This window comes from Tamandua tetradactyla, chromosome 5, assembly GCF_023851605.1.
Source record: "Tamandua tetradactyla isolate mTamTet1 chromosome 5, mTamTet1.pri, whole genome shotgun sequence".
Lineage (NCBI taxonomy): Eukaryota > Metazoa > Chordata > Mammalia > Pilosa > Myrmecophagidae > Tamandua > Tamandua tetradactyla.
In genome coordinates this window covers 176,016,335-176,088,423 of record NC_135331.1, presented here as the reverse complement: position 1 = coordinate 176,088,423, position 72,089 = coordinate 176,016,335, and the positions used below count along the sequence as shown (strand labels likewise).

General features: G+C 35.6%; 1 protein-coding gene and 1 pseudogene across 1 annotated transcript; both read left to right on the top strand.

The window, feature by feature from the left end:
* The first annotated feature begins 31,377 nt into the window (after positions 1–31,377).
* Positions 31,378–33,084, top strand: LOC143685107 (heterogeneous nuclear ribonucleoproteins C1/C2 pseudogene; annotated as a pseudogene).
* Positions 33,085–42,841: 9,757 nt separating this feature from the next.
* LOC143682894 (amine sulfotransferase-like) lies at positions 42,842–69,977 on the top strand. The gene is made up of 6 exons (XM_077159300.1): positions 42,842–42,983; positions 44,716–44,924; positions 49,678–49,804; positions 50,663–50,757; positions 66,693–66,876; positions 69,620–69,977. The coding sequence occupies exons 1-6, from the start codon at positions 42,842–42,844 to the stop codon at positions 69,739–69,741; spliced, it is 879 nt and encodes a 292-aa protein (XP_077015415.1). The 3' UTR covers positions 69,742–69,977.
* The last annotated feature ends 2,112 nt before the right edge of the window (positions 69,978–72,089 follow it).

The window sequence follows — 72,089 nt, the reverse complement described above, 5'->3', positions numbered from 1 at the left end:
TCATCCATTCTCTAATCACTTTCTGTAATCACTGCTTCTTTAACTAAATTTCTGTAACCACTATAATAACCAAAAATTCCAAGACTAGCAAAGAACCAGGAAAAGATGACCCATCCAAAGGTAGATTATAGAAAGTCAGGAAAACATCAATGAAGAAGACCAGATTGTGGACATAACAGAAAAGACTTTTTAAGAAAAAGGAAAGAAAATAAAGACCTTCAATATCCTTAAGAGATGAAAGAAAAAACAGAGAAAAAAACTTCAGGATATCAAGATACCCCACAATGAATGAACAATATGAGAATCTCAATAAAGATAGAAATTATGAAAAGAAACCAAACAGAATTGCTGGAATGAAAAATTCAGTGATTTGAAGACAAGACACGTGAGATTAGTCAAGATAAGAAGAAGAAATTAAAAATGATAAAAGTGGAAATAGACTAAGAAACCTGTGGGATAACATCAAATGTACCAATATATGCATTATAGTTCTTCCAGAAGGACAGAAAAGAGAGAAGGAGACAGAAGTAGTATACAAAGAAATAATGACAGAAAACTTCCCAAGCTTAGCAAAAGACATGAATATGTGTATATATTTCCAAGAAGCCCAGAGAACACAAAACAATATACACTTCAAGAAAAGTATACCTTACCTCATACTAATTAAATTGTCAAGTGTAAAGGACAAGGAGAGAGATCCAAAGGCTGCAAGAGAAAAGCAACACGAAATGCACAGGGGAGTAACAATTAAATTCTTATTTCTTACTAGAAGCCATGAAGCAAGAAGAGAGTTGGTTGGAATACTTAAAGCACTGAAAAAAATCACAAAACAAAACCTTTATATATGGCAAGATTTTCAATAATAATGGATTGATAAGACATTCCCAAATAAACAAAAAACTGAGGGAGGTCATCAATACTAGATCTTCCCTACAAGCAATGCTGAAGGTACTTCTTCAGAAAGAAAGTAGTGGATATGAGACAATAGCCAATAAACATTAGGCACTTTATGCTTCTTTAGTGTCCACTAAAGAAGTATAAGGAAATAAAGATTCCTGATAAAGACAACCACTTGGATCATTCTAGATTCCAGTAATATTGCATTTTATATTTGGTATGTAACTACGCTTCTTATTTCCTATAGGTGCTAAAATGCAAATGCATACAAGTAATGAGAAATCTATGATTTAGCATATATAATGCACGAATATACAATTTGTCAAAATAAGGTGGGAGGATGGAGCAGTATAGGAACAGTGTAAGTGTATGCTATTGAAGTTAACTTTGTATCAAATAAAATGACATATATTTAGGATGGTAAATTTTAACCCCATGGTAACCACACAGAAAATACGTGAAACATGTTTCCAAATATAAATTAGTGCCTGCAAGAAATTCAAATTTGTCTATGTCTACACAAATGGCATCAAATGGACAGTTCAATAAACAATCCTCACTTTATAGCTAAATGATTTTTGACAAGGGCCAAAGCCACTCAACTGGATAAAAAAAATCTCTTCAAAAAATGGTTTTGGGAAAACAGGATAATGAAATGGACCCCTACCTCACACCATACAGATAAATCAACTCAAAGTGTATCTAAAATTTAAATATAAGAGCCAGAACTATAAAATTCCTAAGAAAATGTTGGGAAACATCTTCAGGACTTTAAGTTTGGCCATAGTATCTTAGACTTTACAGCCAAAGCACAAGCAATAAAAGAAAAAAAATAGATAAAGAGGATCTCATCAATATAAGAACTTTGGTGCATCATAACAGTCAAATGACAACCTACATAATGAGAGAAATTATCTGAATATCACATATTTGGTACATGTTTAATATTCACAATATAAAAAGAAATCCTACAACTCAGCTACAAAAGATAAACAACTCAATTTAAAAATGGACAAAAGTCTTGAATATATATTTCCCCAAGAAGCTCTACAAATGGCCAAAAGACCAGGAAAAGGTGCTCAATATCATTAGCCATTAGGGACATCAAAATCAAAACCACAATAAGATACCATTTCACATCTATTAGAATGGGTACTATCAACAACAACAAAAAAAAAAAACAGAAAATTACAAGTGTTTGAGAGGACTTGAAGAAATAGGAAACTGATCCATTGCTGGTAAGAATGCAAAATGGTGCAGCCACTTTGGAAGACCATTTGGCAGTACTTAAGAAAGTTAAGTATAGAAGTACCATAAAAGCTGGAAATCCCACTCTAAGGATATACCCCAAAGCATTGAAAAGAGGGACTCCAACAGATATTTTCACAACAATGTTCAAAGCAACATTATTCAAAATTACTGAAAGCTGGAAATAACTCCAACAACTAATAAATGGATAAGGAAAATGTGGTATATACACACAATGTACTATTATTTTGCTGTAAAAAGAAACATGTGACAACATGGATGAATCTTAAAGATGTCATATCGAGTGAAATAAATCAGACAAGAAAGGGCAAATACTGTACTATCTTACTGGTATTAAATAATTAGAATAAGAAAAGTCATGAAGTCAGAATCTAGAATATAGATTACCAACTGCAGGGTGAGGGTAGGAAATACAGAATTATTGCTTAATTATACAGAGTTTCTATTTTGAATGATGGAAAAGTTTTGGTATGGATTGTGGTGGTGGTAGCACAACATTGTGAACATAATGAATAGCACAATTATATATTTGGCTGTGGCTAAAAAAGGGGGAAATTTTAGGTTGTATATGTGTTACTAGAACAAAAATGTTAATCTATAGAACTGGGTGTGCCACAAAGGCTCAGTGGCAGAGTTCTCACCTGCCATGCTTGGAGCCTGGGTTCAATTCCTGGTACTTGCCTGTATGAAAAGAAATCTATAGAACTGCAAAACACAAATGGAGAACTCTATGATAAACCACTTTGTTCAATTGTAAAAAAAAAAAAAAAAAGTAACACGCCAATGCAAGGCATTAATAATAGGATGTAACATTGGAATCTTTATTTTATGCATGTTTTTTCTGTATACCTTAAATTTCTCTGATGTGAGTAAGCACATCAATCAATCAAACCAAATAACTCGATAATATACCATTTGATTTAAGAAGAATGTGTATTTTGCTGCTGTTGGATGACATATTTAATAATCAATGCTCAAATTTATGGCTAACTGATTTTTAACAAAGGCCAAAGCCACTCAGCTGGATTTAAAAAAAAAAAGTCTCTTCAAAAACTGGTGTTTGAAAAACTGTACAATGAAGGTGGACCCCTACCTCACACTGTACACTTAAATCAATTCAAGGTGTATCTTGAATCAATCAATAAAACCAACTATCTTGATAATATATCATGTGCCTTTCAGAAGAATGTGTATTTTGGTGCTGTTGGATGACATATACCATATATGTCAATTTGATTTACTTGATTGACAGCACTGTTCAGTTCAACTATATCTTTAAAATTTTCAGCCTTTCTGTCTTTCAATAACTGATACAGAGCTGTTGAAGTTTTCAACTCTTATAGTCTATATATACTTGTAGTTCTATCATTTTTTGTATCACATATTTTGATACTCTGTTATTAAGGTGTACAAACATTCTGAATTTTCATGTCTCCTTGGAGAATTTACCCACTTTTTAATTTAGTATTGCACCTCTTTATTCATGATCATTTTCCTTGGTCTTAATATTCAGCTTTTTTTTTATTTGATTAGGGCTAGCATGGTATAACTTTCTCTATCCATTTTCTTTTAATCTATCCTATATCTTCATATTTAAAGTGGGTTTATTATAGACAAAATATAGCTCGTCTTCAATTTTTTCCACTCTGGCAGTGTGTCTTATAATTGCTTTATTTAAACCTTCTCATTAAAGTGATTATTGATAAAATTGGATTAGTATCTATCATATTTGTATCTATTTTCTGTCTGTTACTTAGATCTTTTTTTTCTCTTTTTCTTTCTTTTTGTGTTCTATGGTTTTAACTGAAAATTTTACAATTCAAAGTTTTCTCTTATCTTAGCATGTCAATTTAACTCTTTTTAAAAAAGTTATAATGCTTTTCCAAGAGTTTTCAATATGCATTTACAATTAATCTGTGTCCACTTTCAAATAAACAGTATATAAATTAAAGGTAGTTCATGTACGTTAATACAGTGTCTTCTAGTTTGCTAGCTGCCAGAATGCAATATACAAGAAACAGAATGGCTTTTAAAAGGAGAATTTATAAGTTGCTAGTTTGCAGCTCTAAGGCTGAGAAAATGTCCCAATTAAAACAAGTCTATAGAAATGTCCAATCAAAGGCATCCAGGTAATGATACCTTGGTTCAAGAATGCCAATGAATTTCAGGGTTTCTCTTGCAAGTGAGAAGGCACATGGTGAACACGGTCAGAGTTCCTCTCTTATCTGTAAAGGCACCTAGTGAACACAGACAGGGTTCCTCTCTCATCTGGAAGGGCACATGGCTAATGTGGCATCATCTGCTAGCTTCTTCTCCTAGCTTCCTGTTTCATGAAGCTCCCCAGGAGAAATTTTCTTTCTGCATCACCAAAGGTTGCTCACTGGTGGACTCTCCTCCTCGCGGTTATGTCTTTCTGCTCTGCTCTCTCTGAATTGCCCATTCTCCAAAATGTTTCCTCTTTCATAGGACTCCAGAAACTTATCAAGACCACCCAGATGGGTGGAGACATGTCATCACCTAATCCAGTTTAACAACCACTCTTGATTCAATCACATCTCCAGGGAGATGATCTCGTTACAGTTTTAAATATATAGTATTGAATAAGGATTATTCTGCGTTTGTGAAATGGGATTTAGATTAAAACATTGTTTCTCTAGGGGACATGCATCCTTTCAAATAAGCATATTCCACCCTCTGGACCCTAAAATAGCCATGTTTTCCCATATACAGAATACATTAATTCCATAACAATATCAGAGAATCTTAAACCATTTCAGTAACAATACACATGAAATACAAAGTTATAAATTTACAAACTCCTATCAGAGATAGTTACAGGTATGGTCTGTTCTAAGGAAAAGTTTTCCTCTGGCTCTGGACCTATATAAACTCAAAAACAAGTTATTTGTTGAAAACATACAAAGGAGGAACATTCATAGTATACATACACCCATTTCCATAGTGAGAAAGAAACACAGGGATCACTGGACCATACAGTTTTGAAAGCCCACAAGACAAAGTTCATTTGATTTCAGAGTCATTTATCCTCAGGACTTTTGAAAGTGGCAGTCCCACACTTTCCAAGAGCCTACATAGAGACCTGCCTATCTTTGAATGCAACCTTGGGGAATGTTGGGGAGACCACCTTTTTCTCAGCTCCACCCTCTCCAAGCATTGGGGCCACACCCAGGTTCTCTGCCATCTCTGGGGCACACATTCAACCCCTCCATGGGGTGGCAGCCAGGCTTTCCCCAAACTCCAAGGAACGTGCTTCACCCTCTCCAAGGTCTGAGGAAAAATGACTCTTCCACTGCAACAAGGTGGAACAACCTTTGTCTTTGGGGCAAATTTACCCTCTCCATGGGCTTGGGTGATTTTACTCTTCTGGCCTGAGGCTTTTTGACTTCAGACTTCAGCCTCCATGGTTTTGCTTCTGAAATAATTTTTCCTCCAATGTATCCCTTCTCTGAACCCCCCAGCCCAGGTCCCACAGCACTCTCCCTCGCTTTCTATGCAGTAGCCTTGGATCATGTCCATCAGACATAAGGAGTTTCCACAAATCCTTCCTGGATAACTCCATGTCTGATCCTGACTTTCTCTGAAATGGCTGATAGTTTCCATAGTTGGTCAAATCCTCACACAGGGCACTATTCTATGTGGTATCCCTTTCTGGAGGCCCAGAATTTTCCAGGACATCAACTTCTGGTTTTTTGTACTCAAGAGTTCAGTTTTCAGCTCATCTCTCTCCTGTCACATTTCACTATAAGCAGTGAGGAGAATCCAGGCTGCACTTTCAACATTTAATTTGGAGATCTCTTCTGCTAAATGTCCAAGTTCATGGCTTTTAAAATCTGCTTTCCAGCCAAAGTCAATAGTCAATTTTGCCAGGTTATCTGCAATTTTGAAACAAGGATTGCCTTCCTTCCAGTTTGCAATACCACGTGCCTCATTTTTATCTAAGGCCTTATCAGAAGTATGGTTAGAGTCCACATTTCTACCACAGTCTCTTCAAAGCATTTTAGGCTTTCTCTAACAAGCTCCTCACAACTCTTCCAGAATCTTCCCTTTATCCATTTAAAAAGTCGTTCCAACATTTTTGGTATCTGCAAACCACAGCAGCACCCTACTTCTGGTATCAAAATCTGTTCTAGTTTGCTTGCTGCCAGAATGCAATATACCAGAAACAGAATGGCTTTTAAAAAGGGAAATTTAATAAGTTGCACATTTGCAGTTCTAAGCCCAAGAAAATGTCCCAATTAAAGCAAATCTATAGAAATGTCCAATCAAAAGCATCCAGGGAATGATACTCTAGTTCAGGCCAGTGAAGTTCAAGGTTTCTCTCTCAAGTGAGAAGGCTCATGGTGAACATGGTCAGGGTTCCTCTCTCATCTGGAAGGGCACATGGCTAACATGGCATCATCTGCTAACTTCTTCTCCTATCATCCTATTTCATGAAGCTCCCCAGGATACATTTTCTTTCCTCATTTCCAAAGGTTGCTGGCTGGCAGACTCTGCTTCTTGTGGCTATGTCATTCTGCTCTGCCCTCTGAATTGCTCATTCTCCAAAGTGTTTCCTCTTTTATAGGACTCCAGAAACTTATCACGACCACCCAAATGAGTGGAGACATTTCATCACCTAATCCAGTTTAACAATCACTCTTGATTCAATCACATCTCCGGGGAGATGATCTGGTTACAGTTTCAAACATACAATATTGAATAAGGATTATTTTGCCTTCATGAAATGGGATTTAAATTAAAACATGGCTTTTCTTGGGGACATACATCCTTTTCAAACCAGCATACAGTGAATCTCGAAATGGCACTGGGACAGTTGGGTATCCATGTTCAAAATATGAAAGCAGACCCATACCTCACAACATATACAAAACTTAACTCAAAAAGGATCAAAGAGCCCTCATTGAGCCCACCCTGTGACCCCAGACTTGGTGAAGCGGCTCTGTTGTAGAGTTAACTACCTCCTTACCTGCCCAGAGGAAGATAATGCAGTGGTGAAACTATTGAAAACAACTGCAATGAGTATGGCTTGGCTTTACTGTGATACTCAATGTCTTCATAGAAATAGTAACTGCAAGAATCTGGTAAAGCCATCATTGTTAATTAAATGATCAGTTGAGGATCACAACATCCCCATCCTTGAAGAATTCACCTCCATCTAACCTCAGGATCTCTTCTGGCTCTTTTCCTACATCAATGCTCATTGAGTACTCTTGGTACCATCTACCCAATGCCTGTGCCCATCCCATTGTAATTCATATTCTTGGCTGTTTTGGGGTCTGGTCCTATGTCCCATGTGATCTTGAGGACCCTCAAGATTCATGGGCTTTAGGGCATGGGCCAGCTGCTCCAGGTCATTAGTTTGTCCCATCACTAGTTAAGGTGGTATTCTGCAGATCTTTACACTGTAAAGAAATAATTTGTTTGGAATTGAGACTACTCCTTCAGGAACTAAGCCAGACTTAACCTCAAACTAGATAACGGTTTACCAGAGGCCCAGATGGGGGTAGGGAAGAAGGAGTTGAAAATTCTGTTTGAGATGATGAGTAAGTTATGGTAATGGGTAGTGGAGATGGTAGCACAACAATGTGAATGTAATTAACAACATTGAATTATATTTGAATGCAGATAAAATCAGAAATTTTAATTGTATATGGTTTCCTGCATAAAGAAATTATAAAATCACAGGACTGTGCAACACAAACTGTGAACTCTCAATGTACAGTATGGATTAGAGATAACAGCATAATGATAACAATACTGTTTCATTAATCATAATAAAGATACCACACTAAGTGAAAGAAGCTTCTCTGAAGGCATTATATGTGATAATGGAAATGAACAAATGATAGAAGATGAAGGAAGCCAGTTTTCTCACTGTTGCAGTTATAGATAAACAAGGGGAGAAGGATCTCTATGATATAGGCTACAGTTGGAGAAAATAGCAACAAACGCAATTAAATCTGGCTATCTCTTGTACCATTTCCCAATTTAAGGAATCATAACTCCTTGAAAAAATGAATGGTTGATTCCAGGACTGGGGTAGTAAATACAATCCTGGAATGTTTTCCAGTGACAAAAGGTAAAATGTACTCTAAGTGTGGAGCATATCAAAGAAAAAAAGACCAAATAAGGAGCTCCCACGTCCAAAGTGAAAAAAATTTAATCAATAAAATAAATAAAATTGGACTAGGTACTAGGTTATAATCCAAAGGAGAAAGAAAATATCATGGGTAAATACTGATATAAATAAGTGATTGAATAAATAAATCAGATGGAATAGACAAATCTCCCATACAGAAGAATCCCAAGTAGTTGATGTAACCACTCCACCTGAAATAGGAAGAGCTTAACTCCCACCTCTCAAATAAGCTGCACAAAGTTATTTCATTCTAAGGAGTCCAACATGGAATAGGGGAGAATTACCAACCACACAGTGGAGATGTCCAACAAATGCTACTTCTGCAACATGATGAAGATTAGTACCAATAGAGATAATTCATGATGGCAGCTTATACTTTTGCTATAATATGAGGAGAATGATATAATTTACTCTAAAGTATTTCCCCATAAAATTCAAAAAAATTCTAATTGAAGAATATTATAATAACAGCTAAACTATACTCTTCAAAACTGTCAAGGTTGTTAAAAAAACAAGGAAAGTCTGAGAAACTGTCATAGCCAGTATGGGGTAAGGAAACATGATGATTAAGGGCTCTATATATTCCAACTGGTGTCCTGCAGGAGAAAATCAACATTAGCTAAAAACGAAGAAAATATTAAAAATAGTAAAAATATTAAAAATATTAAAAAGGATGGATTTTTGTAATTATAATGTATCAATATCAGTTAATAAATTTTATGAAATATTCCATCATAATGTAAGATATTTACAATAGGGAAACTTGGTATGGGGCATATGTGAAATCTGTACATTTCTGTGCATTTGAAATTATTCTAAAATAAAACACTTACTGTTTAAAAATGGAAGTGAAGATATCTTCTGACAAAGACAAAACTAACAGTACACGACTAGGTAAGGATACACATTAAAATAAATATCAAAATGAGGTACTTCAGGAAAAAGGAAAGATCACTAGGAGAGTTGATATGTGCTTCAAAAGAGGACCAGAACTTGAGGTACCATAAATCCAGGTAGGAAGGTACCACCAAAATGAGACCAAATTCTTCATGCAACCTTCCCCCAAGGAGAATGCCAATTCTTAAACTGTTCATTGGCAGGACAAGAGACTAAATAACCTAGAAGAAAGCAGTTGGCAAAAGGTCATAGAACTGAATAAAAATCTTCACAGTCTTTTCATTCGGAGAAAAAGGCAGGATTCTGGTAACCACACATGTAGAGATTCCTGGTAAACATCTCAAGTTTTAGATGAGGTTCCAGAAAAACTGTATCACAGGAGTAAGAGTAACAGCAAAGAGCTGACTCTAATAAAGACTTAAGGCTAAATTCAACTGGATCAAGTTGATGTGCCTGAGTCTTACCAGCCTGTTAGACAAAAATGAAATCTCCAGAGGAAGATAGCATTCAGAGGATCTACTCCTTTTTTTTTTTTGTCATGGCAGGCTCTGGAAATCGAACCCAGGTCTCTAGCTTGGCAGGCAAGAATTCTGTCACTGAGCCTCCTTGGTACCACCTCTACAATATTTTTTATACAAACTCTTTAACATTTAATCATTAAAAATTAGCTAGAATGCCAAGAAATAAGAGTAACTGACCAAGAATGGAGGGGGAATAAAAGCATCTGTTAGAAATAGGTGATCCAGATATTAGAATATTAAGTCAGGGATTTTTAAATATTGTGGTGAATGTATTCAAGAGCTTAAAGGAAAAGATAAAGTATTTCAATGCAGAACTAGAACCTATAAAAAGGAAATTAACTAGAAGTTGGAGGGCTAAAAATATACTACCAGAAATTTAAATTTATTAGATGGTTTCATTAACAAATCAAAAACAGCAGAGGGATTAAAGAAAAATCTATCCCTTATGTAATATGTAGAAAAAAATATAAAATACAGTTATTAGTAAAAAAGACATACAGGCAGATATATATGTTGAAAAATTCAAACAAATAATTGTAAGCTTAAGATATAAATACAGATATGTACTAAGAAAATCATGGGAATACCCCAAGGAGAAATAACTGGATCCCTGATGGAAGCACAGTGATACAAAAAGAACAGAAATGTCAATATGCAGATAAATCTAAAAGAATATTAATTGTATAAAATGGTGATGATTATGATGGCTTCTGGATTAGAAATATTGAAAAATTAAAATACAGTGACTATAATAACACAAAAGATAAGAAGAGTGTAGGTGTAATTAAGGTATGGTAAGGACCTTGCATTGTTTAAATAGGGACAAATGTTCTGAGATAAAGTAAATTGTCTTAAGTGAAACAGGTCTTTTGCAATCTTTAATCACTAAAAACTAATAAAATATTGTAAAACAATAAATAAGGAGGAAACAGAATAGAGTTTTTCAAATGACTAATTGAAAACAAAGTCAAAAGGAGATAAATGACAACAAAGTAGAGATGGTTTCACAAGAGGCTAAGTATAGGATTGCCACGTGATCCTGCAAACCAGTTATTAGACAGACCTGGAAGAACTGAGAGCATTTGCACACTGGTGTTTGTAGGCACTCTTCACGATTTGCAATGGATGGAAGTGGCCTAAATGTACATCATCTGATGAACGGAAGGAGGAAATGTGGTGTATGCATATGACAGAATATTGCCTAGCAGCAGGAAAGTATGAAGTCGTGTGGTGTGCAATGAGGTGAGTGAATCTTGAGAACATTGTGATGAATGAAATAAGCCAAAATGAAAGGACAAATAGTGTATGGTCTCATTAATATAAACTAACTATAATGAGCAAACTGTGAGACTTGAATTCTAGAGCACAGTTTACAAGGGGATAGAAAGTGGGCAGAGATTGGGCAATCAATGATTAAGGGGTGCAGAATGTTCAAATAAGGCTCATAGCAAAATTCTTAGAGTGTAAGTTCTTACAGCAGTCACATCGATTCCTGAGTCTTAACTGTTATTTCTAACTTCTGAGATGCTATGCTTTTCATGTATGACCTGCTTATTCCCTGGAACTTCAGCCATCTGTGAGACACCTGAGACTATTTCAGTTGCTAATGATGCTAGAAAGCATGCTACCAGAAATGGATAGGCTTTTACAAAGGGAATTTACTAGATTACATATTTAAGTACTTAGGCAAAAAAAAAAAAAAAAAAAGAATATGTACTTAGGCCATGAAAATATCCAAAAGAGTCCATCCAGGAAAAAATACCTTGACTTTGAAGAAAGGCTGCCAGTATCTGGAACAACTCTGTCAGCTGGAAAGGCAGATGGCTGGCATCTGTTGATCCTCACTTCTGGTTCACTGCTTTCACCTTCTGATTCCAGTGGCTTTCCTCACTTAGCCTCCCTGGGAAATCTCTAGATTTCATCTCCTTGTGTAGCATCTCCAAATATCTGTGTCTGAGTTTTCTCCAAAAATATTTCCCTCTTAAAGGATTCCAGTAGGCTGAATAAGACCCCCTTGAATAGGTTGGGTCACATCACCATGGAAATAACCTAATCAAAAGTTTCCACCCAACAAAGGTCACTGCCAAGATATGCTTGAAGAAGGGCAGAATGATTAATTGAGACGGAAGAGATGCAATTAAGAAATTAGCATTTAACAAATGGCTGTGACCACATTATGTTATATTGATATTTCTTTTAAGTGTCTAGTACTTTAGAATACCTGAGGAAATATCTGAAGTGCTGAACAGCGTTCCAGTAGCCCTGATCTTTCATAATGATAGTTTAAATATACAGCAAAAAAAAAGTCAATTCCCCTTGTCTGTAAGAATCTACTTCTGGAGATTTTGCTTTATTCCACTGCCATATGTATGACAATACTACACTTTGTAGTTAACCTACCCTTATCGCAAGAGCTAAAATACAGCAGAGTACAATTCTAGTGATCAATAAGAGGAGGGGAGTAAGGGATATGGGATGTTAGGGATTTTAATTTTTCTTTCAATTTCTGTTTCTGGAATAATGCAAATGTTCTAAAAAGGATTATGATGATGAATGCACAGCTTTGTGATGATACTGTGAACCATTTCTTGTATACTTTGGTCGGATCATATGGAGTGTGAATATATCTCAAAAATTACATTTTTGAAAAGACAAAAAAAGTAAGCTGGTAGTAAAATTTAAGCACAAAATACTACTGGAGATAAAAGGAATTTTCATACTGAAAAAAAGAGGTAAAAAACAGGAAATTTTAAAAGCCTTAATTTTGTATGCATCTAAATGACAGTGATCAAATAAATATAGGAAAGCTTCTCTGACAAAACTAAAAAACAGTCAAACAGAATCACACTCTCATGATGTAAAAATCTTACTTTAAAAATTCAGCATTGTTGATGTTTAGCTAAGGATATAAGAGAGAAGCAATGGAGAAACCAAAATACATAAATATGTGGAAGGCTCCAAACCCTCACATTCCATTTCCTGTATCTTCTTTTCTGCAGCAGAAAGTCATTTGGTATCAGATAAGTAGAAATTGCATGTAGGAGAAGCTATGTTGGAGAGTCCTCAACTTTCAAATCTGACAAATCATGCGGCCAAAAGGGCTACAAAATGAACTTCCATCCTTTAGTGTAGATGCATCACACAAATCCATAAATGCTCATTTATTCACAAGAAAAATCTAGATAACCAGGGATATCCTGCTGAGAAAATCCCTTGGATTATTAATGAATAAAGACTTAATCTCAGCAATGCTCTCATTTATCCTGTATTAGTTCCATCAGACAAGGTTTACCAAAAAGTGTTGATTTGAGTTACTACTGTCCTTTGAAAATCCTCTTGGAGAGAGGAATAATTTACGTTACTATGAAAAAACCTTTCCTTATCACTAATAATCAAGTTATAGACTATCTTAACAACATAATAGGCAAATTTGTTTTAGTTCTGATAGATGAATGGAAAGAGAGATAGTTCTATAGATAGATATGGAATACAATGAATTGCCCAACTCTATAATACAAATTATACTTGCATGCACATGAATATTTACAAAAAGAATCTATTCTGAACCAAAAAAAAATGAATCTTAATAAATTTCAAAGGAATTAAATCAATTAGAGAATTTCTCTAACTGAAGTAATCTTAAAGCAGAATCAATAACAAGGAAATTCCCAACTGTTTGTCATTTAAGTAGTACACTTCTAAGTAACCTATGGTTCAAAGAAGAGAGAATGGAAATTAGCAAGTATTTTGAACTAAATGGTAACATAAATATGTGGTACAACCATGAGGAATGCAACTTAATTCATCCTTAGATGGAAATTTATAGGTATACAGCAGAAAACAAGAAAATATGAAATATTGATGTAAGCATCAATTTAGGAGCTGGGGGTGGGGGGATCAAATAAACCAAAAAATAGGAGAAGAAAAGAAAAGTAAGGGCATTGAATTAAAAAGGAATTTAGATTACATGAACAATAACATCTTAGGGCATAGAGGATGCTTTATCCACCATCATGATACACAGCACTACTTCTGTTCAAGGAAATCACTTTATACAAATGACGTAGCAATGGTCCCATGCTTATGAAATTCATTGATCTTACCAGGTTCTTCATCATCTTGAAACTGCTCAGCTGATAGAATACCGGAATGGTCTTTTCAAGACTTAATTACAGTTCCAACCCGGTGTCAGTAACTTGTAGGAATAATGTAATGTCGTATTACTCTAAATCAGCATCTAATATATGACAGTGTTTCACCCATAGCCAGGATTCAAAGGTTCAGAAATAAAAGCCATGGAAATGGGAAAAGGTTCAGGCAGTAATACTAATGGCTGCGACCTTTCAAGAACAAACATTTGTGTCAGGCCACCAGGCAAAGAATAATGACCTGATGGGCTTCATGAGAGCAAAGTAAATATAGGAGAGATAATGGAAGAAGGCAGTTGCAAAATGCAGCTAAGACTACATAACCAAATGCAGAAACAAGGAGAGTAATTACTAAGAGTATTTCTGTTATATATTGTTATACATATATTTGCGTGATAATGGAAATTTGAGGGAAGGTGACCATTCTATATTGTGGCACAAAAATTGTCGAAATTGTGCTCTTATGTTAGGTGAAAAACAGAACTGGAATACAATAAGCTTGGATTTTCAGATGAAGAGATTTCTCTGCAAAATGTTGAAAGTGGAGCCTGGTTTCTCTTTGCTGCTTGTTGTAAAACATGAGAGCAGAGAGCCAAATAGAGACTGAACTGCTGAGCAAAAAGGAGCCAGCACTTGATGATTTGGACACTTCTCGACCTATTTAGATTGCATGCAGTGGAAACAAGTCCAAGAGTGTGGTTGGACAACCGTCTGCTAAAGAGACTAGACATATGACTCTTGGATACAATCAGCCATCTCAGAGGAAGTCAGAAATAAGGAAAAACTTATCCAGGAAAGATCTATGGGAGACCCTCTTGGCGAATGGGTTGGATGAACATGAATTGCACTCAAGTAAAGTTTTAAAAAGTCTTATGCCAACAGTAATGGAGGAATTAAGGGACAAAAAGGTATAGGATATAAAAAAGTAAGTGGCAAAATGGCCTAAGAAAACCCTAAATTATCAGTGATTACACCAAATGTGAATGGCATAAACTCCCCCAATAGTCAGAGATTGGCATAATGGCTAAAAATATGATTCAATTTTCTGGTCTTTACAAGAGACTCATCTGAATTTCAAAGACACAAACAGGTTGAAGTGAAGGATGAGAAAATATTCCATGCATAGTTACCTAAAGAGAGCCAAGGTGGGAGCATTAAAGCCAGATAAAATAATCTTTAAGATAAAGGCTGTTACAAGGATATGAATTTTGATAAAATATTAAAGAAGTCAAAAACACATAGCACTGGTGAACACATATGCACCTAACAACAAAACCCTAAAATATTTGAAGCAAATATTGTCAGAATTGAACAGAGTAACAGACAGCTCATCAATAAGAGTTGGAGACTTCAGTAAACCATTTCAAAAATTGGTAGAGAAGATTATAAACTTTATAGATTATAAAGATTATAAACTATATAAAATTATAAAGATTATAAACCCAGAAGATTAGTAAGGATTAGATTAGATTTTTTTTTGGGGGGGTGCATGGTCCAGGAATCAAACCTGGGTATCTTGCGTGAAAGGCAAGCTTTCTACCACTGAACCACCTGTGCACCCAATAAGGGATAGAATACAACAGTATAATCTGATTATATCTAGCAAATATATATAGAAATCTCACCCAACATTGGCAGACTGCACATTCTTCTCAAGTGCACATGGATCATTTTCCGAGATAGACCATGTTAAGTCACAAAAGAATTCTCAATAAATTTACAATGATTTAAATCATACAAGCTATCTTCTAAAACCACTGGAGTAAACTAAACATCAATTACAGAAGGATCACTGGAAAATTTCAAACATTTGGAAACTGAATAATACATACATAAAAAGTCAATGAGTCAGAGAAAAAATCACAAGTGAAATTTAAAAATAAACATATATTAATGAAAACAAAAATAAAACATAACAAAATTTATGAGATGTGGGAAACCAGTGCTCACAGGGAAATTATAGCTATAAAAAATTACCTTTATAAAGTAAGATCTTAGGTTAATAAATTAAAGATAGATATGCTGGCCAATGGAATTTAATTGCGTGTTTGGAAGTAGATTTTCTAATTTATGGACATTTGGTCTTTGATAAGGCCAACCCAACCCAGTTACAACAGAGCGACCTCTTCAATAAATGGTGTTTTGAGAACTGAATATACATATGCAAAAGAATGAAAGGGAATCCAAATTCACACCCTATATAAAATTAATTCAACATGGACCAAAACCTAAACATTAGAGCTAGGGCCATAAAACTATTAGAAGAAAATGTAGGGAAATATCTCCTAAATCTTGTAAGAGAAGAGGGTTTCTGAGACCTTAAACCCAAAGCATGAGATTGAAAAAAGAAATAGACAAATGGGATCTCCTCAAAATTAAACACTTTTGTGCATCAACGGACTTTGTCTGGAAAGTAAAAAAGGCAGCTTATTCAATGGGGGGCAATATTTGGAAACCACGTATCAGATAAGGATGTACTATACAGAACATAAAGAGAGATTCAACTCAATAACAAAGAGATAAACAACATAATTTTAAAATTGGGCAAAAGACACAAACAGAATTTTTCAGAAAAGGAAATACAAATGGCTAAAAGGCACATGGCAAGATGCCCAACTTCACTGGCTATTACAGAAATGCAAATCAAAACCACAAAGAAATATCACACCCACAAGAATGGCCATTATCAAAAAAAAAAACAGAAAATTACAAGTTCTGGAAAGGTTCTGAAGAAAGAGGCACACTTATACACTGTTGGTGGGAATGAAAAAATGATACAACTGCTTTGGAAAGCAGTTTGGCAGTTCCTCAGGAAGCTAAGTATAAAATTGTCATAGGATCCAGATATCCTATTACTAGGTATCTATTCAGAGGGACTGAAGGCAAGGACATAAACAGACATTTTCCCACCAATGTTTATGGCAGCATTATTTTTGATTGCCAAGAGATAGAAAACACCCAATTTCCATCTATTGATGAGTGGCAAAACAAGTTGTGGTATATAAATCCAGTGGAATATTATGCAGATATAAGACAGAATAAGGGTCATAAAGCATGTAACATGGTAGATGAGCCTTGAGGACAAATAAGCCAGAAACAAAAGGACAAATACAGTATGGTGTCACAAATATGAACTAACATTAATGAGTGAACTTTGAGAGAGTGAAGAACACAGGAGCTCTAGTTTGCTAGCTGCCAGAATACAATATACCAGAATCAGAATGGTTTTTAACATGGTGAATTTAGTAAGTTACTAGTTTACAGTTCAAAGGCCAAGGAAATGTGCAATTAAAACAAGTCTATAGAAATGTCCAATCAAAGGCATCCAGGGAAAGATATCTTGGTTCAAGAAGGCTGATGATATTCAGGGTTTTTCTCTCAGCTGGAAGGGCACATGGCAAGCAAGGCATCATCTGCTACTTTCTTTCCTGGCTTCCTGTTCCAACAAACTCCCTGGGAGCCATTTCCTTCTTCTTCTCCAAAGGTCACTGGCAGAAATGGCAGAAACAAAAAGATACACATTATCATGCCTCACTCATATGATCTAACTAAAATGTACCAACACAGAAAACTGAAGTCAAGAGCATGGGTTATCTGTTGGGGCCTATTGTAAAGTGTCCTGGATTTTAAGCTCTTAAAGCAGTCACACATATTTTGGAGTTGTAACTGTTATTTCTGAATTCTGGGATACTGAGTTGTTTGTATATAACATGGTTATTCCCAGAAACTTCTGGTATTTATCTGACACCTGACCTCAGATTTAGAGCTCCAAAGCTAGGAATGTCAGCATTACTCTATAGGGCAACTGTTTAAAAAGTTGAAATAGTGATCAGATTTCAACTAGAGATATGAATGAAGCTGATCTGGATAGGATAAAGGTCAATCAGAATACAGGGTAAAATATGATATGGCTCATACTTTAAAACCAATTTCATTGTGTGACCAAAGGAAGAGATGTGAAGGTTACCTGAGGCCATCTTGCGCAAACGCAGAGACCTCAGCTGGCCTTGGCCTTGAGGAGGTCTGCTGCAAACAGCGAGTTCCTGGCCATGAGCCTTTTCTGGGGGTGAAGGGGAAAAACGTTCTGCAAACAGACTTTTTTCATTCCTACTTTCGCACACGAAGTATGGAATGTTCCCTTTTTGCTACCCAGATATCCGGGAGGGAAGATTGAAAGTAACAAGAGAGCAAGGGAGTACTATACTGAAAAGCAGGCTTGGTCAGCAAAAAACCTATGAGAAATGATATAAAATAAAGTAGCTGAAGCTCTTCGGGGCTGCAGTCATCTTGTCTGTCACGTGTGTCTGTGTGTCTCATTTCGCAGGGGTTGCTGAAAGATTGCAACAAGATGTTTATTTGGGGCAAAATTTATATTTTGTGTTGTACATTATCTAATTTAACTTGTTGGGTCAGTTTAATTGGACACCAGAGTATACATGATCTTGAAGAAGGTGTGAAATCTTATTGTTTGTACAGGTTAGTGTGATGCCCCAATATTTCCCAGAGTAATATGAGCAGAGAGTAAAAATTCATTGGCAAAGTCCCATTTGGGGACTGGGGAGAAAGAAGGAAATATTCAACTTCCCTATCTGAGGAATTCCTGATATTCTCGCAAGTAGTGGGAACAAGCAATTCAATGGGCTGAGCCCTCAATCTTGGGGTTCACCCCTATGAAACTTATTCCTGCAAAGGAGAAGCTAAGCCTACTTGTAATTATGGCAAAGCATTACCTGCAGAGAACCTATTTTGTTGCATACAGTTGTGACCTCTCTCTCTAAGCCAATTTAACAGATGAACTCACTGCCCTCTTGATGATGTGGCACATGACGCTCAGGGCAATGTGGGACTGAACTCTGGCATGAGTTGTGGCCCAGCATCATGGGACTGAGAAAGCCTTTTTGACCAAAAGGGAGAAGAGAGAAATGAGACATGCTAAATTTTCAGGTCCTGAGAGATTTCAAACAGAGTTGACAGGTTATCCTGGAGGTTATTCTTATGCATTATATAGATATCCCTTTTTATTTTATGGTATATTGGAGTGACTGGAGGGAAGTACCTGAAACTGTTTAGCTGTGTTCCAGTCCCTTGACTGAAGAGCTTGTATAATGATATACTCTTCATAATGTGACCTTATGATTGTGAAAACATTATACCTCATGTTCTTTTCTCCAGGGTGAGGACAGATGAGTAAAAAAATAAGGATAAAAATGAATAAATAATAGGGTGGCTAAAGGGTAAAAACTTAGGTATATTGAAATACTAATGATCAAGGAGAGGGATACGTCAGGGGTATGGGATGTATGAGTTGTTTTTCTTTTTCATTTCATTTATTTTTCTGGAGAGATGGAAATGTTCTAAAAATGATGAGGATGATGAATACACAACTACGCGATGATCTTTTGAGCTATTGATTGTATACCACGTATGGACTGTGTGCGTGTGTAAAGATTTCATAATAAAATATGTTTTAAATTTAAAGAAGACCTATAAAATGGGATTTCAATCAGTGTTCATGGTTTGCAATGAATTTTAAGATTCAATACAAGTTAAAATGATTTGCAGGTCCAATTCAACCCCATTCAAAATTCCAACAGCCTTCCTTTTTTTTGAAAACAGAAAAGCCAATCATCAAATTCAAATGGAAATGTGAGGGTACCAGAATAGCCAAAACCATCTTGAAAAAGGGCAAAGTTGGTGGGCTCACATTTACTATTTTCAAAAGTTACTACAGAGCTACAGTAGTCAACATATGTGGTACTGCTGCAAGGACAGACAAAGTATGCAATGGAATAGAACTAAGAGTTGAGAAAAAAACTACACATTTATGGCCAATTGATTTTCAACAAGTATGCCATGAACATTCACTGAAGATTAGCTCAAATGGAGAAATGACCTATCCATGAAAGGAAGACCTATAAAATACTTCAAAAAAACATAGAGGAAAATATCCAGGATCTTATATTAGGTCATGAATTCTTAGATATGCCACCAAAACTAAGAGCAACAAAAGAAAACAAAGACAAATTAGACTCCTTCAATTTAAGTTTTGTGCATAAAAGCCATATTTAATAATGGAGGTAGGCAACGGAAAGAATGGGAAAAAATATTTGGAGGCCATATGTTTGTAAGGAATTAATATGAAGAATACATAAACAAACCCTACAAGTCAATGGCAAAAAAGACCAGTGTCCCAATTAAAAAAATGAGTAAGACTTAAATAGTCATCGCTCCCAGGAAGTCGTGCAAGAGGCGATAAGCATGAAAAGATGCTCAACATCATTTGCTATTAGGGAAATGCAAATCGAACCCATAATAAGATAACATCTCATACCCATTAAAATGGCCATTATTTTTAAAAGTAGTAATAAAAAGCAAGTGCCTTCAAGGATACAGAGAAATAGGAATATTGGTGAATATTGGCCATAAGAGAGGGCAGTTTCTTTGAGCTGCATTATTAGCATAGTTCTTAGACAGTGTTTCTTCCTTAGGAAAATAAGTGTATTTAGATTTTGAAAGCAAATTTCACTGACACATTTTGACTAATAGAGTTAAAATTGCTTTTTCCATTATAGTCGCCATTTTCTATGTATAGTTAATGAATTTTGATGCAGATGTCAGACAATACATATAACTCACAGAATTCATGTTTGCATTTTTCCTATTAAGCTTATAATGAGCCCAGAAAATTGTATTTCATCTTAATTTCTACCAATCTTCACTTTTTAAGTTATTAATAGATTCGATCAATACACTTGACAGCAAGACTAGGTTTGAATAAATATAAATTGACTCAACATTCTTAGCTTTGGATCTCACAAATGAATCATTTAAAAATATATGAAATTTGCATTGTGGTCTCAATATTTTGCTGTACACATTATGCATGTTTCACTTTTTCAAGCTGGTTTTGAAAATCTATGTTCCCTTGCATTTCCATATGTATTTGAAGATGAGGTTTTCCACTTCTGTGAAAAGCTGCAGAAATTTTTATTGGAATTGAACTGAATCTGTAGCATTGACATCTTAACAAAATTAAATTAATTCCAAGCCATGAACATAGGCTATGTTTCCACTTATTTAGATCTTCTATAATTTCTAAACAAGGAGTCTTTGACCTCCCTGTTTAGACTTATTCCTAGATATTGTATTCTTCTAGAGGATATTCCAAATAGAATTGTTTTCTTGATTTCTTTTCAGATTTTTCATTGTTGGTGCACACAAACACAAGTGATTTTTGCATATTGATCTTCTTTCTACCTTACAACTTTGCTAATTTGTTTTAATAGAATCTCCTAGATTCTTGAGGATTTTATAAATATCGGATTATGTTATCTACAAATAGATATAGTTTTACTTGCTCAATTCAAATTTTGGTTCCTTCTGTTTCTTCTTCTTGCTTAATTACTCTGTGTAGCACTCACAGTATGATGTGGAATAGCAGTGGTGAAAGCAAGCATTCATGTCTTATTCCTGATCTTTGCTGGAAGGTTTAAGTGTTTCACTATGGAGTATAATATTAGCTGTGGATTTTCATATATGCCCTTTATCATCAGAAATTCCAATCTATTGTCAGTTTTATTAGCTGTGGGTTTTTCGTATATATCCTTTATCATGTTGGGAATATTTCCAACTCTTACTAGTTTTATAAATCTCTTTTATCCAGAAGGAGTGCTGAACTTCGTTCAATGTTTCTTCTGCACAATTGAGATGATCATGTGACTTTTTCCCTTCATTCTATTACAGTGATGCTGAATTGATTGACTTTTATATGTTGAATCACCTTTGCATCCCTGAGATATATCACAATTGGTCATGCCTATAATCCTTTAAAAGTCCTTTTGGATTTAGTTTTCTAATATTTTGTTGAGGTTTTTTATATTTGTATTTATAAGGAGGATTGGTTTATAATTTTCTTCTCTTATAATGTCTATAACTGGTTTTAGTATGAGAGTGACCCTGGATTCATGGAATGAGTTAGGATGTGTTCAGTCCTTTTTAATTTTTTAGAAGACTTCAGAAGAATTGGTGCCAGTTCTGTGACTTTAGTAGAATTCACCAGTAAAGCCATCTGGTCCTGGACTTTTCTTTATTAGGAGGTTTTTGATTACCAATTCAATCTCTTCACCTTTTATTGATCTTTTGAGATTTTCTACTTATACATGAGTCACTTAAGATTTTTTGTGTAATTCTAGGAATCTGTGCAAGTCAACTAGGTTATCTAATTTGTTGGCATATATTTGTTAATAATACCTTGCCCAAACTCATTTGATATATATGATTTCTGATTTTAATTATTTATGTCCCCTCACTATTTATCATTTCAGTCTTAAAGGTGAGAAATTTTCAGCACTAAAATGAGTAAAAATAATACTGGATTATAAATGAAAGAATAAAATAAATATTCATCAATCTAGACAAATATACATCAATAAGTAGATATGAGAGGGGAGAGAAATCTTTACAGAGAAATTCCAATTAATAAATGTAAAAGGAATAATGGACAGAGGAAATCAATATTAGAACAAACACCACAGGCAAAACTTTCTTGATTAGTACTGAAATGAGTGGAAGAAACATTAATGAGACACAAGAAATTTGCATTGCTTCAAAATATTTAGTAATTACTGTTGTAGTTTTAACATATGACCCCAAATGATTGATTACTCCTTTCTTCAGGAGATGAAGCTTAATTCCCATCCTTATAAAAATGGGCACAACATAGCAAATCATTTCTAGTGAAAGGAATATGGAAATGAAAAAAACAGCATTTCTACACTGGCAGATAACACCCTAATCAAATGATCAATGTTAACGTCACCAATAATAAATTATGTTGATATTCCTCATCTTCTGACATGACACAATATGAAGGAAATCCATACTTACCATATTTTTCTGAAAAATTCCATATTATAATCTATTTGTAATCAAAACATCATGTCAACACAAACTGAAGGACGTTCCACCAAATATGTGACTAGTTCCCTTCAAAAGTCTCAAAATCATTAAAGACAATAGAAGACCTAAAAACTCTCAAAGATTGAAGGAACCTAAGGAGACCCAATGCCTACAATTGTGTTATCTGGATTGGATTATCGAACAGAAAAAAATAAAAATATTGGAAAAACTGATGAATACAAGTAAAGTCATAAGTTACAGTGTTACTTCCTTAATTTTGATATATGACCAGGATGAGTTAAGATATTAATTATGGAGGTAGCTGGTGAGGGGGTATTGGAGCTTTTTTTACTATCTTTGCAGGTCTGTAAATCTCTTATTTCAAAATTAAAGGGAAAAAAATAGGTCTTGTAACACTCTAGGTTGAATCCGTCAGGTTTGTTTCCCTTTGTGATTATCTTGAATAATAATTTTATTATATTTTACTGGAAATGGTTTAAACACCCAAGAATATGCAAAAATAATACAGGAAATCCTGGTGTACTCTTCACCACTTGACCCACTGATAAGATCTTACAGAACCATAGTACATAATCAAAAGCAGGAAGTTGACATTGTCACAGTCCTATTAACTCATCGATACATGCCATTTGGATTTCACCAGTTTTTACATGCATTGTTTTGTTGGGGTGGGGTGAGGAAGTAATAGTTCTATGTAAACTCTGTTGCATATAGAAACATGTAGCCATCAGCATTGTCAGGATATGAAGCCTTCCCATTACCATTAAAAAAACACCTCATGTTGCCCCTTAATAGTCACATCCTCCTCCGAACTTCACATCCAGAAATCACCAATCCTTCTCCATTGCTATGATGTTGCCACTTTGAGAATGTCATATAAATGGAATCATAAAGTATGTAACCTTCAAGTTTGGCTTTTTTTCATCAAGTATCATGCTCTTAAAATCTATCCAAGTTGCAGATCTTTTCTGCTATTTATTGCTGAGTAGATCCACTGTATAGTGTGTACTACATGTTTTTTACCCTTTTATACTTTGGAGGACATTTGAGGTGCTCCAGTTTCAGGTCATTTTTTCATTAAAAAAATGCTACTAACATTCATGTGCTGCTTTCAGTATGAACATTAATTTTATCTCCACCATGAATACCTAGCAGCATTATTGCTGGGTCATATGTTGAGTACATTCAAGTTTATGAGAAACTGTTAAGCTGTTTTCCAAAGTGGCTGTACTAATCTGTATTCCACCAGCAATGTATGAGAGGTCCAGTTGCTTTACATCCTTGCCAACACATATTATCACCAGTATTTTTTCTTAAGCTGGGCTATTCTAATAAATGTGTTGTTATATCTCATAGTAGCTTTAATTTGTATTTCCCTAATGGTTAATCATCATATTCATATTTTTATTTTCTTATTTTCCATCCCTTCTTCCTCTTTGATGAAGTGTTTGTTTTTGCAAATAAACATTTCAAAAATGAAGCCTTTTGTCCGTTTTCCAGTTGTATGGTTTGTTTTCTTACTGTTGAGTTTAAAGAGTTCATTCTATTCAGGACACAGTCCTTTTCGGCATAAATGACTTGCAAATTTTTCACCAATATTGTGGATTTTATTTTCATCCTCTTAAAAAGATATTTCATAGTCTAAACGCTTCTTTTTGTTTGGTGAAGTCCATTTTGTCATATTTCTCTTCTATAGATGATGCTTTTGGGTCCATGTCTAAGAACTTGTTGCCTACCCCTAGGACATGAAGATTTTCTCCTATGTTTCTTCTATAGGTTTTATAGATTTGTGTTTAATATTTTGATCCACAATGTACTGAGTTAATTTTATAAGGTGTGAGATTTTGTTTGAATTTCAATATTTTTGTCTGGCAAAATATTGCCAGTAATTATTATAACGCCATTTGTTCAAAAGTCCATGCCTCTTCCATGGAATTGCTTTTATATCTTGTTAAAATTTGGATTTTTGCACTTTTATGGCTCTCCCTATTGGCTCTCCCTTCTTTTCCACTGGCTTACTTGTCATTGGTTTGTTTCAATTTGTTGACTGTCATGAATGGTATTGACCTGAAATGTTAATGACTAAATTTTCTAAATGTTTCCTTTTAGTTTCTTCCAAATTTTATGCTTCACAATTTTTTCTCCCTTCTGGTATTATAAACATATTTACACATATTTTTCTAATTTATAATCATTTTAGCTTAAATATATATGAAACTTTCATTTGCACTTGTAAATACTTTGGTGAGTGTTGTGTTATGGATAAAACTATTTTCCATCAAAATAGTAATGTGATTGAACCACTAAATAATTGATTCATCCTTTATCCACTTGTCTTTAGTTGAAACTTTGTGATCCAGTGATTTATTGTAAAGATGCATGCATTCATATTTGAGTTCTCTATTTGTCCCACTTGTCAAATTTTGACATTCACATTGTTTGAAATCAAAGAACTTAAATTTAACTACATCAATGAGAGGATTTTTAATGTTTAACTGATCCTAATTCAATCATAGATAAAGGAAATATGCACACTACCAAAAATCTCAAGAGATTTACAATTCATCCTGTATTCTTTCTGTTTCATTTATTATGTGCATTTTATTTAATAACCCCCAAATCATTTTGATTTTTGAAATTCCAAAGAGTTCATCAAACTCACAGCAATTTATCTGAAGTTTAATTAATTTATTACTAAACTTAAATTTTTTACATTGCATAAGAGGCACAAATTAATATGCATTTTAAAACATACCTTCTGGGTAATCAATTTTTTTCTTTATTAGAGATGTTATGTGCTTATAAAACAATCCCGCATAAAATATAGGATTCCCATATACCACCATTTTATTAACAACTTGCATTGGTGTGGAATGTTTGTTACAATTGATGATAGCACATTTTATAGTGGTACCATAACTATGTTTCACGTTTTAACTTGGGTTCACTGTGTGTGGGTAAGGGATTTTTATGTGTTTCTTTTGGACGGTGATTCCAATTCCACATCTCATTCTTGCCCCGGTGAACTCCAAGGGGAAATCTTTCATGTTCCTTTGGAATATCCAGTCAAATCTTTCATTCTGCTCCACAGTCAAGTGACGTTTCCAGTCTCCAACAGTACCTAGTGGGACAAGCAATGAACAGCATCTGGGTGAGGAAGTGGCACAATCAGGGCAACGGTTCCCCCCAAACCACTTTCACATCTTCTCCGAGCCAAGGTAGATATTAGTCTACCATGGGGTTGGACTTCTCACCTCTCCTTACACAGGGTGAGGAAGAACAAACTCAGGAATGCTATAATATGGTAAATAGAGTTGTAATTACATCTCTAGCTATTAGACTTCCACCAGCCACTACCATTTAATCATAATCTTTCCTTAGAAGAAAACAAATTCGAAATCATGAAAGAGATTAGATCTTTTAAATATATTTTACTCTTTGCCAGGCACCATACTAGGCAAACTATATACATCACCTAATTCTTAACACAAGCCTGAAAGTATATATTTCTTCACGTTTAAACTTGAAAAAAAATGAGGCCAAAATATTTTCAAAAAATGAATTAAGATTACAGAGGGTGCCCAGAGCTGCCATTGTTGTAGTTCAACCCTATAGAACCTTGATATCATCCTTAAGATATTTTCTTAGAAAGACTAGTAATTTGACATCTTCAGCCATCATATTTTCTTTTGTAAACATTATTATTGGCATGTAGAACAAATAGCATGAGGATTGCTTTAAACTTGATCTAGTTGAGCAATGAGGAGTGAGAGGTTATGACAAATGAAACAAAAGGAAAAAACAACATTTTTTAAAGATCAATATCTGGGGCAATTTCAATAAGATACTTAAATAATTAAGTATAAATCACTGACCATCATTATGATTGCAACTTAGAAAGTTAGAAAATAAAATATAAATAAAATAGATAAGAACAAATTATGCTTTGGAATGGTGTACATTATGACAAAAATTTAAAAAATGTTTTTGAACTTACAGTGTATCAGTACATTCATCCTTGAAAACAACTATGGGAATGTAATTATCGAACAATAGAAATTTATTGCATATTGTTGAACAATTTAATTCATAGCAGATTTGGTTAAATGAGGTAATTTTTACTTTTTATGATGAAGAAATCTGAGGAAACAATAATAATGCAATCCTTTCTTCTTAGTTTTCCTCCTAGAATATTCTAGGAGAAATAAACGAAAATAAGAATTTGGCTCTTCTTGTCACATAAACCCATTGTCTTAAGACATGACTTTGCAAAAAAATGAGAACGAATGACATAGCCTAAAAGGAAAGAATCTGATATTTATTAGATGGACTCAAGTGTCAGTCTCTAAACTGAAGCAAATGCTCTTCAGTGTCATTTTTAGTGAGAAACTTAGATTCTCTCTAGGACCCAAATGGCAGTATTAGTTGGAAAGACCTGTTGGGAATTCCCCTTAATCCCTCTGTTTTCCAAGACCTCAAGCAGACTCCCAGCACCTTTGCTATTTAAGCCACTAAGCCTCACCATTGCACAGAAAATATCCATCATTTATCCTTGTCCCACTTCATTTTTTTAAATACTATTATAATTTGCAAGTGGACTGATCTTCATGTTTTTAAAGGTAGCCTGTCTGACAACTGCATCCGAGTTCTCTTCTCTCAGTCCTTTCTCAAGAAAACTGCAGAGCTTTAACATGGAACTTCTGAGGTTCTGAAAGGAATTGTGGATTAGAGGTCTACTCCTTTACAAAGAATGCATGAGTTATAGTCTAGCATCTTTGTCATGTTTTAAAGAACCAATAATGCTTGGACTCATTCTAAGTTTACGGTATGGCAAGGACATATTACTTCCTTATTTCCTCTTTGAAAATGAGTGCTTTGTTTGTCAGATGAATTAGAGTTTCCTGTTTTGTCTGTTTTTAATTTTATAAGATCAGCTCATTACATTCATTCATTCAATCAACATTTTTGGAATAGCATTCATGTTTCAGAGACTGTGCTAGGTCTTAAAAAGCAATGGGAAAAGAATTGTGTGGAGATTTATCAATAAAAATATTTTTAAATAAATTAGGAAAAATCGGACGCAGAAACATAATGCACAATGATAGTCCATAGAAAAAAACTTTAATTTTGCCTTGCAGTGCATTGAACAACTTTTATAAGAAAGACATATCCCTGGAAAAACATGAGAATGCATTTCTAAGAGTCCCAAATTACAGAATCTTCTATGAATGCAAAGAAAATTTAATAGGGTGTGAGACCTTGTTAGTTTGTACAGGTTAGTGTGATGCCCCAATATATCCCAGAGTAATTTGGGCAGCAAATAAAAAAGGATTGGCAAAGTGCCCTTGGGGACTGCGGTGAAAGAAGGATATATTCAGCTTCCCCATTTAGAGAATTCCTGATATTCTCGCAACGGGTGGTGATAACCAATTCAATAGGCTGAGCCCTTAATCTTGGGTTTGCCCTTATGAAATGTATTCCTGCAAAGGAGAAGCTAAGCCTGCTTATAATTATGCCTAACTGGCTCCCCCCAGGGAACCTCTTATGTTACTCAGATGTGGCTTACTGTTTAAGCCAAGTCAGCGGGTGAACTCAATGACCCCACTGCACCATGTGGGACATGACTCCCAAGGATGTAAATTGTAGGACAGAACTTCTGGAATGACCTGGGACCCAGCATCATGGGACTGAGAAAAACTTCTTGACCAAAAGGGGGAAAAGAGAAATGAGACAAAATAAAGTTTCAATGACTAAGAGATATGAAACAGAGTTGAGAGGTTATCCTGGAGGTTATTCGTATGCAATATATAGATTTCCCTTTTTAGTTTATGGTGTATTGGAGTGGCTGGAGAGAAATACCTGAAACTGTTGAGCAGTGTTCCAGTCATCTTGATTCTTGAAGAGAATTGTATAACAATATGGCTTTGAAAATGTGAACATGTGATTGTGAAAATCTTGTGTCTGATGCTCCTTTTATCCAAGGTATGGATGGATGAGCAATATATATATTACTATTCTGTATATATAATATATATATTACTTTTCCATATATATATATATATATATATATATATATATATATATATATATATATGAAAAATAAAGAATTGGGAGTTATAAAGGGTAAAATAATTGAGTAGATTAAAATTCTGGTGTTAAGTGCGTGGAGGGGAAAGGGGAATGAGGGTGTGCGTGGTTTTTTTCTTTTTCTGGAATGATGCAAACATTCTTAAAATGATTGTGGTGATGAATACACAACTATGTGATGATATTATGAGCCATTGATTGTACTCCATGTATGGACTGTATGTGTATGGAGATTTCTCAATAAAAATATTTGAAAAAACAATGGGGGAAAATCAGATACAGAAAAATAATGCACAATAATAGTTCACTGGAAAGAAAGATTAATTTTACCTTGCAGTGATTCAAACAACTTTTATAAGGAAGAAACATCCCTGGAAAAGCATGAGAATGCACTTCTAAGAGTCCCAAATTACAGAAGCTTGAAATGCCGTCCATATTCATTGAAAACCAGGCTCATAAGAAATGAAGCTGGTGATGCAGATTGGGTACAGAGGATAAAGGGCTTTGCTGATTTTGTTGATTATCTTAGATTTCATCCTTATAGGTGGTAATCATTGGTAGACTACTTAGAGTGAGGGAGTAAAATAATAGTACCGTACTTGCCAAATTATTTTACAAGTAACTCTTATGTACAATGACTAGCACATAATCAAGATGGCCAAGATGAAGAGGTAAGAAAATGTGGCCAAAAACCAGCAGAAAAAAAGACAATAGAAACAGACCTAATAATTCACAGAAATAATTTAAGAATAACTTTGCTATTATGTTCAACTGCAATCAAAGTCAACAACAAATTTTTGGAAAAAGATAGAAACCATACAGACTTAAAGTGGATGCAAATTCATGAGTAGAAATTAAGACCCTGGTTAAACATTTGTGAGGCAGATTCAATTCAGATGAACAGGAACAGAAGGAAAAATCCATAATGATACATCGTAGAAAGACAAAATACAGGTCACCTTACTCTAAAAAGCATTCCTGTTTGCACAATGGCTTATGAGACTCTTTCCTATGTTTCCCTAAAGTTCTCCAGTTAGGGGGTTTCTTTAGCATATAAGCCATTTCCCAAAACTATCACCTATTTGTGTGCATAATATGAGCATATTCCACAAAATAATAAACTCTTCCTGCAGGGATAGTCCCTTTCTTCATTCCTACCCTATTACTTCAATTTCCAAAGTCTGTTCCTCCAAGAAAAACAGGTATGTACAAATTACTTCACGGAAAGCTTCAGCCAATTAGAACACATGAAGGAAAAGAACGTAGGAAGAGAAAGATTAAATGTCTTGCCATATTAGGCTTTCCCAAATGATATGGGACTAAATACCTTCCCATTTTTGAGAAAAAATAAATAGCTCAAAGATTTTTGAATTGTAAAATAGAACGTGTAGAAAATTCATTAAAATATGTGATTAAAGAATTATTATAAAACGAACACCCGTGACTAACATGCATGTGAAGAAATTGAACAATGCGGTATTCCAGAACCCCCCAAACACGTGCCCTTTCCTAATCATAAACCTTTCCCTTCCCCTAAAGATAAATACTATCTTTGTATTTTATGATAAATAGTTCTTGCTTTTATGTATAGCTTTTGCATCTTGGTATAAATCCCACAACATTGTAATTTAGCTCTGATAATATTCCTTATAAATGGAAAACCCAGTGTGCATTTTTGTATCTGGATTCTTTTGATCAATCATATGATTGTGAAATTCATGAGTGTTTTCACATATATTGGTAATTTCCTTTGTTTTATTGCTGTGTGGTATTTCATGTCTGAATACATGACTGTTTATTTGCCAATTATATCACGGTTGAGAAATAAGACTGTTTAAAGTAATAGGCCATTATGTACAATGCTAATATAAACACTGTTGTACACATCCCTTGATGCATATGTGCCTGCATGTTAAAATCACTGAGAAGTTTATTGCAGTTCCTCTTTAATTCTCACTCTGTACCTTATTCCAACCCCCCTATATTTTATCCATATTCATGGTTTCACTTTATACTATACAGTGATGAAGCCCAAATTCATACCTTCAATCCAGACCTCTTCTTTACTTCAAACCTGTATTTTTCACTTATTCCTCAATATATCCATTTAGATGCTTCTCAGTCACCTTATATTCCACAAGTCATAACCAGATTTAGAATTTACTGTACCTAACCTGAACCATCTTTAATGTTCCCTAAACAACTTCATGTATGACACCATCTACAATCAAAACTATGACTGTATCCTGGAAGCTCCCTCTTTTTTGTTTTTCCTTCATATAATCCCAACTCTTTTTATCTCCTAAATAGGTTTTAAAACTCTGTATTCCCTCAATTCCCAATGCTGATACTCTAATCCAAAACCAGATTTTCTTTCAATAGATTTACATACTATCTCTAACAGGTGAGTCTATACTCACTATCATCACTTTTCAACCTGTTAAAGGGAATGATATTCAAAAATACTAATTCTATTTTGTGGACGGACGGAGACTGTGCGGTTGCTACCGCGTTGCCGACCTCGAGCAGCAGTCGGCTTCTTCGCGTGGAATCTGGGAGTGGGAGATTCAGATTTGAATCCCTTCTCCCTCCCCCCTCCTGCTTTGTGACAAACCGTATCATCAAACACCATGGCCAGCAATGTTACCAACAAGACAGATCCCCGCTCCATGAACTCCCGTGTATTCATTGGAAATCTCAATACCTTGGTGGTGAAGAAGTCTGATGTGGAGGCAATCTTCTCGAAGTATGGCAAAATTGTGGGTTGCTCTGTTCATAAGGGCTTTGCCTTCGTTCAGTATGTTAACGAGAGAAATGCCCGGGCTGCTGTAGCAGGAGAGGATGGCAGAATGATTGCTGGCCAGGTTTTAGATATTAATCTGGCTGCAGAGCCAAAAGTGAACCGAGGAAAAGCAGGTGTGAAACGATCTGCAGCGGAGATGTACGGCTCTTCTTTTGACTTGGACTATGACTTTCAACGGGATTATTATGACAGGATGTACAGCTACCCAGCACGTGTTCCTCCTCCTCCTCCCATTGCTCGGGCTGTAGTGCCCTCAAAACGCCAGCGTGTGTCGGGAAACACATCACGAAGAGGCAAAAGTGGCTTTAATTCCAAGAGTGGACAGAGGGGGTCTTCTTCTAAATCTGGAAAGTTGAAGGGAGATGATCTTCAGGCCATTAAGAAGGAGTTGACCCAGATAAAGCAAAAAGTGGATTCTCTACTGGAAAGCCTGGAAAAAATTGAAAAGGAACAGAGCAAGCAAGGAGTAGAGATGAAGAATGATAAGTCAGAAGAGGAGCAGAGCAGCAGCTCCCTGAAGAAAGATGAGACTAATGTGAAGATGGAGTCTGAGGGGGGTGCAGATGACTCTGCTGAGGAGGGGGACCTACTGGATGATGATGATAATGAAGATGGGGGGATGACCAGCTGGAGTTGATCAAGGATGATGAAAAAGAGGCAGAGGAAGGAGAGGATGACAGAGACAGCGCCAATGGCGAGGATGACTCTTAAGCACATAGTGGGGTTTAGAAATCTTATCCCATTATTACTTTACCTAGGCGCTTGTCTAAGATCAAATTTTTCACCAGATCCTCTCCCCTAGTATCTTCAGCACATGCTCACTGTTCTCCCCATCCTGCCCATTAATGTTCATTAATTCAATTGCCCTGCGCCTAGTCCCATTTTCACTTCCTTTGACGCTCCTAGTAGTTAAGTCTTACCCTGTAATTTTCGCTTTTAATTTTGATACCTCTTTATGACTTAACAATAAAAAGGATGTATGGTTTTTATCAACTGTCTCCAAAATAATCTCTTGTTATTTAGGGAGTACAGTTCTCACCATTCATATACATGAGTTCAGTAATTGCTTCCCTAACTGCAAAGGCAATCTCAATTAGTTGAGTAGCACCTGTGAGCAGCTTTGAGTTAGAGGTATGTGTGTTATATCCCACCTAAGAGTGCTGTGTGGGGCTGTCAAACAAATGTAACAATGTATTTTTGTGGAATGAGAGTTGGCATGTCATATGCATCCTCTAGAAAAATAATTAGTGTAATAGTCTTAAGATTTGTTTTCTAAAGTTGATACTGTGGGTTATTTTTGTGAACAGCCTAATGTTTGGGACCTTTTTTTCTCAAAATAAACAAAACCTTATTAAACCAGGAATTTGGAGGAAAAAAAAAAAATACTAATTCTATTACATTGCTCTCCTTATAACTCCCATAGGGCTCCTTAGTGCTTTTAGGATTTAAAAAATATCATTATCATTAACTCATCCTATACACTTCACACAATCAGGCTCCTACATACCTCTCCATATTTATTTTTCACCAGTGTAAGTTACTGCCTTCAGTTCTTCAAAGAGGAAACTTCCTGAGCTAGGGAATTTGCACATTGTCTCTCTGGTTTGGAATACTCCTCTCTCTCTCTCCCTCTCTTGCATTTATTAACTTATGTTTATCTAGTTTTGCAGTTCCCATGCTACTTCTTCTGAAAAACGACTCCCCTCACCCTTGATTATACCCAATCGTCTTGTTACATATAGTGACATCATACCTGCACTTTTCTTCATAACACTTACCAGCTGTTCTGAATTATATACATGCTTGATGAATACCTGTGTTCCCTGTTAGATTATTAACTGAATGAATGAAAAGATTAATTTAGTTGTCTAATGAGTCAGTGCCTACCACATAGTAGTCTTTCAATATTTTTTAAAATAAATGAATGAATAATGTATGAATGAATCAACCTAACAAGGAGAGGTCTCAGAATACTGAGCTTCAAGTGTGTTTTCTGGTTTTACACAATGTTTTAAGATAGCATTGATTTGATTACCAATATTTAAAAATTTAGTGATTTCACATGAAATCTACATTTCAAGGTTCTCTTAAAGATAGGAAGAGCTTGGTACACAGAGCACAAATTCTCCTCTGGTGATAAGGAGCCATGTCTTAGCAGTGGCTTCTCACCTCAGCACTCCACAGTGCCTCCTCTTTATTTATACCTGGCTGCTCTGGACATCTGGTTTTGCCTTAATTACCGCAGAAGGATCTAAGAGAAAAAAATCATGAATGAAGATTGTGCATCATGAGGGGAGGCCTGGAGGAGAGCCCTGAGGAAGATGGTAATTAAGAGGTGGGCAAGAAATTAGGAGACCAGAAAGAAGCCTGAGTAGGAGTATTTACGTGTGAAGGGGACCAAGACCGGAGAATGTGGTTCCCACTAACCAAGAGAAGAAAGAATTTTAAGGAAAAGTTATTTTTAAAAATAAACTTATCTTCATATCTTCATACTTCATGAACAAAATGTTGAAGTCATGTTTGTGCTCATTCAACCTGTGTGTGACCAAGCCAAAGGTTTCTGAACACTGTGGGAAAAATTAATAAGTGATGAGATAAAGATGTTGCACTCATTACACAATAAACAACTGTCCTTTTCTGTTTTGGAAGCATCAGAAAGGAAAAATCAGCCTCCATTTCTGGACATCCATATCTCTTCCTATGGTGTATCAGTTAGGTTCAGCTGTCAACTAGCCCAGGTGATGGTGGCCAGTTGTTCTGTTGCTATGGACTGAAATCATCAGTATGTGAAATTCATCTATGGCTGATTACATCTGCTGTTGGCTAAGGAAGTGCCTTCCACAAAGAGTGATGATTAATTTAATTAGTGGGTGGCTTAAAAGAGGGAGGTCAGAAGAGAACTCAGCAGATCAGATTCAGATATTTGGAGATGCAGAAAGGAACCACCCCAGGAAAAGCTGAACCCAGATGCTGGGAGGGAAGCCCATCACAGGTCACCGTGCGCCTTCCTATGTGACAGAGGAACTCAGATAAAAGCCTTCTGCCTTTCCTCAGAAGAACTGTATATATATATGTATATATGTATATATATATATATACAGTTATATATATTATATATTAAAATATTTATATTTAATATATAAATATTATTATATATTATATATTATATATTTAATATATAAACATTATTATATATTATATATTATATATTTAATATATAAACATTATTATATATTATATATTATATATTTAATATATAAAATTATATATTATATATATATCTGTATATATAACTGTATATATATATGTGTGTGTGTATATATATATATAACTGATTAAATGCCCCTTATAAAAGCCAATCCACTTCAGGAGTATTGCATTCCAACAGTCTTAGCAAACTAAAACAAATTGTTAGTGCCTTGGAAAACAATTCCCTAATTTCTACAAGAATCTGCTTAGGAAAGTCACTCTACGTAGGTAAAAAAATAGCAATACAGAGATGAGGAAAGCAGAGATCAAATTTTGAAGACTAAGGCAAGATCTTTCCTTCTCCTACATCTTCCACCTGAAAACAGGTCTCTAGTTTCTTCCTAGTCTCTATTCTAAAACATTTTTCTTTATTCTAGCAACATTAGCTGTCAACAAAAGTACAGAAAGTAGGTATAGTCTTTTAAATGTGTGAGAACCCCAGGTGCATGCTCCACAAGCCTCTTGCACCAACCCACCCTCCTTGGTGGTGTAATGAGAAGTTCCACAGCTGCCCATTGGAGGGCACACTAACTACACCCACCATATACTACACCCACCATGAACAGGAGCTGTTCTGGAACATATAGGGATACAGATCTTGATTGTTTGAATGGCTAGAATGTTTATGATTCTTTTATAGTCAGGTAAAAATATTTCCTAAGAAATATGCCTTTGCAACCTTGACAACCTCTAAAGCAATCCTGGCAGGGATAGAGGATGATGGCAGAGTAAATTGATGGACAATAGTAACCACTCATCTGCATTCTTCCCTCTATCACCCCCTTCTCCATTACCTCAAAATATGTTCCCTAAGCTGGATTTGGGTAAATGACAACACTATTTCATACACATGTATTTGACAAATAAATTTATAGTTACCTTTTCCATCTAGAAACTGTTTTGTGTCTTGCTCTAAGTTCTCTGGAGCTTGCAATGGAATCACCAAATTTGAAAATTGATGAGTCCAAAATAGCCTTAGGATTTTTGAAGATGTAAACTATCTGCAGGGAGAATAAAGAAGTAGTTTTAACCATTTTTGGTTATCCGCTTAGATTTTTTTTTTTTTAACATGGGCAGGCACCGGGAATCGAACCCGGGTCCTCTGGCATGACAGGCAAGCATTCTTGCCTACTGAGGCACCGTGGCCAGCCCATTCTCTTAGATATTTTAACACCTGAATAATATTACATTATATGAATGAAACTTATTTATCCTGTCTACTATCCATGAAAATATAGATTGTTATCAATATTTTTCTATGACAAAGAGCATTACAATCACGACCTTATTCACAAGGTATTTCACACGTGTGACAGCATATTGGATAAATTCCTAGAAATTAATTCATTTGTAAATTTGATAAATATTGCAAATCACCTTCCATAGAAGCAGTGTCAATTCTCACCCTTCATGAGAAATTTGTGATATTCCATTTATAGTTAAGCTGCCACTGGATAACAGTGAAGAAAGGAGAAATTATTCAACAGACAATTCTTAGGCAAATGGTTACATATATATGGAAAAAAGGAAAGTGGTTGTCTATCACACAACATATTTAAAGATTAAGGACTGAAATTTGGTAGCAAGACTTTGTCATATAAGAATATATTGCACAATGCATTTCTGATCTTGGGTCAGGAAAGGATTTCTTAAACATGAAACAATTGTTTAAAATAAAAGAAATTGGTCAAAATATACCATAAAGTTACAAAGAGCAAGAAAATGTGAGAAAAGACCCATTGTTTTATGGGACTTTATGATTAGGTTCTTTCCATGGTGATGTGACCCACCCAGTTGTGGGTGGAACCTTTTCAGTAGGTTGTTTCCATGGAGATGTGACTTTACCCATTCAAGGTGGGTCTTACTCAATCACTGCCTGTCCTTTAAGAAGGGGACATTTTAGAGAGAACACAGACGTTTGGAAATGCAGAAGGAAAAAGAGTCCAGAGGGGCCTATAAGAGTTGAGAGACCCACTTGAAACCGGAAGCCATGAGAGAAAGGCAGCAGACATTGCCCTGTGCCCTCCATGTGACTGAGGAACCAGAATGCAGCTGTTTTTCCTCCAAGAAGATGTCTTCTTGTTGGTACCTTAACCTGCACAATTTCATTGCCTTAAAATTGTAACTTATCATCTATTAGATCACTTTTATAAAAACCAATTCATTTTTGATATTTTGCATTCTGGCTGCTTTAGCAAACAGAAACAGTTATTTACAAATATTTTGTGAGGATGTATTGTATTTACTACTGACACTTCCACTCACTATTGTTAACATCTGTTAGTGGCTTTCATTCCGTCATATTTTCTCTTTTTATTACTTCATATTTAAGTTTAAGGAAGAAATTTCTCTTCTCATTTATTTAAATCAGCATAGAGTAGGCATTGGCAAATGATACACTGAGTCAAATCTTATTCATTGCCTATTTTTGAATGAGTCATGTTCAAAGGTTTTCATAATTACAATTACTTGAAGGATAATTAACAGAATAGCATCTTGTGAGATGTTCCAGTTTGAAACTATTATGTACCCCAGAAAAGCCATTTCTTTCAATCCCGCTCTAATCTTGTGGGGTCAGACCTATTGTTTAGGGTGGAACCATTGATTAGATCATTTCCATGGAGAAGTGGTACACCCAACTGTGGGTGTGACTCTTATATTAGATGGAGGTGTGCCTATGTCCATTCAAGTTTGGGTCTTGGTTAGTTTACTGGAGTCCTTGTAGAGGGGAGATATGTTGAAATTGCTTCACAGTCAACAGAGATGCAAACATTTACAGCTGCTTTGAGTGCTGACAGAGAGAGTAGATGCTTAGACACAGATGTTTGGAAATGTGGAGTCCAGCAGATGTTGCCATATATTTTTCCACATGATAGAGAATGGCCTTTCCTGAGTCAAGGTATCTTTCTCTGTATGCCTTAATTAGGACATTTTTATGGGTTTAAAACTGTATCTTAATACATGTCCTTTTAAAGGCTGTTTCATGTCTGGTATAATGCAATCTGACAGCATTTAGCAAACTAAACCATGAGACAGGAATATTATATGAAATACAATTTATAGTGTTAACAAATGAAATGTTTTGGAATGCAGGTATCTTCATTCATTTACATGTTTCTTGTGGCTGCTTTCCACTACTATGGCTGAGTTGAGTAGTTGCAACAAGAGAGGACAGAAACTATATGGAGCATTCTACCCTTTCATTCGTGTCCACTGCTGTTTGTCCCATTACAAATCACGACGATGTCCTTACAACTAACTCAACAGTGTTTCAGTGCCATGCATATTGCCTCACCACAATTTTATTTTCTAATACTAGTGTATAACCTCCATGTAAAAACAAGGAAAGCAGAGAAAACGGTTTTTGAATGTCACACTTTTATGGGACAGTGTTGTGTGGATTATTTTGTTATTGAACAAATAGGCAAAACCTTATTTTATGCAATGACATTTAGATGTGTTTAAAAAATACAGTATACATTAACCTTACCACACTAAGCCTTGCCCAACATATTCCTAACTCATTGGAAAGAAATGGATAGAAAATTTACAGTAGAATGTCTCATGATAGCAGAACTTCTCCATTAAAACATAAAATGCAAATGAGGTTGCAGCAAATAACTTTGAGAGTGGCTTCTTTGTTAGCTAAGCAAGTTAAGTCATTTACCAATTGTGAGTTAATTAAATTGGGTTTGAGTAAAGCTACTGAAGTAATGCATGCAGTGAAAATAAACTTATCTAATGGTTTTAGACTCCCACAGCAAATCAATTCCTCTCTTTCATAAACATGTATCATAAGAATTATTTATAATTATCAATGTATTTTGAATTTTAAAATAAAAATTCGTGGAAATTAGTCTCCTTTTTTGTTATATACGTACCTACTTGAATCTTTGATTAGCCTTTGACCTGTTGACTCAAAAACCAAAAACATGAACTTTCTAGCTCTTTTCGAAAAGTATTTGCCTACTCTTGTTATAGACTCATTTTTTCTTATATTATTCAAAGGTCATAATTCAGGCTGTCATTCTGTATTTTAATATTAAATTGTTTCAATAGTCATCAGTTGCAGTCCTTCCAAAATGGTTTCATGTCCTTTGGAAATGTCTCCAGGATTCTCTGAGCAGTTTTTAACATTCTAGTACAACTAGATGGCCCAGGCTCAATCATACTCTCCCTGCCCCAGCTCTGCAATCAACCATTTGTCTTGGCTCCTCTAAATGGAGAATGGTATCTAGAAGCCAAAATGTGGGTTTCAGTTGTAATCAATGTTTCTGTTTTGTCATTGCTTTTATGCTCCATCATTAGACAGATTAAGAAATATGAAATGATGTGATGTGGTTTCCTCTCAATGCCCTCATTTTTTGAGCATTTGAAAGGTATAAAAAGACAAGACAAACTGATTCTGTGGAGTGCAGAAAAGGAATATTTCATTGTATCACAATTATACTGCGCTTTCCAAATTCTTTCTTCTCATTTGCCCTTCGTTAATATTTTGGGTAGACCATTACTTAAATAGAGGGCCTCTCCCAAATCTTAGAACACCATGCTTTCACTATGCACTGGAAAGGCCATGGAAGCCAGAAGACTAGTCATATTCTCATCTGCAATGCACACTGTGTTACTGTGTGGTATGGATAAACAGCAAATAAAACCATTGCTTTGGTTCCTTTTTCATTTCTTTTAAAGGCCACAAGTGTGATGCTGACTTTCTCATGCCAATGCCAATGATGACTGGTCCAGAGCCTTCATGGCTGATAATCAGAAGTTGAAAAAAAGAGAGGAAAAGGGAGGTAGATTGGTAAACAGAGAGTGGAGGTGGGAGGAAGGAAGAAGGAAAGGAAGGGAGAGAAATCAAGGAAAAGATCTCAAGCATTTCTAAAGGCCTCTGAAAGCATTTGGCTGAATGAAACTTCATGTTATGAAATCAGAAATTATAGTTGAGCTATCCGTCTTCTAAATAATCCACCACCACTGTTCTCTGTTCTCTAGGATATATGATCCTCACAAAATGGATTATTGTCTTCATTTACAATCACTGTGAGATAGAAGATACTGGGTGAACCCTTAAAAGTTGAAATTGCTCTCAGATTAAAACCTATTTCCTTACAAGTAAATATATATTGAGAGGATCAATCATCTCCCCTAGGATAAATTTACTACTTAGTGGAAACCTGAGAATCATTAGCAAAGGGCACCTTAAGTAGGCAAGAAATAATTTAAAATGGGTGAGGAGTGTTTGGAGAGGCTATAGACAAATGACAATTATTATAGAATGTGAAAAACAACTGATGAAATTTCATCCATAATGTCTGCATCTAAAAAAACATCAGTAGAAGAAAGGCATCATTTAGGAAAGACAACCCTGAGCTTTGGAAAAGAAATGTAAATGCTTAGTGAACGTGCAGGGCCTCTGGGACCTTCTATAGCCATAGTCAATATAAACAAATGAGCCTGGTGATATTAGAGTAGAACAAGGTAAGATAATGTATACCAAGACTGTGGTAGCAGACTACGTATAAGCACCAGCTCGCAAAGGGAGGACGAAAAGTTATCATTAACCTTTCCTCATGTCCAAGCAGGACTGCCCCAATAGATATTATTGTAGCTTTAAAATACACATTGTTGTTGGTTTCATAATTGCCAAAGTTAGGTAGATGTGACTACTGTTTACTCACCATTTTCTTTTATTTTTTTCCACAGGCTTTAAGAGTCTTATTTCCCTGGAGTAACATGACATTCTTTTCCTAATGTCAACAAACCCACAGGAGCTTAAATTGCCATCAGATGCCAAACAAGCAGAGCCAGTCAGATTCCCCAGAACACGTCTCCATTGGCCAAAGCTACCTTGGCAGAAGATATTTATTTCTCAATGACAGGTCTACCCTCGAACCCTACAATTTTGTCAGGGGTGGATTTTGCTTCATCAGCTGATCTTCAACAGTGAGTACTCCCAGGGTGGATTTGGATCCTCTGTCAAGTCAGTCTGTCTGCAGTGTAACAAATATACTTAGTTTTTTCTCCTTAATTTCTGTTCCCATCCCATTCTTTAGGACTTCCATGAAAATGTACAAGGATTACAACAGATCCTTTCTCTCTATGCAATCTCTTTCTCTTTTGCAGTGTCTGTACACAGTACTCTAGAGTGCTAGGAAGTATGTCAATAAGAAAGTCACATTTTAGTCTTTGTCTTTATCATTAACTCTGTCTCCTCTTTATGAACTTCTCCTCCATTTTCTCATGTCATGCAGTGCAAATTCTCCCTCACCATCCACCAAAATTGAGTTCTCCAAGGTGCTTCCTGGAAAATTTGTGATGCCAATATCAAAATGACTCTCCTACTCCTATTGAAACCGTTTTTGTACTTTGTCAGCCAGGATATTCTACCTCCAATTCTCCATAGTTCATGTTACCTCAACTCAACCTGTAGTGAAGAAAGCCAAATTCTACACTTGTAGCATGTTTCTCTTACTTGGGGATCAAGTAAAACTCCATAAAGGACAAATTCTCTTCTAGAGATTGAAATAAAATTTCTGTTGAAATCAAGACACTTTATTACTACTTTGGTTTTCACTTTTTTGCTGTGAATAGCAGAGTATCCTCTGTTGTTAAAATGAAGATTTTCCTGGTTCCACACTCCAGAAATTCTGTTTCTGCTTATCTACTCTAGGGCCCAGAACCATGAGGAAACCAGATTATTTTAATACAAATCAGTTCCTACTCTTACTCTACAAAACAGAAATCTCTGACTTCACTCTATTGATTAGGTGAGTTAGGGTTTTGTAAAGGAATTAAATGTGTTTCTTGAGATACAATTTAGACCAAGCCATATTTGAAGCTTTTTGACAATTCATTTTCTTCTTGCACACAAAAATTAAAAAAAAATAAATAACTGAATTATAGAGCAGTTGTTCTTAAATTTAATAAAGTCACCAGAACTCCTAGGATCTCATCATATTCAGCAATGAAGAATAGATATCTCAGGCAGAACTAATAAAGTAATGTTAAGTGGGTCTAATTTTGGTCAGATGTGTCTTTAATTATTAGTTTCCAGTTTCTTCTTTTTACCTTTTTCATTTAGATTTATATTATATTTCTGATTATAAAATCTTCTCCTGGAAATTATTATAACAATTACCATATAATACCTTAAAACTTAAAGTCAACATTTACAAAATAAAACAAATTGTTATTACCCACGTAGAAAATACTCTACATTCATTTGAAACAGCATAACATAACCCAAGGCCTCAGAAGCTTCCTTCAGATACAGCAGGTTATTCATGTTCTAGGGAAAATCAGAAATGAAAAGTCTATTGATAGGCTTCCCAGATGGTTCAGTAGTAGAATGCTCACTTCCATGTGGGAGACGTGGGTTCAATCCGGAACATGCACAAACACACACACCCAAAACAAGCATATTGATGAAAGAATTATCATTTTTATTGTTTATATTGTAAAATACAGAGGCTCCTCATAGTAAAGTGATTAAAAGAAACTTGGTTCTATGCTCTGGTAGCTTGAACAATTTCCTTAACCTTTCTTTGCATTAGTTTCTACCTCTTCATGTTCAGAACCATGAGAACATGTCTCCCGTGGGGTTTCCAGGAAAGTTGTTTGAACTCTTACTATGTCAGTTTCTCCATTGTTAAAACAGTGATAAAAACAATACCTACTTTGTTAGGTTGCTGTGAAGATGAAATGATTAACATGCACACATACATACATGCATACAGACACACGTAAGTTGTTTACCATGGCAAATGAGTTGATACCTATAAGACATTAAATGATGCCAAGTCCATATGAAGTACTCTATATGTGTAAGTCATTATAAAAAACTACCAAATATTGAAAAGAATTTCATCTTTTTTTTTATAGGTGAACAATTATGGATGACACTGATCTGTTTTTATTGAACTTTAAAGGCTTTCACTTTGAACGTACTTTAATTGATGTTGACGTACTAGAAAATCTAGATGATTTTGAAATTAGAGATGATGATGTCTTCATAATCACATATCCAAAATCTGGTAAGTTTGAGGAATGGAGCCATCTGTCGTCAGTCTTCACTCTGAATTTTTAATGCATATATGTATATTTATATAATGTTTTTACATATCACCAACAGCCTAGTCTACTTAAGCAACCACTTAAGATCAGAAACAATTACATGAAACTCAAATTTCTAGATGATAAGACCATTTTCAGTGCACATATTGTCATTTCTGATGGTGTGTGGGTTAGACTCTATTACATACCCCAGAAAAGCCATGATTTAATCCAATTTGTGGGGGCAGCTATTTCTTTTGATCCTGATTCAATACTTTAAGGTGGAAACGTCTGATTAGCTTATCTCCCCAGAAATGTAGCACGCCCATTGTGTGACCTTTTGATTAGATGGAGATGTGACTCCACTCATTCCAAATGGGTCTTTATTGGTTACCGGAATCCTTTAAAAGAGGACACATTTTGGAGAGAGCAGAGCTGACAGAGTAGAGCTGATGTGACAGTGGGGATTGAGACAGAAATAGCCTAGGTGCTAAGCACGGGCTCACAGAAGTATCCAGAAACTGAAGAGAATAAATCTCCAGCCCTGGCAGACACTAAGTTAAGTGATGAAACCCAGAGTTTTTTCCCAGATCAGGGAAGTGAAGGCCCACAGACAACTAGAGAAGAAACAATGGTAGCAATGGAACCAGGAACAAGGACAGGCAGACATCAGCCACTTGCCTTCCGAAGTCATCATTTCTTGAATTAAGGCATCTTTTCCTAGATTCCTTTGTTTGGACATTTTTATAGGCTTAGAAATATAAACTTGCAACTTATTAAATCTCCTTTTTAAAAGCCACTTTGTTTCTGGTATATTGCATTCTGTCAACTGGACAAACTAATATAGATGTGAAAATAGGAGCCCGGTATAACCAGCTCTTTTTAGTAAAGTCAAATCAAATCTAATCGCGTCTAGGTTCATTTAAACGGAAATGGCACTATTCAAACATTGACATGAATTTCCCAAAACCCTTCATAGCTGATGACCAGGGTTGATTGGTTAAGAAACCAAGGATCAATATAACACTCCCATTTTTCTTCCTCCCTTCCCCCAGTGTGTAATGGGAAGTCAGAGGCTATCTCTGGACATTTTGTTTAAAAATAAATCACAGGGCAGGCCATGGTGGCTCAACAGATAAGAATGCTTGCCTGCCAAGCCCGAGGACCCGGGTTCGATTCCTGGTGCCTGCCCATGTAAAAAAAAAAAACAAAGATAGAAATAATAAAAATAAATCACAATGTAGGGATCTGAAAATGTTGAGTAGCAGAGGAGGGAGAGAAATTGAACACACTTTCATATAACTTTAAAGACACATCTGGGCTAAGGCATATTTTTAAAAGGTACATTTCTGAGAATAGAGACTAAGCAGGGAGTAACAGAGGTAATCACAGAAGATGGTAGAAAGGGATCTTCTGTGGAGTACAAGGCACAGAGAAGGAGCCGAAGAATTAACCTGAATCAGCACTATCATGGAGTCAGAACACTCATCACTCTTCAAAGTGAAAAGGAACTAATAGTCCTTGATTTAATCTGTATTCAAGTTTATGTGAAATAGAAACAAACAACAAAATCCTGGGTAAATAACGGGCATACTTAGAAAAGTTATAAAGAAAAAAATATCCCCTAACGATTTTAAGGTGGATGGCATTATTGTTGAAATTAACCTTTAGAAATTAATTCAGATTTGAAAACAAGGCTATTTATCTTGACAGGTACCATCTGGACTCAGCAGATATTAAGCTTGATTTATTATGAGGGACATCGTAACAAAACTGAGAATGTGGAAACACTTGACAGAGCCCCCTTCCTGGAATACAATATACGCAAAGTGGATTTTAGCATGATGCCATCACCTCGCATCCTCACTTCCCACATCCCATATTATTTAGCACCGAGAGGTCTCAAGAACAAAAAAGCTAAAGTACGTCATAGAAATAATTCTTTCTCTCATCTCCATGTCTTGTTCTTGGCTCCACTGTTCTGAAGTCTTTCAAATGTTGTGCTTTTTATGTCGTTATGACATGGGCATTCGTATTTATATATATATTTTGTATGCTGTTTGATAGCATCACATTTCATATTTTTCCATGCGAGTATCCTGTTATTGCAGCCCATTTGTTGAATTTTTGTTTGTTTCTTGTTTGCTTGTTTTTTGGGAAGTGCATGGACCAGGAATCAAACCTGGTCTCCTGCATGGCAGGTGAGAATTCTACCACTGAACTACCTTGACACCCCCTTATATATATATATATTTTTTTTAGCATAATAAGTATGTTTACATTAATTATATATGGAAGTATAAGTATATACATATATTGGGCCACCATATATATTATTTTGCAATCTAATTATATAACCTATAGCAAAAAAAAATCTGTCATGTCAGTTCAGGAGACTCCATTTTTCTTAAACAGAATTTTATGTATAATTGTCCAATATTTAACATCTATTGATGGAAAGGGACGTTTCAGCAAATGTATATACTATATTGTAATAAACATCTTATATGGATTTGCACTTTGTAATTCTGGTGAAACGTTTCTCTAAGAGTGGAGTTTTCAGGAGAAAGTGCCCAAATATTTTATATGTTGGTAGATGTTACATATTTGCCTTCTATAGTGTATTAACATATTTCATTAAACAGCGTGAAGGAATGTTTCATTCCTCACGGGCTCACCAATTAGTGGAATTATCAATCTCTGCTAATATGCCAGGTTGAAAAAATCTTGGATAATTCGAATCTCTTTTGATTTTAACAAAATTGAGTATTTTTCATGTATCTTTAGGCCTATAGATATCTTTTATATTCTTTACTTAGTTTTTTTAGTTTGTCTCTTATTTAATGCTTTGCAGAAGTATTTACTTGGGACAAATATTTTCCCAATTAATGGTTTAACTTTAAAAATTTTGAAAGCTTTTAATATTATGTAACCAATCTGTTACTCTTTCCTTGTTGGCCTCTGGCTCTGTTGTTTTGCTAAGAAAAGTTTTCCCCACTGCAAAGATTATGCAATTACTCTCTAGGTTTTTCTAGTTAGTTTATACTTTTATTTTCTACATTTAATTATGTCATATCTGATATTATATGTGATGTGAAGTATGAATATTGCACTATATTTGCCCAAAAGGTTAGCCAGTTTACCTGACATAATTTATTGAAGCATTCTATGCTTTCCCCATTATTTTGAGACTACATGTTGATATGCTAAACATCCCAATCTCTCCTTCTGAATCTGCACTTTCTATTCCAAAAAATCTGGCAGGACTAAACAGAACCAGTTCTTCACTATTTTAAACATTCAATCATGTAAATGTTTTCCTATCTCATAAGTCAAATCCTCATTGACTTCATTTTCTAGTATGTTAATTCCCGTAATGACTTTCAGATGTTGATTTGAATTGATTAAGCATAAAGGCTACTTCTGAGAAAATTGTTAGCTTTGCAATACTTTAACATTCCATCCAGTGTCATCCCATGAATCTATTTTTAATCAGGTCTACTTTTGTATCCTCCAAATATGTTTTACATTGTTCTTCATATACTGCTTACTCACATTTTAACTAAGTTAATTGCTAATTTTTCTTTATTTTTAAATTGCAATTATGATTTGGATTTGTTCACTATTGTTTTTTCTATTTAATTACTGCTGTTATAAAGAAAAAGGCATTGATTTTGTCACTGTATTATATCTGGTCCCCTTAAATTCTTAAATTAGTTTTTTAAATTTTCCCTTTAGTCTCTCAAATATATTTCATCATCTTAAAATAATAAAAAATTTGATTTCTTTTTACATTTTAATATTTGTACTTTATTTTTCTATTTGTTACCTAAAATCTGAGAAAAAAATTGAATAATAGAAGTGATAATAATCTTTTCTCATCCTTCATCCTTGAGAATTTCAGTATATTGTTTGTTTGTAGTTTTCTTTTGCTATTGAATTCTTATGTAAATAATGCTGAGAATCATTTTTTCCATTCTTAATTTACTGGAGGTTTCACTTGTGTTTATGCTTGTTTTATTCAGAAAAGGTATAATCACATCAAATGACTTTTTTGTCAACTCTGAAGATGTCATATATTTTATCCACTTTAATGTATAAAGAAATTCATTAATTAATTGATTGAAGTTACATTTCCAGAATAAACCCTACTTGCTTAAGTATACTATAACATTTTTACATACTGCCATAAGTGTTTTATTCATTTTTATGTAGAATTATTAAAATCCATATTATTAAAAAATAGATCTCTAATTTTTAGGATTATTCTATCTTTATTTGCCTCATTGTCAATGTAATTCTCATCTTGTATGACAATCTGGATGACTCTTTAAATTTTTCTACATTCTAGAGTAATTTAATACTATACATTAACTGGTTTTGTGTATTTGATTTTTCAAAGTCCATTTCATTATAAATATATCCAGTCATTTTATTTGGTGACTACCTCCTCTAAGCAATTGTTATAATTTTATTTTCAAAGTAAATTTTTCCTATTTTACCTAGAAAACTGAAAAATATATGACATTTTCTTTCAGGATTTAATGAATTGCCCCTAATTCCATCATTATCTATTTTTCATTCTTTTGTAATGACGTAAATTTTTTGTCTCTCCTTTTCACATCTTTTTAGAATTATCAGGATTTTTATATGTTATTATCTTTTCCTCCAAAAAACTACTTTAAAAAAATAAAATTAAGGTTTTCTACTTTTTTAATAAATGTTTTCATTTATTTATTTCGTTATATTTTCATTGCATTAATTTTCCTATCACCTCTAGTTAAATAATGTATCTATTCCCAGTACTTATTTTAAAAATATTAACGTTTTAAACTATGGATAACCTTTGGAATCTATTTTAGATATAGTTTGTTAATATCTACATAACATATAATCTCAGTGTTAATTTTTTAATTTGTCCAACTTATTTTGAACACTTTTTGCTTCCAAATGTTTACATAATTTTCTTATTTTAACTTCTTCAATGCTGATTTTAGTCTTATGGCACTATCATCAAATAACAGTGTTGTAGGAGTTCCAATTTGGGGCATTTATACAGAACTTTTATGGCCAATAACATGATCAATTTCTCAACATGTTCCATGACTAGATAACAAAGTTATGCATATTCTCTTCATAGGGTACTAATGCACAGATATATGAAATTAATTTTGTTCCTTGAGTTATTCACTTCCTTTTATCCTTTTATCTGAATAAGTCTACTATGATTGTTACTACGTCAAAATCTTTAGACTCACCAGATTGTGCCGTCAAAGTAACTCTGTTATGTCACTCAGTTTACAAGGCTTCCTGTTCTGTTGGACGTTGCAAAAAAGTATTGGTTGTCATTTTGAATCATTGGACCTTATTTTATTTAATTTTATATTTATATTGTCACTTGTTCTCCATTTTTCTGAGATTTTCTTTGTGATTTTCAATACTATCTTCACTGCTGTACACTTTTACAAGCTCCGTAATTATATCACATTTATGCTTTCCTTCACTGAACTTTTTGCTACTAGGACATATTCTGCCTGAACATTCTTAAACATGTACCTAGTACACAGCTGCACTGCATGAGCATCCCTACGATATACATCCAAGAATATAATTAAAAAGCCATAGAAAACAATAATATTAAAACTTATAATATGATTTTTGTAAGAAGACATACCAGTTTATGCCATAACCAGTAACATATTACTGCTTATTGTTCCTCATCCCACAGTACTTTTTCTTCTCAGATTTCCTAATTTTTGCCAATCTGGTCATTATAAAATGATAGTTCAACTGGTCTCAATTTGCATTTCCCTAATTAGTAATGAGATTAAGCAATTTTTCATATGCTTATTGACCATAATTATTTCTACTTCTGTGAAAAAAACTATGACTTTTGATTCATTTTCTATTGTTTTTCTTTTTATTGTTGATTTGTTTTACATATATAATTTGTTACATGTGTTTCTTCTCTACATTTTGCTGCTTTTTTGTAACTTTCTTTATGGTATATTTGGTGGATAGCATACCGAATTTTAATGTAGACGAATTTATCAATTTTTATTTTAAATAATTTTTTCTTCTTTGAGAAATCCTTCCCTGATCCAAGAACAGAAATATATTATAATATATATATGTATATATGCATTTTTTTGTATGAGTATATACTGGGAATCAAATATACAAAATATTTTTAATTGCCAAAGTCTTGCTGACATATACCAACCCTTAAACCTTAAATATGATGTGCAATAGAGGTCTGGTTTCACTTTTTTTCCTTGTATTTGACCATTTGCCCAAACACCATCTGTTGAATAGTTTCCCCATTTCTCACTGATATCCAATGGCATCTTGAGGATAAATTGAATATCACACAATTCTCATGAGGGTAAATTAACACTGCTTCTTTTCTATGGAAGGTAATTTGTAAAATTTATCAATTTTACAAGTGAATAATTTCACTTCTAGAAATTCATCTAAGTTGCTATTGAAATGTGAAATGTCATGCAAATAAAGTTATGATTACAATGCTCTTTGTAAGAGCAAAATCTTGTTAACAACCTAAATTCCATGGATAGTAGATAAGTTTCATTCATGTAATGTAATGTTATTCAGGTGTTAAAAATTCTGGAAGGATAACCAAAAATTGTTAAAACTACTTCTTTATTCTTCCTGCAGATTGTTTACACCTATAGAAACCCTAAGGACATTTTGATCTCATATTATCATTTTTCAAATTTGCTGGTTCGATTACAAGCTTCAGACAATTTAGAACAATTCATGAAACAATTTCTAGATGGAAAAGGTAACTATGAATTTATTTAACAAGCAATATATTTAAGAGATAATGCTGACATTTAGCCAAATTCTCAAGTGTACAGAATACATTTGGAGGAGATGGAGAAGGGAGTCAGAGGATAGGATGCAGATGAGTGGTTGTTATTATCCATAAATATTTTGCCACCCAAAGATCTTTCTATTCTTGCCAGGACCACTTTAGGGGTTGCAAAAGGGTTGCAAAGCCGGTTTTTGTTCATTTTTTTCAGAAATATTTTCACCAGACTATAAAAAAATCATAAAATTCTAGTCATTCAGATGATCTAGATCAGTATCTCTAAATGTTCTAGAACAGCTAATGTTCATGGTGGGTGTAGTAGTGTGCCCTGCTATGGGCCTGTGGTAGACCTTATAAGGTGGCTGTGGAACTTCTCATTTCACCACCGAGGAGGGTGGGTTGGTGCAAGAGGCGTGTGGAGTGTGCACCTGGGGCTCTCACTCATTTAGAGGACAGTAGTTACTGTCCTTTTGTTGGTAGTACTGCTATGCAGAGATTTTAGAATAGACAAGAGGAGGAGAAATAACGTCATGTTTTCAGGTGGAGGAAATGAGAGAAAGAAAGATGTTAGCTTAAAGAAATTTTCAACATTTGGCCTATGTTTTCCTTATCTCTGTATTGCTGCTTTCCTACATACAGAGTAACTTACTCCTATAAAAATCAGAAAATTGTTTTCCAGGCACTAACCATTAAAAAGGGATGGATGTCCAGTATTGGAGACTTTATTTTTCCTTTTTGAGGCTTCTGTAAAAGAAAAGAAAGAAAGGAAAAGTTATTGCACAATAACTGTAACATCTGTACCTCATCACATATTAATTTTTCCCACAGTGGTGGGAAGCCTTTGGTTTGATCACATCAGAGGATGGTATGAGCACAAACATGACTTCAATATTCTGTTCATGAAGTATGAAGATATGAAGAAGGTAAGATGAGTTTATTTTTAAACGTGATTATTTCCTTAAAATCCTTTCTACTCTCGATTAGTGTGAACCACATTCTCCGGTCTTGTTCCCCTTCACACGTAAACACTCCTACTCCGGCTTCTTTCTGGTCTTCTAATTTCTTGTGACTTCTTAATCACCATCCTGCTCAGGGCTCTCCTCCAGGCCTCCTCTCATGATACACAATCTTCTTTTATGATTTTTTTTCTCTTGGATCCTCCTGCAGCAATAGAGGCAAACCCAGATATCCAGAGCAGCCAGACATAAATAAAGAGGAGGTCCTGTGTAGCACTGGGGTGAGAAGCCTCTACCAAGACATGGCTCCTTGTCACCAGATGAGAATTTGTGCCCTGGGATGCAAGCTCTTCCTATTTTTAAGAGAAATTTGAAATGTAGATTTCTTTTGAAATCACTTAATTTTTAAATATTGGGCATCAGATCAAAGCTATTTAAAATATTGTGTAAACCATACAGAATATATTTAAAGGTCTCTATTCTGTGATCTAATTAACAAGTTGATTTCCACATAATCTATTATTCATTCCTGCATTTTTAAATATTGAATGCCTAATACATGACAGGTACAACATCATTAGAAAAAGAGAACTAGCCTCTAATTCATACAGTTCATAACCCAACAGGGAAGACAAGTGTTCATCAAGCATGTTATTTAATTCAAAGCTGTTGTTAATGTTATGAAGAAAAGTGCAGGCATGATGTCACTATATGTATCAAGGGGATTGGATATAGTCAAGTATGATGGAAGACATTTTTCCAGAAGAAGTATCATGGGAACTGCAAAGCTAGATATATATGAGGTAACAAAGACAGGAGAGATAGAAGAGCATTCCAAGCCACGGCAACAATATGGAAATTCCCTAGAGCAGGAATTTTCCCCCTTTGTGGATCAGAAGGCAGTGCCTCACAATGCTGAAAGATGAGGATGGAGAGGTGTGTAGGAGCCAGACTGTACAAAGTCAAGAGGCTCTTTTAATGGTAGTGATTTTTTAAATCCTAAAAGCGGTAAGGAGCCCTTTAGGAATTATAGAAGGGTAGCAATATTATAGAATTAATATTTTTTAATATCATTAGTGGGTGGAAATGTGATGATAATAAATATGGGCAGAGCAGATAGAGAGAAGTGTAAATTCAATGAAAACCAATCATGCCTTGGATTACAGTGGTATTATTGGGATGTGAAGAACGCAAGTTTTAGGACATAATTAGGAGGTAAAAAGGAAAGGTATTATATTTAGGGAAAAAAAGAGAAAGAAAGCAGCAAGGAGACATCCCATATTTTTGACTGATGTATTTGCATAGATGGTGCTTTACATGAAGTGTTTAGGGAAAATTGAAGAAGGTTAAGTTTGCATAGAGAAAATTCTAAAGTTGGTTTTGACAGGTGGACATTAAGCGACTTAGAAGCATTTAAATATACACAGTGAGAAATGAGTGTAAAATACAGATTTAAAGGAATGAAGAGGTCTGAACTGGAGATATTAATTTGGACATCATTGCTGAGTAGTATATAATTGAAACCATGAATATAGATAAAATAGAGGCAGTGTTGAAATGAAGAGTGAGAAGTGCTGAAGAACTGGAATAAGTTGCTCAGAGATTTTGGCATCTCAAATTTGTATTGAGGGATGAGTCTACCTTACAAGCAGAAAAGGAGCAATCAGAGAAGTGCAAACGAATGAGCAATATGGAGACATGGAAGTCAAAACAGTGTCGAGAAACAGGGAATGGATGACATTTCTAAGGTTGCTGAGAAGTCAAGTAAAAATGAGAGTTTAAAATATCTACAGAATTTAGTGACATGAAGTAGTGTGACACATAGTAAGTCCAATGAGAGTGAGTTGAGGGAATAATTTGGCGTATTCCAAATCTGTATCATCAGCCCAGATCCTTAACACATGCATATAATTGCCTTCTGCTATTTGATCTTTTATCTAATATTGGGACTTCAAACAAAAGTTCATTCCCTGCCCTGAAGAAGCCGCTTCGCTTCCCATGTTTGCTAGTATTTAAGCGGTCAAGTCAGAAAACAAATTTCATCTTTGATGACTCCTCCTCCTTAACAGCTTCATTTAGTCACCAAATCAATGAGTCATTACTACCTCCACCACTGAAACCTTTGTGGAAAACAAACTCTCTTGATCCATATTTCCCCTTCCCTAGGCCAGGTCACTGTTATCTCTTGATAAATTTCAACAGCACCTGCCTAATCTGTCTACCTGCCTCCAATCTCACCTCAGTCCATTTCGTTCTCATTCTTCAACATGAAAGATTCATCTCAAAATGCAAATCCATTCTCTCCCTATTGTATATTTTAATTCCTGCATGATAATTTCTGTATTCATACAGACGCATTCATGAAAAATAGAATTTACTGAAAATTTGGACACAGACACTACAGAGTAAACTACACAAAAATCCCAGCATTTATTCGGTTCCATATTTTCCATCATTAATGTCAATTTTCTTCTCTCTTCTGCCAAAAACCCCATAGTTTAGTTATTTTGACCTATATATTTTTTCTCCTGCTGTTCAGATCTTTTTTTTTCTTACAATACATCAACAAGAGAAATTCTTTAAATCTCTTCAAAGAAGATAGATCTTTGGTCTCAGCTCAATTTTTTTTGCTTTTAAAGCTATTTCTAATGACCCTAGGTCTGTAGCAATTAAGCATCTGTCACTTTTCCAATAAATTTGAGGATCTTCTTGTAAAACTGTAGGCTCCATGCTCACTGTGCCAAACAGATACCGGAAAGAGACACCATTACCACCTCCAGGGGAGGGGATCTCACTGAATGAAGATTTGCAAAGAGCTTAACAAAACCTGTCAGGAAGAAGAGCAGTCCCAGTGCCCCAGCACACTCCATGGTTTGCAGGTGTTGGGGTCAGCAGCCAAAGCCTAACTCCACAGGCATGGGTAGTAAAACATTTACTCACACAAGAAGAGACAGACAAGTTTGGCTTCATTAGTGGGTACTGGTCCTCCATGGACAGCACTTCTCAATCCAGGGAGATAGATGATTTATGCACCCCTTGGGCTTGTGCCATAGTGGAGGGATGCTGCTCCCTCCCCACCAGGAACAGATATACCAGCAGTGTGAGCTGGTTGCCTTGAAATGTCTTCAGTAAATGGTAACATATGTTTGGGTCAAAACTGGAGGGAATATGCTGGCCATCCACCATCAGCTGTGGAGTACCTCCAGGCACTCCTGAGAGGGGAGTCAGCAGGTACTTATCATCCCATCCTAGAAGCCAGGCTAACAGGATCCTGAGCACAGGGTTTATTCTGAGTGAAATGGGAAGATGGCAACTTGCCCTCAGAGCATCCCCTCCACACTGCCCTTGTCTGCTACTTAACTTCAAGATTTCATGGCAATTGTGCCTGATACTGTTGTATATCTGATTCTCCAATGGTTACTCCACCAGAAAAACCCAAGCACACAAACAGTATCACAGAAGATAATGCATATTTCTCACTGACTTGTAGGTAAAAATATCACCAGGACCATAAAACCAAGCAGAGCCTATTTATACTGTCTTGTCCCATGTGTCCAGCAATATTACTTGGGGGAAGGTAACCTGCTGATTTTTTCCTATGTTTTTTATTTATCTTAAATGTAGTAGAATGCTGCCATTTAATTTCAATGATGCCACTCTGAAAGTGCTACTTTTATCAATTCAAAGATACACCCATCCTACAAAACAGCAATTCATATGTAGGTATACCTATAAAATGCAGGCACACATGCATCAGGGGGTTTGTACAAGAATGCTTACACTAGGATTGTACATAATGGCCTAAAATTTGAAACAGTCTTCTTTCCCAATTGTGATAGAAGTGGTAAGTTAACTTGGTACATTCATACATTGGAATTCCACATGGCATTAAAACAAAACAAACTACCAATATATGTGAAAATGATGATGAAACTTTCAATCATATTTTTGATTAAAAAATCTAGAAGCAAAAATAAACACTGGGTTTTCCATTTATATAATGTATTAACTCAAAACTAAATTATACTGTTGAGGGCTTAGTAGTAAGCTGTTAAAATTAAAAATAAAAACACAAGATTAATTATCATAAATGCAAAGACAGTGTTTATCTTTGAGGGGAGGAAAAGTTTTATGAACAAAAAAGGGTATTGTTTGGGGGTTTCTGGAATACTGACGTTGTTTAATTTCTTGATATGCATGTCAGTCTTGGGTTTTCGCTTTATAGTAATACTTTAATCACATATTTTAATGAGTTTTCTGATGTGTTTTATTTTACAATATAAAATCTTTAATCCTATATTTTTATTTATCTGAAGAGAAATGAGATGCTGCTTACTGCCACATCATTGGGAAAAGCAAAATACAGTGAGAAATTAAAAATATCGATTATTTTTAACAAATCTTCACACACATTATTCCATACATAGTAAATAATCAGTGGCTCACAATAGCAACACATGGTTGTATATTCATCACCATGATGATTTTTTACATTTGCATTATACTGAGAAATGTAATCTTTTTCCAGCTATGATCTTTTCCTCCATTTGTCATAATAGGCTGAAGTTTTCAGGGAGAAATTTTACATACCTGTATTCCTTCATAGAATAGATTTTGGAGACTGACCTACTAAGGTGGGATATAAGAAAGGAATTCTTTATCTTGCAGGAAGAGTTCATTATTTTGTGGGATATGATCAGATTATGAATAGTGATAGGTGATAGTATTGGGAAATGGTTTATACACTGAAGAACCATCCTAAGTGGAGAACTTTAGAGACATTGAAAAGTCTTACAGCTATTTTATAAGCAGTAATGGTTGTTAGAGGACACGCACCTCTGTGTAGTGTTTCCATGTTGCATCATTATGAATTTTTCCTTCTGTTTCTATTCATCTCAATTGAATTTTTATTCATGTATTGGGATCCATTATGAATCTGCTATGTTATTTTGTATGGTTTCTAGCTGTTATCAAAATGTTTTTGGTACTTCGCATTGAACATAATAGCATAGTTTTTTTTCTATTAATTAAAAAAAATTAACTAACAACATTTAGAAATCATTCCGTTCTACCTATGCAATCAATAATTCTTAATATCATCACATAGATGTATGATCATCATTTCTTAGTACATTTGCATAATTTAGAAAAAGAAATAGCAAGACAACAGAAAAAGAAATAAAATGATAGTATAGAGAAAAAAATAAAAATAAAAAATAAAAAATATATATATTAAAAAACAAATAAACAAACAAAGAAACTATAACTCAGATGGAGCTTCATTCAGTGTTTTAATAATTACATTACAATTAGGTAGTATTGTGCTGTCCATTTTTGAATTTTTGTATCTAGTCCTGTTGCACAGTCTGTATCCCTTCAGCTCCAATTACCCATTATCTTACCCAGTTTCTAACTCCTGATGGTCTCTGTTACCAATGACATATTCCAAGTTTATTCTCGAATGTCGGTTCACATCAGTGGGACCATACAGTATTGGTCCTTGAGTTTTTGGCTAGTCTCACTCAGCATAATGTTCTTTAGGTCCATCCATGTTATTACATGCTTCATAAGTTTATTCTGTCTTAAAGCTGCATAATATTCCATTGCATGTATACACCACAGTTTGTTTAGCCACTCATCTGTTGATGGACATTTTGGCTGTTTCCATCTCTTTGCAATTGTAAATAATGCTGCTATAAACACTGGTGTGCAAATCTCCGTTTGTGTCTTTGCCCTTAAGTCCTCTGAATAGATACCTAGCAATGGTATTGCTGGGTCGTATGGCAATTCTATATTCAGCTTTTTGAGGAACTGCCGAACTGCCTTCCACAGTGGTTGCACCATTTGACATTCCCACCAACAGTGGATAAGTGTGCCTCTTTCTCCACATCCTCTCCAGCACTTGTCATTTTTTGTTTTGCTGATAATGGCCATTCTGGTGGGTGTGAGATGATATCTCATTGTGGTCTTGATTTGCATTTCTCTAATGGCCAGGGACATTGAGCATCTCTTCATGTGCCTTTTGGCCATTTGTATTTCCTCTTCTGAGAGGTGTCTGTTCAAGTCTTTTTCCCATTTTGTAATTGGGTTGGCTGTCTTTATGTTGTTGAGTTGAACAATCTCTTTATAAATTCTGGATACTAGACCTTTATCTGATATGTCGTTTCCAAATATTGTCTCCCATTGTGTAGGCTGTCTTTCTTCTTTCTTGATGAAGTTCTTTGATGCACAAAAGTGTTTAATTTTGAGGTGCTCCCATTTATTTCTTTCTTTCTTCAGTGCTCTTGCTTTAGGTTTAAGGTCCATAAAACCACTTCCAAATGTAAGTTTCATAAAATATCTCCCTACATTTTCCTCTAACTGTTTTATGGTCTTAGACCTAATGTTTAGATCTTTGATCCATTTTGAGTTAACTTTTGTATAGGATGTATAGGGTACTCTTTCATTCTTTTGCATATGGATATCGAGTTCTCTAGGCACCATTTATTGAAGAGACTGTTCTGTCCCAGGTGAATTAGCTTGACTGCCTTATCAAAGATCAAATGTCCATAGATGAGAGGGTCTATATCTGAGCACTCTATTCGATTCCATTGGTCGATATATCTATCTTTATGCCAATACCATGCTGTTTTGACCACTGTGGCTTCATAATATGCCTTATTGTCTTGCAGCGTGAGACCTCCAGCTTCGTTTATTTTCCTCGAGATACATTTAGCAATTCGGGACACCCTGCCCTTCCAGATAAATGTGCTTATTGCTTTTTCTATTTCTGAAAAATAAGTTGTTGGGATTTTGATTGGTATTGCATTGAATCTGTAAATCAATTTAGGAAGGATTAACATCTTAACTATATTTAGTCTTCCAACCCATGAACACAGTATGCCCTTCCATCTATTTAGGTCTTCTGTGATTTCTTTTAACAGTTTTTTGTGGTTTTCTTTGTATAGGTCTTTTGACTCTTTAGTTAAATTTATTCCTAAGTACTTTATTCTTTTAGTTGCAATTGTAAATGGAATTCATTTCTTGATTTCCCCCTCAGCTTGTTCATTGCTAGTGTATAGAAACGCTACAGATTTTTGAATGTTGATCTTGTAACCTGCTATTTTGCTGTACTCATTTATTAGCTCTAGTAGTTTTGTTGTGGATTTTTCCGGGTTTTCGACGTATAGTATCATATCGTCTGCAAACAGTAATAGTTTTACTTCTTCCTTTCCAATTTTGATGCCTTGTATTTCTTTTTCTTGTCTAATTGCTCTGGCTAGAACCTCCAACATGATGTGGAATAATAGTGGTGATAATGGACATCCTTGTCTTGTTCCTGATCTTAGGGGGAAAGGTTTCAGTTTTTCCACGCTGTGGATGATATTAGCTGTGGGTTTTTCATATATTCCCTCTATCATTTTAAGGAAGTTCCCTTGTATTCCTATCCTTTGGAGTGTTTTCAACAGGAAAAGATGTTGAATCTTGTCAAATGCCTTCTCTGCATCAATTGAGATGATTATGTGATTTTTCTGCTTTGATTTGTTGATATGGTGTATTACGTTAATTGATTTTCTTATGTTGAACCATCCTTGCATACCTGGGATGAATCCTACTTGGTCATGATGTGTAATTCTTTTAATGTGTTGCTGGATTCAATTTGCTAGTATTTTGTTGAGGATCTTTGCATCTAAATTCATTAGAGATATTGGTCTGTAGTTTTCTTTTTTTTGTAATATCTTTGCCTGGTTTTGGTATGAGGGTGATGTTGGCTTCATAGAATGAATTAGGTAGCTTTCCCTCCACTTCAATTTTTTTGACGAGTTTGAGCAGAGTTGGTACTAATTCTTCCTGGAATGTTTGGTAGAATTCACATGTGAAGCCGTCTGGTCTTGGACTTTTCTTTTTGGGAAGCTTTTGAATGACTGATTCCATTTCTTTACTTGTGATTGGTTTGTTGAGGTCATCTATTTCTTCTTGAGTCAAAGTTGGTTATCATGCCTTTCTAGGAACTTGCCCATTTCATCTACATTGTTGTATTTATTAGCATAAAGTTGTTCATAGTATCCTGTTATTACCTCCTTTATTTCTGTGAGGTCAGTGGTTATGTCTCCTCTTCCATTTCTGATCTTATTTATTTGCATCCTCTCTCTTCTTCTTTTTGTCAATCTTGCTAAGGGCCCATCAGTCTTATTGATTTTCTCATAGAACCAACTTCTGGTCTTATTGATTTTCTCTATTGTTTTCATGTTCTCAATTTCATTTATTTCTGCTCTAATCTTTTTTATTTCTTTCCTTTTGCTTGCTTTGGGGTTAGTTTGCTGTTCTTTCTCCAGTTCTTCCAAGTGGACAGTTAATTCCTGAATTTTTGCCTTTTCTTCTTTTCTGATATAGGCATTTAGGGCAATAAATTTCCCTCTTAGCACTGCCTTTGCTGTGTCCCATAGGTTTTGATATTTTGTGTTTTCGTTTTCATTCACCTCGAGATATTTACTAATTTCTCTTGTAATTTCTTCCTTGACCCACTCGTTGTTTAAGAGTGTGTTGTTGAGCCTCCGTGTATTTGTGAATTTTCTGGTGCTCTGCCTATTGTTGATTTCCAACTTCATTCCTTTATGATCCAAGAAAGTGTTGTGTATGATTTCAATGTTTTTAAATTTGTTAAGACTTGCTTTGTGACCCAGCATATGGTCTATCTTTGAGAATGATCCATGAGCACTTGAGAAAAAGGTGTATCCTGCTGTTGTGGGATTTAATGTCCTATACATGTCTGTTAAGTCTAGCTCATTTATTATAATATTCAAATTCTCTGTTTCTTTATTAATCCTCTGTCTAGATGTTCTGTCCATTGATGAGAGTGGGGAATTGAAGTCTCCAACTATTATGGTATATGTGTCTATTTCCATTTTCAGCGATTGCAGTGTATTCCTCACTTATTTTGGGGCATTCTGATTTGGTGCATAAATATTTATGATTGTTATGTCTTCTTGTTTAATTGTTCCTTTTATTAGTAGATAGTATCCTTCTTTGTCTCTTTTAACTGTTTTACATTTGAAGTCTAATTTGTTGGATATTAGTATAGCTACTCCTGCTCTTTTCTGGTTGTCATTTGCATGAAATATTTTTTCCCAACCTTTCACTTTCAACCTATGTTTATCTTTGGGTCTAAGATGTGTTTCCTGTAGACAGCATATAGAAGGATCCTGTTTTTAAATCTATTCTGCCAGTCTATGTCTTTTGATTGGGGAATTCAGTCCATTAACATTTAGTGTTATTACTGTTTGGATAATACTTTCCTCTACCATTTTGACTTTTGTATTATATATATCATATCTAATTTTCCTTCTTTCTACACTCTTCTCCACACCTCTCTCTTCTGTCTTTTCATATCTGACTCTAGTGCTCCCTTTAGTATTTCTTGCAGAGCTGTTCTCCTGTTCACAAATTCTCTCAGTGACTTTTTGTCTGAAAATGTTTTAATTTCTCCCTCATTTTTTTTTTTTTTTTAACATGGGCAGGCACCAGGAATCGAACCTGGGTTCTCAGGCATGGCAGGCAAGCATTCTTACCTGCTGAGCCACCGTGGCCTGGCCTAAATGCTGGGCTTTTTTTTTTTTTCTTTCACATGGGCAGGCACTGGGAATCGAACCTGGGAACCTGGGTTCTCTGGCATCGCAGGCAAGCATTCCTGCCTGCTGAGCCACCGTGGCCCGCCCTCTCCCTCATTTTTGAAGGACAATTTTGCTGGATATAGAAGTCTTGGTTGGCAGTTTTTCTCTTTTACTAATTTAAATATATCATCCCACTGTCTTCTAGCCTCCATGGTTTCTGCTGAGAAATCTACACATAATCTTATTGGGTTTCCCTTGTATGTGATGGATTGTTTTTCTCTTGCTGCTTCCAAGATCCTCTCTTTCTCTTTGACCTCTGACATTCTAACTAGTAAGTGTCTTGGAGAATGCCTATTTGGGTCTATTCTCTTTGGGGTGTGCTGCACTTCTTGAATCTGTGATTTTAGGTCTTTCATAAGAGTTGGGAAATTTTCAGTGATAATTTCTTCCATTAGTTTTTCTCCTCCTTTTCCCTTCTCTTCCTTCTGGGACTCCCACAACACATATATTTGTGCGTTTCATATTATCATTCAATTCCCTGAGCCCCTGCTCAAATTTTTCCATTCTTTTCCCTATAGTTTCTGTTTATTTTTGCATTTCAGATGTTCCATCCTCCAGTTCACTAATTCTAGCCTCTGTCTCTTTAAATCTACCATTGTAGGTTTCCATTGTTTTTTTCATCTCTTCTACTGTGTCTTTCATTCCCATAAGTTCTGTGATTTGTTTTTTCAGATTTTCCATTTCTTCTTCTTGTTCATCCCTTGCCTTCTTCATGTCCTCCCTCAATTTATTGATTTGGTTTTTGAAGAGGTTTTCCATTTCTGTTCATATATTCAGAATTAGTTGTCTCAGCTCCTGTATCTCATTTGAGCTATTGGTTTGTTCCTTTGACTGGGCCATATCTTTAATTTTCCTGGTGTGATTTGTTATTTTTTGCTGGCGTCTGGGCATTTAATCAGATTTACCTGAGTATGGGACCCAGCAGGTTGAAAAGCTTTCCTGTGAAGTCTCTGTGCTCTGTTTTTCTTATTCTGCCCAGTATGTGGCGCTTGTCTGTCTGTGGGTCCCACCAGCAAAAGATGTTGTGGCTCCTTTAACTTTGGAAGACTCTCGCTGCTGGGTGTGTGGTGGAGACAGAGGAAAGGTTGTAGGTTGGTTTTAATGGCTTCAAATTGTGAAGTCCTGGGATCTGAATTCCTTGAGAGAAGGATTCCACCTGCGTTGCATTTCACCCCTCCCGCGGGGAAGGTCAGGTGGTAGAGAGCCCTGAAAGCAGCCTGTTTCTGCGTTTGGGGCAGTTGCAACCTGTGTACTCCCAGCGCTGAGCCCAGAGGCAATGAAGGCTCCATAGCAACAGCCGCAGAAGGCTCTGTTTCACCCCCTTTCCTCTTTTTCAGTTAACCCAATCGGTGACTTCCACCTTGATCAGTTTCACCTGAGCTGAGGGCCTATTTTTAGTAGTCAGAAGTTGTTCATTAATTCCACTATTGGTGTTAGGTTGGGCTCAGTCTCTACTACTGTTGGAGTCTCTTTCCTTTTGCTCCAGGAAGTCTCCTGTGGGGGAGGGTCGCCAGCCACCACGGCTTGGGGTACCGCTGTTCCGAGGCTCCCAGCCGGCCCAGGAAGCCACATGTGTAGAAGGGGCTGTGGTCGCCGGCCACCACGGCTTGGGGAACCGCTGTTCTGAGGCTCCCAGCAGGCCCGGGAAGCCGCATGTGGGAGGGCCGCCATGGCTTGGGGAACCGCCGATTCAAGGTTCCCAGCCAGCCCGGGAAGCCACATGTGTGGAAGGGGCTCCAGTCGCCGGCCACCGTGGCTTGGGGAACCGCCAATCCAAGGCTCCCAGCTGGCCCGGGAAGCCGCACATGGGGGAGGGGTGCCAGCCGCCGTGGCTTGGGGAACTGCTGATCCAAAGCTCCCAGCCAGCCTGGGAAGGAGGGAGGGAGGGGCTCCGGCTGCCAGCCGCCACAGCCTGGGGAAGCGCACGCCTCTCGGGGACCTCACTGCAGCGGAGTCTCTTAGCTGGTCCAGCCGGTCCAGAATGGGGTATGCTGTGTGTCTTGTCTCTGTCATGGCTCCGGGAGCTGTTCTGTACTGTTTCTAGTTCTTTAGTAGTTGTTCTGGAGGAGGAACTAAGACCCGCGCACCTTACTAAGCCGCCATCTTCTACGGAAGTCTAACATAGTTGTTTTTATATTATTTTTGCGAATTCTTAGTTCTGTTGTTCATTTACTGTGTTTTTGTTGGTTTTTGGTCACATTGCCTCATCTCTTCATCTTGGCTATCTTGATTATGTGCTTGGCATTAACATAAGAGTTATTTGTAAAAATAATTTGATAACTATGTTCCTATTATTTTCAGCATGCCCTCACACTTAATATTCTTTAACTGACTATCCCCTATAAGCATGAAAACAAAGATACTCGGCACGCTCTGCAAGGCCCTTTATCATCAGTTTCCAGTCTGCATCTCCAGCTCCATTTCTTATGAGGCCAGTTTTCCATGAAATGGAAGGCATTTCAAGCTTCTGTAATTTGGAACTCACTTTTACACTTAGAAAGGCATTCTCATGCTTCTCCAGGGACATTTCTTTCACTTGAAAGTTGTTCTAGCCATTGCAAAGGGAAATTAATCTCTCTTTCCTATGAACTGTCATTGTGCATTCTGTTTCTCGGTCTGAGTTTTTTCCATGTATTGTAATTATTATTTTTTTCCATGGGTCAAGATTTAATAAAGTTAATAATTTTTTCTTTTTTTTATTGGAAGAATAATATATATGCAAAAAGGCAATAAATTTCAAAGCACACCTCAATAATTAGTTACAGAACAGATTTTAGAGCTTGGTATGGGTTACAGTTCCACAATTTTAGGTTTTTCCTTCTGGTTGCTCCAAGGCACTGGAGATTAAAAGAAATAAGAATATAATGATTCAGCAGTCCTGCTCATTTATTAAATCTGAATTCTCTTTTATAATGCCACCTCCTCCTTTGATATTTCTTATAGTCTTTAGGGGTATCTGGGCTATGCCCATTCTAAGTTTTTCATGTTGGAAGGCACTGTCAATAATATGGGTAGGGGGGGTGGAACTAGCTGATGTTCTGGAAAGGCTGACCCCTCTAGGTTTCAGGACTTATCTGGCTTAGGAACCAATCTGGAGGCTGTAGGTTTCTAGAAAATAATCATCATGAATGGAACCTTTGTAGAATCTCTGATAAAGCCCTAGGTGTTCTTTAGGGTTGGCAGGAATGGCTTTCTTGGGGTTTGGCAAACCATGATAAATAGCAATATTTAGTTGAAGCTTGCATAAGAGTAACCTCCAGAGTAGCCTCTTAAATCTATTTGAATTCTCTTGGTGACTGATACCTTCCTTGCAACAGTTCTTTTCCCCTTTTGGTCAGAAAGGTGTTGTTGACCCCACGGTGCCAGGGCCAGGCTTCTCCCTGGGAGTCATGTCCCACATTGTCAGGGACACTTTCCCCTGGATGTCATATCCCTTGTAAAGGGAGGGCAATGATTTACTGGCAGAGTTGAGCTTAGAGAAGGCCACATCTAGCCACAACAGAGGTCCTCGGGAAGTAACTTCCAGGCACAGTCACAAGGAGATTTAGCTTCTCTGCTGTATAAATAGGCTTCACAAGAACAAGCCTCAAGATCAAGGGCCCAGTAACCTGGGAGACCCCAACCTTGAAAAGTATCAGAGGTTTCCTTGGTGGTAAAACTTAATACTCTCAGATTTTATCTCCCATTCCTCAAGGGACTTTGCTGATACATTTTAATTATCTGCTTAACATACCCTGGGATGTTTCTGGGTATTTCATTAAGCTATACAGGATTACAAGCCCTCATTTCCGTTCTGTGCTCCCTGTGTTTGGGTTGTTTAAATGATCTACTCAGACTGGTTAAATTCGATTATGTGCTACATAAAATTAAGGTTTGGGACTAAATAAACTTCTCTTCCTTTGGTCTCATAGAGTAGACGAAGTTCTAAAATGCAGAGGATGTCATCCTTATCCCTGCATTCTGATTTACCTTTGTCCTGACCTGATCAGCTTCATTCTTATCATTAATTGAAGCCTGATTTCTTTTTCCATTTCTCTAACAGTTATTGGATGTGGCAATTCTGACCTTCAGAACTGCAGAGCTCCTACTCTGAGCCTTAGGTGACACACAGGTACCCCCAGTTCCAGGGAAATATGAGGTTATACATGTATAGCACAGCCTCTCATAATCTAGATACAACAATTAGCAGCTCCAAACTCAATGTAACTGCTATAAGAGCTTGCAATCTAGGCCCGTTTTTCTTATAAGTATTTTCTAAATGAGACCATACAATATTTTCTCTTTTGTTTCTGGCCAAGTTAATTGTTTTGTATGTTTCATCAAAGATATCCTTAGGTGAAACCGGCATTTTTTTCCTTTTTCTACATGTGATGGTGAGGAATACAGGAATCACTAGTACAGTTTGGGGCTCCTGCCTTGATCAGTTCTAAGGCACCAGCAGTTTCATCCACCATTGTTCTTGAACAATTAGCTAATGTCAATATAGCAGTAAAGGCACAGGATATCTTAGTATTTTTGTGAAATTAGTTTTAACTTCTTGGACTCCCTAAAAAGAGTCTCAGGGCCTCCCGGTTTCTGTGGACCACTTTGAGAACTGCTGCTCTGAGGAGTTATCTGTCCATGCCCTTTCTGTCAGTCCATAACCATCTGACATCCTTCTCCACTGTTATTCTGGATGTGCTCTCAGTGGTCTTTCCTCCTCAGTCTTATTATTGAATTTAGTCAATGGACCTACCCCTTGTGTAATGCTTTAATTATTCCTAAAAGCCTGGCAGCTAAAGAAATAAAATAAATGAAAATTATTTGCATTAATTTTATTTTTATTTTATTTCCATTCATTTTCATGGGATAATTATGTGTTCTATATCAATTCAAGATATTCAAATAATTTTCAAAGTCGAAAAATGTATCAGCTGAATAATGAAAACATATTAAAAGAAAAGTAACAATAATTCAAAACTAAATATTTTGTACATAAACTATAAGGAAGTACTATAACTTTCTGAGCAAAGTTAATTTTGCTCAGAAAAGGAAGAAGAAAAGACTTAGTATTGAGCAGAGAAGGATGGTATGAGGCTCATTTTCTGAAAGGTACATTCTGTGGTCTGTATACTTTTTTCCTCATCTTTTCAGCTTTTGGGGGACTAATGGCAATCTTGCACTGAAACTGTAGTTAAAAACTGCACATATAGAGCAGACTGCAGAACCAGAGAGGATGCTACCTGTTCATCTTAAAACAAAATAATTGGGTTCGTCTAAATGTTATGTCCCGATCAAATGTTTTCCATAAAATATTCTCTGACTAGAAGCTGTTGTTGTAAATAAGTTGGTAAGTATGTCTTTGCCTCAAACTGTAATTTCAAAATATTATTTTCTTGGTATACTTATTTAGTTTTGGTTGAAAAATGCTTCAAACATTTTTTTAAAGGGAAAAAGTCATTTTATGGGGAAAAGTCAAGTAAAATCATTATGTAAAATAAATCTTTATTTATTGAATGCCACCATGTGTAAAACACTAGCTGTGTTGTGTCCTGGGGATGCTGGCCAGGGAAGAAGTGAGCAAAAGTATGTTCTGTGCATCTCCTCAGAACTAGGAGCAGGTCGGAGTGGTAGAAATTAGGAAGCATGGGGGAGGGGAACATGAGAAGGCTGGAAAGGTGGCAGGAAGTGACCACACAAGCCCTGCTGACAGTGATAAAAATGTGGGCTTTTGTCCAAAGAGTAATGAGAAGCTACAAATTGGTTTTTAATAGGAAATGACATCAAATTTTAATTTTGCCTACATTGTTCTGGTTGCAGAATAGACACTAGGTTAGCAGTGGAAAGTGGGGATTGTTTTAGTAGGCCAAGCTAGAGATGCCCTTGGATTTTTTGGACTTATTTGCTTTACTCTTTTTGTCATTAAGTTGTGAACTCTTAACAATTTATAGATAGTAATGTATTGTTTGCTTTAACTTCCCCATCACCTACCATAGTCTCTGAAACATGGAATTTATTCCCAAGATGTTGGTTGAATGAATGAATGTAACTGAGTTGATCTTATAAAAGCAAACAATAGGAAGCTCTAACTAGGCTGACAACCAAAGCACTCATTTTCAAAGATGGATTAAGAAGTAATGTATCCTTGTCAAATTTTATACTTAGAATGAATCCAAGCACCATTCATTTTTTAAAACATGAGGAAGGTATTAGGCCGTAACTCACACATTCCTTGCAAAAGGAATAGACTTCCATCTCCACAATTCCTTTCAGGATCTCAGAAGTTCTGTCGTAAAACTCTGCAGTTTTCTTGACAAAGAACTGAGTGAAGAGGACTTGGATACAGTTGTCAGACAGGCCACCTTTCAGAACATGAAATATGATCCACAAGCAAACTATGATACTATTCTAAAAGATGAAGTTGGGACAAGAAACGATGGATGTTTCCTGCGCAAAGGTGAGACTTACTGATTTTTACCAGCAAAAATTTATGGGATTTAGAGGTGTACCCAACAATTCTCTCAAATTCTTACTGCCATTTGGGCCCTAGAGAGAATCTAGCTTCTAACTGAAAATGAGTCTGCAGAGTATCTGCTTCAGTTCAGAGACTGACACTTTAGTCTGTTTAATAAATATTAGATTCTATCCTTCTAGGCAATGTCATCCTTTTACATTTCTTAGCAAAGCTTTGTCTGAGGGCAATGGAGACACATGGACAGGAGACTTCCAATTCTTGTTTTCTTTTATTCCTCCTAGAATATTTTAGGAGGTAAATTTTATAGGTGTTTTTATGTGGGGGAGGGGACTGGATTATTGTTATTCTCATATTTCTTCATTATAAAAAGTAGAGTGTCACCTCATTTAATGAAATCTTTTAAGCATTCAATTATTCAACATTCACAGTTTTTTTGTGTGCAACTATTATGTTCCAGTAGCTGTTGTTAAGAATGAACATAATTTCCTCCTAATATCCCTTATGCTTAAAATCCTCTTTTTATTTTAATAATTTTAATGTACACCATACCAATTCATAATTTGTACTTACACATTTTTTATATCTTATCTTCAAATTTATTCACATGATGATGGTCAGTGATTTATACTTAATTATGTAAGGATCTTATTAAGATTAAGCCAGTTATTGGTTGTTCTCTGCTGGAATACAATATACCAGAAATGGAATGGCTTTTAAAAGGCAGAATTTAATAAGTTGCTAGTCTACAATTATAAGGCTGAGAAAATATCCCAATTAAAACAAGTCTATAGAAATGTCCAATCAAAGGCATCTGGGGAAAGATACCTTGGTTCAAGAAGGAAGGCTGATGAAGTTCAGGGTTTCTCTCTCATCTGGAAGGGCACATGGTGAACACAGCATCATCTGCTAGTGTCTTCTCCTGGCTTCCTGTTTCGTGAAGCTCCCCAGGAGGCATTTTCCTTCTTCATCTCTAAAGGTCGCTGGATAGTGGACTCTGCTTCTCGTGGCTATGTCATTCTGCTCTCTCTGAATCTCTCATTCTCCAAAATATTTCCTCTTTTATAAGACTCCAGTAAACCAATCAAGACCCACTCAAATGGGTGGAGACATGTCATCCCCTAATCCAGTGTAACAACCATTCTTGACTAAATCACATCAACCAGGGTGATGATCTCATTACAGTTTCAAACATACAGTATTGAATAGAGATTATTCTACCTTTATGAAATGGGATTTATATTAAAACATGGCTTTTCTTAGGGGGCATGCTTCCTTTCAAACCAGCACATTCCACCCTCTGATCCCTAAAAAAGACATGTTTTTTCCGTATACAAAATACATTAATTTTATAACAATATCAGAAACCTTAAACCTTTCAGTAGCAATACAAATGAAGTACAAAATTAGAGACAGTATAAAATCTCAAGTCAGTTACAGGCATGGTCTTTCCTAAGGCAAAATTCTCTCCATTTGCTCTGGACCTTTGGAAACTCATAACAAGTTATTTGCTGCCAACATACAAAGGAGGAACATTCATAGGATAAATAGACACATTTCCATAGGGAGGAAAGAACACAGGGATCAGCAGACCCATACAGTTTTGAAAACCTGCAGGGCAAAGTCCATTAGATTTCAAAGTCTGAGAGTCATTTATCCTCAGGGCTTTAGAAAGTGGCAGTCCCACCCTTTCCAAATGCCCAGGCAGAGGCCTGCCTCTCTCCAAATGCAACCTTGGGGGATTTTGGGGAGACCACCTTTTTCTCGGCTCCACCCTCTCCAAGCATTGGGGCCACACCCGGGCTCTCTGCCATCCCTGGGACACACACTCAAGCCCTCCATGTGGTGGCAACTAGGCTCTCCCCCAGGGGGCATGCTTCCTTTCAAACCTGCACACTGGTATTTAAAAAATTGCTCTTTTTCACTTTGTTCCATTCATCAGCAACTCTGACTTCTCACTACTCAACTAGATCAAGTATGAAGCAAATCTAACATCCATAGTATCTTGCTATTTGCTTTGTATGCCAATAACAAAGTTTACAAAAGAAAATGTCATACCTGAAAATGCTAAATTATTAGTTTTCCTAAAGAAATGGATTAAGGATTACTTAAACTTCTACAAGATAGGATGACAACAATTACAGCTCTGCGCACCCTATGTATATATATATATATTGGGTTTTTTTTGTGCATGGGCAGGCACTGGGATTTGAACCCGGGTCTCTAGCATGGCAGGTAGCAACTCTACCTGCTGAGTCACCATGGCCTGCCCAACCGTGTATATTTTTAATTCATTTCTTGAAAAATTTTTGGGCCTCATTTTTTTAAGTTAACTTGTGAAGAATATACACTTTTAGGCTTTTGTTAAGAATTATATGATGTATGTATTTTGCTTAGTTTATTGCTTGGCACATAGTGAAATATATTTTAAAATTCTAATTTCTGTATATTTTAGAGTTTTTTCTTAAGAAAGATTATGATTGAATGGTTTTGAATAAACATTTAACAGCTAGAGAAGTAGACTACAATTACATTTACTGTATTACAGCATTCTCAAGTTTGTCTCATCAACACCCCGAATAAGGAAAGGTGAGGTGTCAAACCCCATGGTAAACTAACACAAATACCTAGCTTGGCTCGGAGAAGTTATGAAAGTGGTTTGGGGGGAACTGTTGCCCTGATTGTGCCACTTCCTCACCCAGGTGCTGTTCATTGCTTGTCCCACTAGGTACTGTTGGAGACTGGAAACGTCACTTGACTGTGGAGCAGAATGAAAGATTTGACAGGATATTCCAAAGAAAAATGAAAGATTTTCCCCTGGAGTTCACCTGGGATATAAATGAGCAATAAAATTGGAATGACAACACAAAAGAAACATATAAAAATCTGTTACTCATACACAGTGAACCCAAGTGAAAGCATAGAACGTAGTTAATAGTACAGTTATAAAAATGTGCTCTCATCAATTGTAACAAAATGTTCCACACCAATACAATTTGTTAATAAAAGGGTGGTATATGGGATCCTATATTTTAAGCCTGATTGTTTGGTAAACACATGTCTAATAAAGAAAAAAATTGATTACCCAGAAGGCATATTTTAAAGTGCATATTAATTTGTGTCTCTTATGCAATGGAAATGATTAAAAATCATTAAGAAATAAGAATAAATTATGCTTCAGATAATTTGCCATATGTTCGATGAACTGTTTGGAATTTCAAAAATTGAAATGCTTTGAGAGATATTCTGCACTGGTAAACTGCATGGTAATAAAATACCAAAATTGTGAAGGAAGAATTGTTCTTAAAAGAATTTTCTGTAGTGTGCACTTTTTCTATATCTGCAATTGAATTAGGATCAGTTAAACATTAAAAATCCTTTTATTCATGTAGTTAAAATTTGGTTGTGTGGTTTCAAACAATGTGAATGTCAAAATTTGATGATAAGTGAAACAAATGGGGAACTCAAATACAAACACATACATCTTCATAATAAATCACCAGATCACAAGGTTTGCACTAAAGATCAGTGGATAAAGGATGAATTAATTATTTAATGATTCCATCATGTTAACTATTTTGATGAATAAATAGTTTTCTCTATACCACATCGTTCACCAAAAAAATTACACATGCAAATAATAGTTATACATTTTAAATATAACCAATGAAAATGAGAAAAATATGGGTAAATTTGTTCATAATACCAGAATAGGGAAATATTTTTGAAGCATAAAAGCAATGGAAGAAACTCAAAAGGTAAGTTTAGTAAAGTTATATTCATAAACACAACAAGACAACACCATTAATAACTTTAAACAAACTGAGAACAATCTGGTGACAACTCTGTCAATAGAACAGAAGAGCAATCCCATGTGGAGAGCCACACAAGCACAAAAAACTGAATTTTGTCAAATATGTAAAAGCAATTCCATGGCAGAGGCATCAATTTTGATCAAGTTTTGCATGAGACATTCTAGAAAAAAATATTGAATTCAACTCAAAGTGCACTAGAGATCAAAATATAAAGCATAAATCTGTAAAAGTTACAAAAGAAACAGGAGAAAATCTCCACGACTGAGTATAGGCGACAAGTTCTTAGTCATAATGCCAAAAGCATGATCCATAGAAGAGAAATATAAGTTGGACTTCATCAAGTTATAAACGAAACGTTTAGATGGCAAAAGATCTATTAAGAGGATGAAGGAAAATCCATGGTCCTTGTAAAGTATTTGCAAATCCCATCTTCCATAAAGGACTGTACACAGACTGTAATGAATGCTTTAAACTCAATAGTAATAAAAGAGACTGTCCAACTGGAAATTGGGCAAAAGGCTTAAACAAACATTTCATCACCATTTTCAAACAAAAGAAGACAGGCTGGAAATTAAGAAAATAAAAATATGTGTACCGAGTGGTGCAATGATGGCTCAGTGACAGAATTCTCACCTGCCACACAGGAGACAAGGGTTTGATTCCCAGTGCCTACCCATCCCTCCCCCCCAAAAAAACAATAGAAAAAAATTATGTGTGCCATTATTAACCATCATGGAAATACAAGTTGAAGCTACTATGTGATATTACTACACACTTATTTGAACAGAGCAACTGATCTCTCTATGCTGCTAGAGTAATATAAAATATTATAGCCACTTTGAAAGACAGTTTAGCAGTTTCTCATAAAGTTGAATAGACACATAACATATGACCCAGCAATACCACTGTTAGGTATTTCTGCTAGAAAATAAAACCTATATTTCCACTCAAAACAGCATATGAATGATACTATCAATATTTTTAATGACCCAAAACTGGAAGCATGCCAAATGTCCTCCAAAGGATGAATGGATAAACAAAATTTAGGACACCCTACAAGTTGAATTCTACTCCACAATAGAAAGGCATTCAAGATGCACAGATAGGTTTAAGAGGATGATGCAATAGAAAAAAAGTCAAACTCAAAGGTTATGTACGTTATGGTTCATTTATGACACTCTGAAAGTGATAAAATTACAATGATGGAGAATGGATTGGGGATTTCTAGATGTGAGATGGGGAGGAGCATAAAACTATTAAGGGGCTACATGTGGGAGTTTCTTTGTGATCATGGTACAGATTGTATTCTAATAGTGCTGATGGTTGTATGAATCTAAATGTGATCGATTTTCATAGAACTATATCTACCAGACCACACCCCTG

What these genes read in the sequence shown, in the direction of transcription:
- LOC143682894 (XM_077159300.1), top strand. Translation starts at nt 42,842, where the DNA reads ATGGATGACACTGATCTGTTTTTATTGAACTTTAAAGGCTTTCACTTT. An exon ending in TCAAGAACAAAAAAGCTAAA is followed by an intron (nt 44,925 to 49,677) that starts GTACGTCATAGA and finishes TTCTTCCTGCAG; the next exon opens with ATTGTTTACACCTATAGAAA. An exon ending in TGGATGTTTCCTGCGCAAAG is followed by an intron (nt 66,877 to 69,619) that starts GTGAGACTTACT and finishes TTGTCCCACTAG; the next exon opens with GTACTGTTGGAGACTGGAAA.